This window comes from Nicotiana tomentosiformis, chromosome 2, assembly GCF_000390325.3.
Source record: "Nicotiana tomentosiformis chromosome 2, ASM39032v3, whole genome shotgun sequence".
NCBI classification, from domain to species: domain Eukaryota; kingdom Viridiplantae; phylum Streptophyta; class Magnoliopsida; order Solanales; family Solanaceae; genus Nicotiana; species Nicotiana tomentosiformis.
The window spans coordinates 112,577,169-112,649,257 of NC_090813.1; the positions used below are offsets into that span (position 1 = coordinate 112,577,169).

At 41.4% G+C, this 72,089-nt stretch overlaps 3 protein-coding genes across 5 annotated transcripts; 1 reads left to right on the forward strand and 2 right to left on the reverse strand.

Moving 5' to 3' along the window:
- Positions 1 to 21,108: 21,108 nt before the first annotated feature.
- On the reverse strand, positions 21,109 to 21,762 carry LOC138905413 (uncharacterized). The gene is made up of 2 exons (XM_070193937.1): positions 21,600 to 21,762; positions 21,109 to 21,482 (listed from the first exon to the last, which is right to left on the reverse strand). The coding sequence occupies exons 1-2, from the start codon at positions 21,760 to 21,762 to the stop codon at positions 21,109 to 21,111; spliced, it is 537 nt and encodes a 178-aa protein (XP_070050038.1).
- Positions 21,763 to 34,340: 12,578 nt separating this feature from the next.
- LOC138905414 (uncharacterized) lies at positions 34,341 to 34,928 on the reverse strand. The gene has a single exon (XM_070193938.1). The coding sequence runs from the start codon at positions 34,926 to 34,928 to the stop codon at positions 34,341 to 34,343; it is 588 nt and encodes a 195-aa protein (XP_070050039.1).
- Positions 34,929 to 37,609: 2,681 nt separating this feature from the next.
- On the forward strand, positions 37,610 to 46,886 carry LOC104113845 (E3 ubiquitin-protein ligase MBR1-like). Of its 3 annotated transcripts, XM_070195976.1 has the most exons (7): positions 37,610 to 37,995; positions 38,092 to 38,157; positions 40,447 to 40,538; positions 40,731 to 41,254; positions 46,151 to 46,222; positions 46,313 to 46,453; positions 46,535 to 46,886. In XM_070195976.1, exons 3-7 carry the CDS (start codon positions 40,523 to 40,525, stop codon positions 46,664 to 46,666), a joined length of 885 nt encoding a protein of 294 aa, XP_070052077.1. In that variant the 5' UTR covers positions 37,610 to 37,995; positions 38,092 to 38,157; positions 40,447 to 40,522; the 3' UTR covers positions 46,667 to 46,886. The 3 variants fall into 3 exon arrangements, with proteins under 3 accessions (XP_070052077.1, XP_070052076.1, XP_033516594.1); XM_070195975.1 differs by having other exon boundaries at positions 40,447 to 41,254; XM_033660703.2 differs by lacking the exon at positions 40,447 to 40,538.
- The last annotated feature ends 25,203 nt before the right edge of the window (positions 46,887 to 72,089 follow it).

Consider the following 72,089-nt stretch of genomic DNA (forward strand, 5'->3'; position numbering starts at 1 on the left):
TGGTCTCCACCTCTAACGGCCTGACCTCCACCTCTAACTGTCTGGCCCCTACCTCTGGCTTCCTGACCCCTGCCTCTGGCTGGCTGAGCAGGTGGTGCAGCAACTGGTGCCGGAACCATGGCACGAGAACTCTGATGCTGTGAGTTTCCCGTTGCCCGAGGGCAAAATCTGGCAATATGCCTCAGATCACCACAAATATAACATAACCTCGGCTGCTGTGACTGCTGACCCTGAAACTGACCCTGTCGACCTGAATAACCACCCTGATAACTCTGGAGTGGAGGTTCACTAATAGGATCTGGTGGTGCATTGTAGGCTAGCTGGTCGGAATAATGCATCTGAGGGCCACGACCACCTGAGGCACCGTGGGATGCCTGGAGCGCTGAATGAAACGGCCTGGGAGGATGGCCTCTACCAAAAGTACTCCTGCCTCTAGATGAGGCACCGCTGAACTCACCAGAATGACGAGGCCTCTCGTCAGACCCCTGACCTCCCTGAGTAAGAACCATCTCAACTCGTCTGGCGACATTAGCAGCCGCCTGAAAAGAAATCTCACTCCCAGTCTCCTTAGCCATCTGCAATCTGATAGGCTGAGCAAGTCCATCAATAAACCTCCTCACCCTCTCTTTATCGGTGGGAAGCAGAAGAATGGCATGACGGGCCAAATCCACAAAATGGGTCTCAGACTGAGTAACAGTCATACTGCCCTACTGGAGACGCTCAATCTGACGGCGACACTTTTCTCTCAATATGATAGGTAGAAACTTCTCTATGAAGAGCTGAGAGAACTGGTCCCAAGTAAGAGCAGGCGACCTAGCTGGTCTAGTCAACAAGTAATCTCTCCACTATTTCTTGGCGGAACCAGTCATCTAAAATGCAGCAAAATCGACCCCATTGGTCTCCACTATACCCATGTTCTGTAGAACATCGTGACAGCTGCCAAGATACTCCTGGGGTTCCTCTGAAGGAGCACCACTGAAGTGAACAAGAAAGAGCTTGGTAAACCTGTCCAATCTCCATAAAGCCTCAGAAGACATAGCTAGCCCATCTCCGACCTGTGCCGCAATAACCAGCTGAACTAATTCGATTGGCTGAGCTGCTGGAGCCTGATATTGGGGAGCTATCTGCTCCGGAGCGGGGGGTGGTAGGAGTTTGGGCTCCTCCTCCAGCCTGAGAGACTGCTGGTGCCATGGGAAATGCGCCAGTCTTGGCCACACTCTCCATAAGGCCCACCAAACGGACCAAAGCATCCTGAAGTACTGGGGTAGCAATGAACCCCTCTGGAACCTGAGCCGGTCCGACAGGAACAGTCTGGGCTAGAACCTCCTCATCAATCTATTACATAAATTAAATTTTCCAATTTTTCCTCCCAAAAGTCGAAAAATTGAGACCCCGGGCTCGCTTGGTCAAAATCCGAGGTTCGGACCAAAATCTTTTTACCCATTCACCCCCGAGCCCAAATATGTAATTAGTTTTGGAAATCCCTATTTTCTACCCTAGCTCCTAATTCTACCATGAAAACTCTAGATTTTAGGTTGAAAATTCAAGAAATGTAATAGGTAATTGAAAGAAATTAGTTTAGAATCACTTACCAACAATTTGGGGAAGGAATGACTCTTGAAAAATCGCCCCTCATCGTTTGGTTTTTCAGAAAAATGAGTTTTTGGCAAAAATTCCCGTTTTGGATTCCGTTAAGTGCTGGGCAACAGTGTTCATTGCGTTCGCGAGAGCATTGTCGTGTTCGCGAAGTGTATGGGCTGCCAAGCCTTCGCATTCGCGTTCACATAGGCTACACTTCCTTGTTCTTCGCGTTCGCGAGACATTGCTCGCGTTCACGATGAAGAAAAGGCTGACTCCCCCTCCCTAGTGCCTAAAGCTACGCGTTCGCGAAGGGTAACGCCCCCATCGCTTCGCGTTCGCGACCAAGCCTTCGTGATCGCGAAGAAGAAATCCTCAGCTGCCCAGTTTACTCTTCGCGTTCGCGAGAGTACCTTCGCGAACGTGAAGAAGGACATGCAAGAACACAGATTCTGCAAACAAAAGCAGATTTTCAAAGTCCAAAACATCTCGTGGCATATCCGAAACTCACCCGAGCCCTCGGGGCTCCAAACTAAACATGCACACAAGTCTAAAAATATCATACGAACTTGCTCGCGTGATCAAATCGCCAAAACAACGCCTAAAACTCTAAATTTAGTACCAATTCAAATGAAATTCTCAAGAACACTTTAAAACTTCTAATTTCTCAACTGGACGTCCGAATCACGTCAAATCAACTCCATTTCTCACCAAATTTCACAGACATGTCTTAAATATCATAATGAACCTGTACCGGGCTCCGAAACCAAAATACGGACCCGATACTAACAATGCCAAATATCAATCAATTCTTAAAAACAAATAATTTTTAAATTTTTAATTTTCATCAAAAATTCATAACTCAAGCTAGGGACCTCCAAATTCGATTCCGGGCATACGGTCAGGTCCCATAATTCGATACGGACCTAACGGGACTGTCGAAGCACGGATCCGGGCCCGTTTACCAAAAATATTGACCGAAGTCAACTAAAATTAACTATTAAGGCAAAAATTCTTATTTTTATTAGTTTTCAATATAAAAGCTTTCCGAAAACCTGCCCGGACTGTGCACGTAAATCGAGAAGGGTAAAAATGAGATTTTTAAGGCTTAAGAGCGCAGATTCGAGTTCTAAATCATAAGATGACCTTTTGGGTCATCACATTTTATAATAGTTTTATAATATATCTTTTGTATATCTTTTGTATATGATTTATATTTAATTTGTATGCGGTGTGTTCTTATTCCTCTTTGAAATTTCAATCAAAATTTTCTCTCTTAATACAATTTTAATACATATCAATAACTTTATATAAAAAATAATATTTATAAATTAAATACAATGATTCATACATTATACAACTATTTTTTAACTTTCATATAATATTCAGATAAAAAAATATATACAACGATTCATACATTATACAATTATTTTTCAACTTTCATACAACATTTAGATAAAAAAAATATATAACTACAACACTTCTTCTTCTTCTTCATCAAATTCAGCCAAAATCAAGTCTAATATGCCCTTAACACCCTCAAAATTGAGATATAAACTCCAAAGAATATTTCCAAGTATTTGCAACAACACCCAATCTAAATAAATAATAGTTTTTGAAAACCCAAATTCGAATTCAAAGCTTCGAAGCTTTTTAATGGTTATTAATGGTGGAGAGTTAAACATCTTCAAAATTTATTAATCGACAATTTCAATTCGAACACCAATTGTGCAACATGAAAGAAAATTGCTAAGTTAAAACTCTATGGTAAAACGATTGAAATCTATTGATTAATTCCATTAAAACTATATACAACATGAAAGGATAAAAAAGTAGAGAACATCAAAGGAAGAAAAATTGGAAAAAGAACAGAGAAGGAGAGATAGAGAGACGGAGAGAGAGAGAGAGAGAGAGAGAGAGAGAGAGAGAGAGAGAGAGAGAGAGAGAGTATATGGGGAAATAATTGACATTCCATATTCAATTCATAATAGAAAGGGATACTCATTTAAAACTAATTTATATATAATTAATAAATTGTATATGACCATGTAATTAAGTTTAAACTTGATTAGGGAGGGTAAATAAGTTTTCTATGTAGTATAGATAGGTAAAAACCCCATATAAAATTAGGGATATATGACTAACTGATATTACCAATCACTATTGAGCTAAAGGAAGTAACAACATTTATTAGCATGTATAATCTCTTTTATGATAATAAAGTATTTGTGGATCAGAGATCTTCTTTTATTGAGTTAGATAAATGTAATTACATTCTCCCCCACCCCTCCCCCTCCCCCCCCTCCCCCGGGAATTTGGATCTTTTTAGTTTTTATTTAATAAGATAGACAACTTTGTGAATAATATCTATGTAATTTTTACAAAATTCGTATTCACCGATATGAAATACACACGTAACACGCGTACTCTAAGACTAGTACTATATTAAAAGCACGAAGGCCCGTAGCGAAATGTCGTTCGCCTTTTTTACCCTTTAAAAATAAAGTTCACACTAGATAAAATAGTCATTTAATTATTTTTTTAATTTTAGGTATTTAAATTCTACTAAGTTTTATTTAACAAATTCTTCCTTATTTGCACTATGTAAAAAAATCCTAATATTTAAAACTTAAATATCTATTCAGATTTCACCATATCAATTAAACACAAATGTAGAATAAATACATAAAATTGATCACTTACCTAAATATCTCAACTTTTATGCAAATTACCTTACACATATAAACCAATTGACGATGGAATAATCATTTAAAGATAATGAATACTTATGTAGGCCTACTTATATAATTAAATATAATAACATATATAAATATTTTAACTATATAAGTCATATAGGGGTGCTAAAATAAAAATATACTCATGCACAAATTGAAAATAGGGAAATTGTCACGACCCAAAATCTAACCCGTCGTGATGGCGCCTATCGTGATACTAGGCAAGCCGACCTTTCCAAAACCCTTTTGAAATTTAACAAAAATTAATTAAGATATTTAAAATAATCCGGAGTTTTTCATAAAAACGGGGTGGGGTCTTTCGTAGAAACGGGGGTAAAACCCAAATAAAACATAAGTGCGGAAAACAAAAATAGCCCGACATCGGGGTGTCACTGAGTCATGAGCATCTAACAACCAATCTAGAAACAGAGTTTACTACAATCTGTGCCCAAAGCCAATATAAGAGAGAAAAGATAACAAGAAAGGAGAAACAAGGACTGCGGACGCCGTCAGCTACCTCGTAAGTCTCCGATAATCAGTCCGCGCACGAACTCAGCGACTGCCATAACTGTACACTCCTGGATCTGCACATAAAGTGCAGGGTGTAGCATGAGTACAACCAACTCAGCAAGTAACAGAATTAAATAAGGAACTGAGAAGTAGTGACGAGCTATAAAAAATACAGTTCATATCAAAATATTTTAGTAAAGAGTGAACATGCTTTAAAATCTAGTGGTATAAGTCAAATAAGTTCGAGCCCTAGTAAAACAGATATGAATCTTCCAAACATTTTACAACAACATCGGATAGCAACTAAGTGCAGCAATAAATAAAAGCATGTACAGCCTCTCAAGGCAGCAATCACTCAACTCATCTCTTCTGCTCATACCCTCGGCTCTCGGCCCTCAGTACACACTCTCAATAGGTACCTGCGCTCACTGGGGGTGTACAGACTCCAGAGGGGCTCATTCAGCCCAAGCGCTATATTGCTGTGGCGCGCATCCCGATCCAATATCGTTGCGGCGTGCAACCCGATTCAATATTGTTACGACGTGTAACCCGATCCAATATTGTTGCGGCGTGCAACCCGATCCAATATATATAAAGCCCGAAGGCTTGTTGCGGCGTGCAACCCAATCCTATACCTCACAGCTCGCAGCTCGGTACTCAGGCCCTACATCAGTCACTAACCTCTCCAGCCCCTCGGGCTCACAGAATATCATAATAACCAGCCCAAGCAGAGAATACAACAAGTATCAACAAGAAATGAGAGGAAACAGAGATATAACACACAAGTAAAACTGTGATTGAGTACAAGACAACAATTAGCACTCAATTCAACAAGTATACGACAGTTGCGGGTCCCAACAGTGATACCATATGGCCTAAGCATGGTTTCTAACATAAAAGACAGTCAATTGCTCAAAGACAAGGAAAACAAGTAATAACAATGGATGTTCGACTTTACAGTCTCACGGGACGGACCAAGTCACAATCCCCCACGGTGCACGCTCGCACGCCCGTCACCTAGCATGAGCGTCACCTCCATATATTCACATTATACAAATTCTCGGGGTTTTATACCCTCAAAACCAGATTTAAGACTGTTACTTACCTCAAACCAAGCAAATCTCTATTCCGAAATGCCTTTGCCTCTCAAATCGATTTCCAAACGTCCCGAATCTAGCCACAAGTAGAACAATACAATCAATATAGTCTAAAGGGATCAATTCTACAAGAAAAGTACTAAATTAAAGCCAAAAATCCGAAATTGGCCGAACCCGACCCCGGGCCTACGCATCCAAATCTGACAAAAGTCACAAAACCCGAAAGCCCATTCACTCACGAGTCTAACCATACTAAATTTACTCAAATCCGATAACAAAATCCCATTCAAAACCTCAAAAATCCCACTCAAGAGTTCTTCCTCTTTTTCCCCAATTTCTCACCCAAAATCACAATTTAGATGATAAAATTAAAGATGAAATAATGGGATGTAACCAAAACCAAATAAGAATCACTTACCCCAATCAATTCCACGAAAATCCTTTCAAGAATCGCCCAATTCCGTGCTCCCAACTCAAGTTTTTGATAAAATGGCAAAACCCTCATTTTTGGAAATTTTAATACTGCCCAGACATTTCCTTAATCATGATCGCGGAAATAGCCTCCCGATCGCGAAGAACAACTTCGCTGCCCGAAGATTTTTACCTTACGCAATCGCGGAATCACCCACGCGATCGCAGATCATTGCCTCTCATACCTACGCGATCGCATCCTGCCTCACGCATCACGTAGAGCGTTGGCCACACCTCCCCTCCTGCTCAAATCCTTCTACGCGAATGCGACCTTAGCCACGCGTTCGCGAAGCATAACTTCACTCACATACGCGATCGCGTTGCTAACTCTACGAGAGCGTAGAGCAAACTCACCTCTGCCCCGAATAAGCTTACGCGATCGTGAATGAATCACCCAAAACAACATCAAACACCAATTACGCCTGGATTCAAGCCTAAAGAACTTCTAAACTTTCAAATTCAACAAACGACGCCAAAACCTACCAAACCACGTCCGATTGACCTCAAATTTTGTACACAAGTCATATTCAACATTACGGACCTACTGCAACTTCCAGAATCGGAATCCGACTCTGATATCAAAAAGTCAATCCCCGGTCAAACTTCCCAAAAATTAAATTTTTGCCATTTCAAGCCTAAATTAGCTACAGACCTCAAATTCACAGTCCGGACACGCTCCTAAGTCCAAAATTATCCAACGGAGCTAACGGAACTGACGGAACTCCATTCCGGAGTCGTCTTCACACACTTCCGACTACGGTCAAAATTCTGAGACCTAAACCTTCATTTAGGGACTAAGTGTCCCAAAACACTCCAAAAACCAAAACGAAACCTCCCGGAAAGTCACAATAGCAGAAATGGATATGGGAGAAGCAGTAAATAGGGGATCGGGGATATTACTCTCAAAACGACCGGCCAGGTCGTTACATCCTTCTCCTCTTAAAGCAATCATTCGTCCTCGAATAAGCATAGAGACATACTGAAGTGGTGAAAAGATGAGGATAACGGTTGCGCATATCATGCTCGGTCTCCCAAGTCGCCTTCTCGACCGGCTGACCTCTCCACTGAACCTTCACAAAAGCAATACTCTTCGACCTCAGCTTTCGAACCTGCCTATATAAGATCGCCACCGGTCCTCAACATAAGATAAATCCTTGTCCAACTGGACTAAGATGAAATCCAACACGTGAGACGGATCGCCGTTATACTTTCGGAGCATAGAAACATGAAATACTGGGTGAACTCCTGCTAGACTGGGAGGCAAGGCAAGCTCATAAGTAACCTCCCCAACACGTCGCAATACCTCAAATGGACCGATAAACCTCGGGCTCAGCTTGCCCTTCTTTCCGAACCTCGTAACACCCTTCATGGGTGACACTCGGAGCAATACCCGCTCCTCAACCATAAATGCAACATCGCAAACCTTCCGATCCACATAACTCTTCTTCCTGGACTGGGTTGTGCGTAGTCTATCCTGAATTACCCGAACCTTCTCCAGAGCATCCTGAACCAAGTCTGTGCCCAATAATCTAGCTTCGCCCAACTCGAACCAACCCACTGGAGACCTACACCACCTACCATACAGAGCCTCATACGGTGCCACCTGGATTCTCGACTTGTAATTGTTGTTGTAAGCAAACTCCGCTAGAAGCAAGAACTGATCCCACGAACCCCCAAACTCCATCACACATTCACGGAGCGTATCCTCTAATATTCAAATAGTGCGCTCGGACTGTCCGTCCGTCTGAGGGTGAAATGCTGTGCTCAACTCCACTCGAGTACCCAACTTATATTGTACGGCCCTCCAGAACCGTGATGTAAATTGTGTACCCCGGTCCGAGATGATAGATACCGGTACGTCATGAAGCCTAACGATCTCGCGGATATACACTCGAACCAACTGCTCGGAAGAATAGGTAGTCATCACAGGAATGAAATGAGCTGACTTGGTCAGCCGGTCCACAATCACCCAAACTGCATCATACTTCCACTGAGTCCGTGGAAGCCCAACAACGAAATCCATAGTGATCCGCTCCCATTTCCACTCCAGAATCTCTAACTTCTGAAGCAACCCACCTGGTCGCAGATGCTCATACTTCACCTACTGGCAATTTAGGCACCGAGCTACATACTCCACTATGTCCTTTTTCATTCTCCTCCACCAGTAATGTTGTCTCAAGTCCTGATACATCTTCGAGGCACCCGGATGAATAGAATACCGTGAACTGTGAGCCTCTTGGAGAATCAACTCACGCAGACCATCTACATTAGGCACACATAGCCTGTCCTGCATCCTCAATGCACCATCATCCCCAATAGTGACCTCTTTAGCATCACTGTGCTGGACCGTGTCCTTAAGGACAAGCAGGTGGGGGTCCTCATACTAACGCTCCCTGATATGATCATAAAGAGAAGACTGAGAGACCACACAAGCCAATACTCGACTCAGCTCAGAAACATCCAATCTAACAAACTGACTAGCTAAGGCCTGAACATCCAATGCCAATGGCCTATCTGCTATTGGAAGATATGCTAAGCTCCCCAAACTCTCCACCCGGCGACTCAAGGCATCGGCCACCATATTAGCCTTCCCGGGATGGTACAAAATGGTGATATCATAGTCTTTAAGAAGCTCCAACCACTTCCGCTGACGCGAGTTAAGATCCTTCTATCTGAACAGATGCTGCAAACTCCGATGATCCGTGTAAATCTCACAATGGACACTATATAAATAGTGCTGCCAAATCTTCAAGGTGTGAACAATAGCTGCTAACTCAAGATCGTGGACAAGATAGTTCTTCTCATGGGTCTTCAACTGGCGCGAAGCATAGGCAATCACTCTACCCTACTGCATCAGAACACACCCAATACCGATCCTCGAGGCATCACAATACACGGTGCAGGAACCAGAAGCTGATGGTAGAACTAGAACTGGAGCCGTGGTCAAAACAGTCTTGGCGCTTTTGAAAGCTCTCCTCGCACTCATCCGACCACCTGAATGGAGCACCCTTTTGGGTTAATTTGGTCAAGGCCGATGCAATAGATGAAAAACCCTCCACAAAACGACGGTAATAGCCCGCCAAACCAAGAAAGCTCCTAATCTCCGTGGCTGAGGACGGTCTGGGCCAACTCTGCACCGCCTCTATCTTCTTCGGATCCACCTGAATACCCTCACTGGACACCACGTGTCCCAACAATGCCACTGAATTGAGCTAAAACTCACACTTGAAGAACTTTGCATAAAGCTTCTCCCCCATCAATCGCTGTAACACAATCCTCAGATGCTAGGCATGCTCCTCCTGGCTATGAGAGTACACCAGGATATCATCAATAAATACAACGATGAACGAGTACAAATACGGCTGAAACACACTGTTCATCAGATGCATGAACGCTGCTGGGGCATTAGTCAGCCCAAAAGACATCACAAGGAACTCATAATGGTCATATCGGGTCCTGAAAGCTGTCTTAAGAATAACTGAGTCCTGAATCTTCAGCTGGTGATACCCTGACCTCAAATCAAGCTTGGAAAACACCGTCGCTCCCTGAAGCTGGTCAAACAAATCATCAATATGAGGCAAAAGATAGTTGTTCTTGACTGTAACCTTGTTCAACTGTCTATAATCAATACACATTCTCATAGTACCATCCTTCTTCTTCACAAATACAACTGGTGCACCCCAAGGTGACACGCTAGGCCGAATAAACCCCTTATCAAGGAGTTCCTGAAGCTGCTCCTTCAATTTCTTCAACTCAGCCGGTGTCATACGGTACGGTGGAATAGAAATGGGCTGAGTGCCCGGTACCAAATCAATACCAAAATCAATATCCCTGTCGGGCGGCATGCCCGACAGGTCTGCAGGAAACACATCCGGAAACTCTCGCACCACCGGAACAGAATCAATAGTAGGGGCCTCTGCACTAACATCCCTCACAAAGGCCAGATAAGATAGACAACCTTTCTCAACCATCCGCTGAGCTTTCAAGTATGAAATCACTCTACTGGGAACATAGTCTATAGAATCGCTCCACTCAACCCTCGGCAAACCTGGCATCGCCAACGTCACAGTCTTAGCATGACAATCTAGAACAGCATGACATGGGGATAACCAATCCATACCCAATATCACATCAAAATCGACCATACTGAGCAACAAAAGATCCACTCTGGTCTCCAGATGTCAAGCCCCGAACCTAGGAGCAAGACCAGCACCCGGTGCCTCACCTAACCTGGCGTACCAAATTGCGACTAAAGGACTCTGAACATATAATGTCATACTTTGTCCATGGGGCCACCTTGCAAGACAATTTGCGAAGCAAAATATAAAACTGAATGGAAACTAGCGCTAACTAAACATCAATATAAAGCTAGGCCGACAAGGCCGTCATAGCTACTACAGCCGACAAACCATCAAATATACATACCAGGCCTACAAACCCAACATACTGCACTAACCAACAGGATATGTCTACAAGCCTCTACTGATAGATATAATGTGATCGGAACAGGGCCCCGACCTACCCATAACATATATACAGATATACATAAGATGTACACAAAACTCTAGACCTGGCAACTCTGAAAGATGTGGAGCTTACCGATCAGGCTGAACACGGGAAACACCTACTGAGGAGGTCTACCCGTCTGTCTGTCTGAACCTGCACACATGAAATGCAGCGCCCCCAAAAAAGGGACGTTAGTACGAAATAATATACCGAGTATGTAAGGCAATAAAATAACTGAAATCTAAAACTGAACTGATAATATGATAACTGAAATTAAGTGAGAGTCAAAGATGGTCTGGAGATATACTTACCTGCTGATAGTGACTAAACTCCTTCAATATAGTAAGTAAAATAAATGTCCGGCCTTATAAGGCTCGGTACGTGTAACTGCTCGGCAGTAGTAGGCTCGCTCATAGGCGCTCGGCCATACTGGGCTCTGTACCTCGGCCATCCTGGGCTCGCTCATAGGTGCTCGGCCACAGTAGGCTCGATATATATAACTTACCATCTGATCAGAGGTTGCCCAATAGGGGCCTGCCCACCGATTATAGCTCGATGGTGGTGAAAATAGTGTAATACTGTATATATATATAGACCCTCTGCTCTCTTGACTGAATAAAGACAAAACTAAACTGAATATGAAGTCTCGATAAGGAATAATATTGTAACTTATGAGACTAGAATAATGTGAATAAATTCATGAATACGAACTTCTCTTTATGTCTCATTATTAACACATGTAGCTACGAGATCATGCCAAAATGAAGGAAGGGCTTAGCCTTAACATACCTTATCACAATATTTCCAATCATCAAGTTGAACTCACCTCTTCGCACCTTAATCTACAAGAATGATAATAATATTATCGTTAAGTTACGAAAGGTACAACTATCGCACAACGAACGACAAACTTATTTTGTATTAAAACGGGCAGCATCTCCCCTATAATCCTTACTTCCTCCAAATTCAAGATAACACCAAAAATACAAGAAAAGAACAATAACAACATATATACACAAATTTTTAGCCCTATATACGCCATCAAATACTACAAAACAGCCCAACACACCCCAATCTCTTCATACACAAAATGACCACCGTAGTAGTGTCAAACGACCCAGAAATGTTATGACGAACGACCAGCCATCCACCCTACATTTATATGGTGTTTCTACACCCACTTCCTCTTCCAAAACTCCACAAAACAGTAGTAAAACATGCAGCCCAACAGCAACACAAAACAGTCCACAAAACAGTCCGCTACAAGTGAATAACTCGAACTCACGGCTTCCGATCACCGTCCCGTGAGTTCTTACAAGTATAGAAAGACTTACCATGAATTTACAGCAGAAAAAATGGATGAAAGAGAGCAGTAAACTCACCTTATTTTTTGGATAACTCAGCTCCTATCTTGGTTCTTCAAACTCTAAGTTTTACCTCCAATTGGAACTTGAAAGGGAGAGAAAATCAATTAGGGTTTGTGGGAAATTTTTGGGAGGATTCTTTGCAGAGCTTATGTCTGGTTATTATGCTCTATTTTAAGTCTAATATATGAAGAAAATAGGCCCTTAAAAGGCCTCTTTGGACGACCCGAAATGGCCCATTTTTGGGCTTTCATTTAAGCAAGTAGGTGACACACCTACTTGTCACCTAGCAGCTTGCGCAGTATCGCAAAAATGCACATATCTCTCTACTCCGATGTCGTATTGACAAATGGTTTAATGCGTTGGAAAATAGACTCATAGATCTTTAATTTGATGGGTGGAACACCCCATAACTCTAAGTATATTGGGAGAAAATTGCAGTTACATTTGACCCAAAGTTTCAGTAAAACTTATGAATGTAACTTGTGATGACTTTCATCGACTTTTGTTCCACAACTCGCTTGACTTCAAAACATAACACACGGATGTCATACGACTAATATAAATCATAACATAATCTCCTTATCATGTTAATCACCCTAGTCTCACCCCAAAGGTACATGTTATAACATTCCCAACTTGTCGACTTTCGACGAAACATTATTTTATTTAATTGCTTTAGCTTCTGAACTGTCCAACCCTCTTTGTACTTGTTGTTCATGATCTTCAATATTTGTAACCTCAGAGGTAACATGATTAACTTACTTTATATACTTTTAAATATTATCTCATTTTTGGTCCTACATTAGTTTGCTTACGATGCATTTTTACGTACGAAAATATAGGGTGTAACATCACTCCCCCTTGGGAACATTCGTCCTCGAATGTTTACTCTTAGAGACTTTGGAAAATTTTGCCAGAGTATCCTTCGTACACTAGGTTAAAACCAACCTGCACGCAGCTAGAAAATATACTATGCATGCCACACATGGCCAATCTTTATAAATAGCAGCAATTTGCCTCACCGACCATAAATCATAAATATTGAAAGTGAAAAATAAAAGCTTACCTGATGACCTGCTAGCCTACATAGAGCTATGTTGTAGCTTCCCATCTCGAACCATATCTTTAGTTTGAAATAGGTAGGGGTATTTAGACTTCATTTCTCCCTCCGATTCCCACGTCATCTCTTCTACATTCTTGCTCCTCCATAAAACCTTTACGGAAGCTACCTCCTTATTTCGTAGCTTGCGGATTTGTCGGTCTAGGATGGCAACTGGAATTTCCTCGTATGACAAGTCCTCTGTAATCTGTACATCATCCGTGGGCACCACTCGGGTAGGATCGCCAATGCACTTCCGTAGCATAGATACGTGAAAAATTGGATGGACAGACTCCAATTCTGAGGGCAACTCTAACTCATAAGCTACTTGGCCCACTCTCCGAATGATCCTATAAGGCCCAATATACCGTGGGCTAAGCTTGCCTTTCTTGCCAAACCTCATCACGCCCTTCATAGGTGATACCTTTAAGAATACCCAGTCATTAATCCTGAACTCTAAGTCTCGTCGCCGCACGTCAGAATATGACTTCTGACGACTCTGAGCTGTCAACAGTCGCTCCCGGATAAGCTTTACTTTCTCTATGGCCTGTTGAACCAGGTCTGGCCCATGTAACCCAGATTCTCCAACATCAAACCACCCTATAGGAGATCTGCACTTATGCCCATACAAAGCCTCGTACGGAGCCATCTGGATACTGGAGTGGTAACTGTTATTATATGCAAACTCGATAAGAGGTAGATGTTCATCCCAACTTCTTTTAAAATCCAACACACATACTCGTAACATATCCTCGAGCGTCTGAATTGTGCGCTTGGCTTGTCCATCAGTCTGTGGATGAAAAGCTGTGCTGAGATTCACCTGAGTCCCTAGACCTCTCTGAAATGACCTCCAAAAATATGCTGTAAACTGAGCCCCACGGTCAGATATAATAGAAACCGGTACTCTGTGTAGCCGCACTATCTCCTTAATATATAACTTTGCATAATCTTCTGCTGTATATATAGATCTGACCGGTAGGAAGTGAGCTAATTTCATGAGCCTATCGACTATCACCCATATGGAATCGAACTTACGATTAGAACGAGGTAAACCTGTGATAAAGTTCATGTTTATCGCCTCCCATTTCCATGTCGGGATCTCTATAGTCTGCATTAGCCCTCCGGGCTTCTGGTGCTCTACCTTCACTTGCTGGCAACTAGTACATTGGGCGACAAACTCAGCAATGTTCTTCTTCATATCATTCCACCAGTACATATCCTTAATGTCATGATACATCTTCGTCGATCCAGGATGGATGGAATACCATGAATAATGTGCCTCTGACATAATCTTGTCTCGTAGCCCTGCTACATCTGGAACACACAAACGACCCCTGTATCTGAGAACCCCATCTCCCGTGAGCTCTAACAATGGCTTCTTCTGCTGCGAAACTCACTCTCTCAACTCGACCAACTCTGGGTCCTCGTACTGCCTTTCCCTGACTTCAGCTATGAGGGATGATTTTGCAGTGTTTTGGAGTACAACTCCACCATCCTCAGAATCTACTAACCGAACCCCCAACGAAGCCAATTGATGAATCTCTCTAGCTAATTGTCTTTTCTCGGGCTCTACATGTGCTAAGCTACCCATAGATCGGCGACTTAAGGCATCTGCTACAACATTAGCTTTCCTTGGATGGTAGAGAATGTTAACATCGTAATCTTTCAATAACTCAAGCCATCGCCTCTATCGCAAATTCAACTCTTTCTGCTTGAAGATATATTGTAGGCTTTTATGATCAGTAAATACATCAACATGAACACCATATAAATAATGCCGCCATATCTTAAGTGCATGGACAACCGCAGCTAACTCGAGGTCGTGGGTCGGATAATTCCTCTCGTGCTTCCTCAACTGCCTTGAAGCATACGCAATTACCTTCCCATGTTGCATCAGGACACATCCTAACCCGACACCTGATGCATCACAATACACGGCATAACCCTCTAGACCCTCTGGAAGTGTTAGAACTGGAGCTGAGGTCAACCTGTTCTTAAGCTCTTGGAAACTCCGCTCACAAGCCTCTGTCCATTGAAACTTAGTTTCTTTCTGTCTCAACTTCGTCAATGGTGCCGAAAGGGAAGAAACACCCTCTACGAACCTTCGATAATATCCTGCTAAGCCTAGAAAGCTACAAACCTCTGTCGGAGTGGTAGGTCTAGGCCAAGATTTCACGGCCTCAATCTTCTGAGTGTCCACCTTTATACCTTCATCTGATACAATATGCCCCAAGAATGCTACAGACTTCAACCAGAACTCACATTTAGAAAACTTAGCATACAACTTACAATCACGGAGGGTTTGGAGTACCGCTCGCAGGTGGTCCGCATGCTCATCCTCTGAACGGGAATAAACCAGAATATCATCAATAAATACTATCACGAACAGATCTAAAAATGGCCGGAATAGGCTATTCATCAAGTCCATAAATATGGCGGGTGCATTAGTCAACCCGAAGGACATGACAAGGAACTCGAAGTGGCCATATCGGGTCCTGAAGGCTGTCTTCGGAATATCTTTTTCCCGAACTCTGACCTGGTGGTACCCCGACCTCAAATCTATCTTTGAAAAGCATCTAGCCCCTGCAACTGATCAAACAAGTCATCGATCCTTGGAAGTGGATACTTATTCTTAATAGTTACCTTGTTCAGCTGCCTATAATCGATACACATCCTCAGCGAGCCGTCTTTCTTCCGCACAAATAGTACCGGTGCACCCCAAGGTGAGGTACTGGGCCTGATGTAACCTTTCTCCAGCAAATCTTTTAACTACTCCTTCAACTCCTTCAATTCGGCAGGTGCCATTCTATACGAAGGGACGGATATTGGTTGAGTTCCTGGAAGCAAATCGATGCTAAAATCAATCTCTCGCTCTGGAGGAATACCTAGAAGCTCATCTGGAAACACATTTGCATACTCTTTGACTACGGGAATAGACTGAAGTGTAGGTATCTCAGCATCTGCATCTCTAACTCGCACAATATGATAAATGCACCCTTTTGCGATCATTTTCCTCGCCATCAGATAGGAAATAAACCTACCTCTGGGTGTTGCTGTATTACCTACCCATTCAAGGACTGGCTCACCCGAAAAATGAAATTTGACTGCCTTTGCTCGGCAATCAACTATGGCATAGCAAGCTGCCAACCAGTCCATGCCCATGATAGCATCAAAATCCATCATCTCTAGATCAACTAGGTCAGCTGAGGTCTGACGACTACAAATTGTCACCGTACAACCTCGGTAAAGCCGTCTAGCAATAATCGATTCTCCGACCGGTGTAGATACCGCAAAAGGATCACTTAGTATTTCAGGCACTATACCAAACTTCCTCGCGACAAATGGGGTAATATACGATAAAGTAGATCTTGGGTCTATCAAAGCATAAGCATCGTGAGAGAAAATGGTTAATATACCTGTCACAACGTCTGGTGAAGACTCCTGGTCCTGTCGACCCGCTAAAGCATAGATACGGTTCTGATTACCACCTGAACTGGAACCTCTACCTCTGCCTCGACCTCTACCAGCCGAAGACTTGAGACTCGCGCCCTGAAGGATGCACGGACATAGATGATCCTGTTGCTGAACTCGCTGGTTGTGCCATTCCCCCAGAATCTCTATTTGGGCAATCTCGCATCATATGCCCCGGACGCCCACATGTATAACAAGCATCAGAACCTGCTCGGCATTGGCCCAAGTGTCCTCTACCACAGATGTCACACCGTGGAGGAAATGACCATGTCTGCGCAGAACCTCGCTGTCGCTGCAAACCCGACGCCCGTGAGCTCTCACCTGGTCCTGACTGAGTATAGCGGTCATACCTGTAACCCTGTAACTGAGGTGGCAGAGGCCTAGGTGGCCGTCCGAAGTACTGGGTCCTATAACTACCCTGAGATTGCTCCTGAGACCTGGGAAATCTCATCCTCTTACGTTGCCCTTGCTCAGCCCTCTCTGTACCCTGCTGCCGACGCCTACCCCTTTCTATATTCTGGGCGAATGCCTGAATCCGGGAGATATCCATACTATCCTGCAATGCAGCGGTGGCACATGCCTCGGTTAACTCTGGGGCTAACCCTGCTATAAACCTGTGAATCCTGTCCCGCATAGTAGCAACTATGGATGTTGCATATCTGGCCAATGAGTCAAAATGGAGACTATACTCTCAAACACTCATATTACCCTGCTTGAGGGCTAGAAACTGATCGACTCGAGCCTGTCGGATCTCCCGCGGTAAGTACTGGTCAAGGAAGGCATCTGAAAAATTCTCCCAAATAGCTGGAGGTGCATCACGTCCCCTGGACCTCTCCCATCCCTCGTACCAAAGGATGGCTATATCTCGGAGTCGAAAAGCTGCTAGCTCAAGTGCCTCTTTCTCCGTGGCATGCATAATACGAAAGATCCTGTGAAGTTGATCTATGAAATCCTGCGGGTCCTCCCTCTGATCTGTCCCCGTGTACTCTGGGGGACTCAAAGCAATAAACTCTCGGACCCTTGAACTCCCAGACCCCTCAGAAGTTCCTGCACTAGCTGATGCCCTAGCCTGTTGCTGGGTAGCTACTAACTGTGTCAACAAATGCACCGCACTTCTCAAGTCCTGATCTGATGGAAGTGGAGGGGGAACTGGATGTGCGGTTTCCCTAGGAATCTCCGTAGTTGGTGGAGGAGCCGGTAATGGCTGAGTAGGGGTCTCACCTTGAGCCTCAGACTGGGCCCCATCTACTGGGGGTACCCTGCTGGTCCCCTCACCTACTGCTGTATCTCTCCTCTGGCTAGCCGTAGTCTTCCTAGTCACCGTCATCTGTGCATGCAAACACCAACACATAAGTTTAATTCAAATTTCCTATAACTCAGTTCTATAGCACGATTTAGATTTCAAAGAAGGGTAACCAACTCCTAAATGCCCTGTAGTTCCCTGCTTATATAATGTGGTGCACAACACATCTATAAACAAGACCCTACTAGACACGGCTTGTAGACTCCCTAGGACAGAACTGCTCTGATACCAAGTTTGTCACGCCCCGAACCTAGGAGCGAGACTAGCACCCGGTGCCTCACCTAACCTGGCGTACCAAATTGCGACTAAGGGATTCTGAACATATAATGTCATACTTTGGCCATGGGGCCACCTTGCAAGACAATTTGCGAAGCAAAATATAAAACTGAATGGAAACTAGTGCTAACTAAACATCAATATAAAGCTAGGCCGACAAGGCCGTCATAGCTACTACAGCTGACAAACCATCAAATATACATACCAGGCCTACAAACCCAACATACTGCACTAACTAACAGGATATGTCTACAAGCCTCTACCGATATATATAATGTGATCGGAACAGGGCTCCGACCTACCCATAACATATATACAGATATACATAAGATGTACACAAAACTCTAGACCTGGCAACTCTGAAAGATGTGGAGCTTACCGATCAGGCTGAACACGGGAAACACCTACTGAGGAGGTCTACCCGTCTGTCTGTCTGAACCTGCACACATGAAATGCAGCGCCCCCAGAAAAGGGACGTTAGTACGAAATAATGTACCGAGTATGTAAGGCAATAAAATAACTGAAATCTAAAACTGAACTGATAATATGATAACTGAAATTAACTGGGAGTCAAAGATGGTCTGGAGATATACTTACCTGCTGATAGTGACTAAACTCCTTCAATATAGTAAGTAAAATAAATGTCCGGCCCTATAAGGCTCGGTACGTGTAACTGCTCGGCCGTAGTAGGCTCGCTCATAGGCGCTCGGCCATACTGGGCTCTGTACCTCGGCCATCCTGGGCTCGCTCATAGGCGCTCGGCCATAGTAGGCTCGGTATATATAACTTACCATCTGATCAGAGGTTGCCCAATAGGGGCCTGCCCACCGATTATAGCTCGATGGTGGTGAAAATAGTGTAATACTGTATATATATATAGACCCTCTGCTCTCTTGACTGAATAAAGACAAAACTAAACTGAATATGAAGTCTCGATAAGGAATAATATTGTAACTTATGAGACTAGAATAATGTGAATAAATTCATGAATACGAACTTCTCTTTATGTCTCATTATTAACACATGTAGCTACGAGATCATGCCAAAATGAAGGAAGGGCTTAGCCTTAACATACCTTATCACAATATTTCCAATCACCAAGTTGAGCTCACCTCTTCGCACCTTAATCTACAAGAATGATAATAATATTATCGTTAAGTTACGAAAGGTACAACTATCGCACAACGAACGACAAACTTATTTTGTATTAAAACGGGCAGCATCTCCCCTATAATCCTTACTTCCTCCAAATTCAAGATAACACTAACAATACAAGAACAGAACAATAACAACATATATACACCAATTTTCAGCCCTATATATGCCATCAAATATACAAAACAGCCCAACACACCCCAATCTCTTCATACACAAAACGACCACCGTAGTAGTGTCAAACGACCCGGAAATGTTATGACGAACGACCAGCCAACCACCCTACATTTATATGGTGTTTCTACACCCCCTTCCTCTTCCAAAACTCCACAAAATAGTAGTAAAACATGCAGCCCAACAGCAACACAAAACAGTCCACAAAACAGTCCGCTACAAGTGAATAACTCGAACTCACGGCTTCCGATCACCGTCCCGTGAGTTCTTACAAGTATAGAAAGACTTACCATGAATTTACAGCAGAAAAAATGGATGAAAGAGATCAGTAAACTCACCTTATTTGTTGGATAACTCAGCTCCTATCTTGGTTCTTCAAACTCTAGGTTTTACCTCCAATTAGAACTTGAAAGGGAGAGAAAATCAATTAGGGTTTGTGGGAAATATTTGGGAGGATTCTTTGCAGAGCTTATGTCTGGTTATTATGCTCTATTTTAAGTCTAATATATGAAGAAAATAGGCCTTTAAAAGGCCTCTTTGGACGACCCGAAATGGCCCATTTTTGGGCTTTCATTTAAGCAAGTAGGTGACACACCTACTTGTCACCTAGCAGCTTGCGCAGTATCGCAAAAATGCCCATATCTCTCTACTCCGATGTCGTATTGAGAAACGGTTTAATGCGTTGGAAAATAGACTCATAGATCTTTAATTTGATGGGTGGAACACCCCATAAATCTAAGTATATTGGGAGAAAATTGCAGTTACATTTGACCCAAAGTTTCAGTAAAACTTATGAATGTAACTTGTGATGACTGTCATCGACTTTTGTTCCACAACTCGCTTGACTTCAAAACATAACACACAGATGTCATACGACTAATATAAATTATAACATAATCTCTTTATCATGTTAATCACCCTAGTCTCACCCCAAAGGTACATGTTATAACATTCCCAACTTGTCGACTTTCGACGAAACATTGTTTTATTTAATTGCTTTAGCTTCTGAACTGTCCAACCCTCTTTGTACTTGTTGTTCATGATCTTCAATATTTGTAACCTCAGAGGTAACATGATTAACTTACTTTATATACTTTTAAATATTATCTCATTTTTGGTCCTACATTAGTTTGCTTACGACGCATTTTTACGTACGAAAATATAGGGTGTAACACCAGACCCCAATGGTCACCATACATGACTGATATACGCAGTGCACAATAATAATATCACCCACAGGAGTGGATACATGAACAGATGAAACTAGAGACTCACGGGGCATATCCAGTTAATGAGCAAAATATGAGGACACGTATGAATAAGTGGAACCAGGGTAAAATAATATAGAGGCATCTCTATGGAAAACTCAGACAATACCTGTAATCACAACATCCGAAGCAATAGCATCTGGTATGGCAGGAAGAGCATAGAAACAGGCTTGGCCGCCTCCTGATCGGCCTCCCCCTCTCGGGCGACCCCTAGCTGACTGGGCTCCATGCCGGGCTGGTTGAGCGGGTGGTAGAGGGGCTGGTGCTGATGACATAGACTGGCTCCTTTGCGGAGCTGGACCTCCCACTATACGGGGACACTCTCTCCTTATGTGACCAAGCTTCCCACACTCATAACAACTCCCTGGTGCTGGTGCAGGGGACTGAAGGGGGCCCTGAGCACCGGGATAACTGGCAGAAGGACTTGACATAGGCGAACCCTGGCCTGATGGAGCACGGGATGAGCTCTGCACTGGGAGGTCACCGAGAGATGAACGTCCTTACTGATAACTGTGAGAATCATGGCCAGATGATGCACCACGATGACCTGGACGGGCCGTCTGATCATGTATGAATGGACGGCCCCTACCGTGCTGGAACTGACCCCCAGAAGGAGCACCGCTAAATCTTCCCTGTCCACGAGGACTCTTGGCCTCCCTCTCAATCCTCTCTTGACTACGAACCATCTCAATCTGACACGCAATGTCGACAATCTCATTAAAAGTAGTACCATACACTCTCTCTCTGGTCATAAGCAATCATAGCTGAAAAGTGAGGCAATCTATAAACCTCTTGATCCTCTCCCTGTCTGTGGGAACCAACCAGATAGCATGAACTCCGAGAATCACATCTCATACTGTGTCATAGATATATCACCCTGATAAAGCTGCTCAAACTGTCTGCGCAGCTCCTCTCTGCGGGACTAAGGCACAAACTTCTCCAGAAAGATAACGGAGAACTGCTGCCAGGTAAGGGGCGCTGCGCCGACCGGCCCACACCTCTCGTAAGGCTCCCACCAACTGAATGCAGCCCCGGAGAACTGAAAGGTAGTGAACGAGACCCCACTGGTCTCCAGAATACATGCCGTATGGAGTATCCTCTGACACCTGTCTAAGAAACCCTGTGCATCCTCTCCCTCTGCACCACTGAAAGATGGAGGCTGGAGTCTCCCAAACCTCTCCAATCTATGTTGCTCATCCTCGGGCATAGCAGGAACCACATAGTCCTGAGCAGCTGCAACCGACTGGGCTAGGGGAGCCCCCGGTGTCTGGAATCTCTGTACCACCTGCTCTGGTGTGCGGGCAGCAGGAGTCTGAGCACCTCCCTCAGCCTGAGAAGTGGCTGTTGCGGTCGGAACAGAGACCGCCTGAGCAAGACTGTACACGCGGTTAGAATCTGAGCTAAGGCCTCCTGAAGGCTTGGAATCACAATAGGCACAGGTGGTGCCTGAGCTGGTTCTAGTGGCTCATCCATAACTGGAGCCTGCTCCTGAATTGGGGCAACTGGTGGATCTACAGGTGTTGCCCTAGCTGCGGTGCGAGCTGACCTCTGCCCCTACCATGGCCTCTACCGCGACCTCGACCTCTCGCGACCCTGACTGGTGGTATTGGTGGCTGTCTGTCCTATCCGGTAGTACGCACCCTCACCATCTGTGAGAGAATGAAACAACAAATGTTTAGTTACAAGAATCAACAGATTCGCACGACAAGAATTCAAGAATGTAGAGTTTTCTAAGGGTTCTGCAGCCTCTCAAAGATAAGTACGGACATCTCCGTACCGATCCGCAAGACTCTACTAAACCTGCTCATGACTTGTGAGACCTGTGTAACCTAGGCTCTGATACCAACTTATCACGACCCAAAACCTAACCCATCGTGATGGTGCTTATTATGGTACTAGGCAAGCTGACCTTTCCAAAACACTTAATTTAATAGAAATGAATTAAGACATTTAAAATAATCCGGAGTTTTTCACAAACATGGGGGGGGGGGGGGGGCTAAAACCCAAATAAAACTTAAGTACGAAAAAAAACATAGCCCGACATCGGGGTGTCACTGAGTCATGAGCATCTAACAACCAATCTAGAAACAGAGTCTACTACAATCTGTGCCAAATGCCAATACAAGAGAGAAAGGATAATAAGAAAGGAGAAACAAAGACTGCGGATGCCGGCAGCTACCTCGTAAGTCTTCGATAATCAGTCCGCGCACAAACTCAACGACCGTCAGAACCGTACACTCCTGGATATGCACATGAAGTGCAGGGTGTAGCATGAGTACAACCAACTCAGCAATTAACAGAATTAAATAAGGAACTGAGAAGTAGTGACGAGCTATAAAAATACAGTTCACATCAAAAGTTTTCAGTAAAGAGTGAACATGCTTTAAAATCAAGTGGTATAAGTCAAATCAGTTCGAGACCTAGTAAAACATATATGAATCTTCCAGAAATTTCACAACAACATCAGATAGCAACTAAGTGCAGCAATAAATAAAAGCATGTACAACCTCTTAAGGCAGCAGTCACTCAACTCATCTCCTCTGTTCATACCCTCAGCTCTCAGCCCTCAATACATACTCTCAATAGGTACCTGCGCTTACTGGGGGTGTACAGACTCCGGAGGGGCTCCTTCAGCCCAAGTGCTATATTGCTACGGCGCGCAGCCTGATCCAATATTATTGCGGCATGCATCTCGATTCAATATTGTTGTGGCGTGCAACCCGATTTAATATTGTTGCGGCGTGTAACCCGATCCAAATGTATATATATATATATATATATATATATATATATATATATATAGCCCAAATGCTTGTTGTGGCGTGCAACCCGATCCATATACCTCACAGCGCGCAGCTTGGCACTCAGGCCCTACCTCAGTCACTAACCTCTCCAGCCACTCGGGCTCACAAAATATCATAATAACCAGCCCAAGCAGAGAATACAACAAGCATCAACAAGAAATGAGAGGAAAGTGAGATATAACACACAAGTAAGACTTTGACTGAGTACTAGACAACAATTAGTAGTCAATTCAACAAGTATACAACCGCTGCGGGTCCCAACAGTAATATCATATGGCCTAAGCATGGTTTCTAATATGAAAGGCAGTCAATTGCTCAAAGATAAGGAAAACAAGTAATAACAATGGCTATTCGACTTTACAGTCTCACGGGACGGAACAAGTCACAATCCCCCACGGTGCACGCTCGCACACTTGTCACCTAGCATGTGCGTCACCTCCAAATATTCACATTATACAAATTCTCGTGGTTTCATACCCTCAAAACCAGATTTAAGACTGTTACTTACCTCAAACCAAGCAAATCTCTACTCTGAAATGCCTTTGCCTCTCAAATCGGTCTCCAAATATCCCGAATCTAGCCACAAGTAGAACAATATAATCAAAATAGGCTAAAGGGATCAATTCCACAAGAAAATTACTAAATTAAAGCAAAAAATCCAAAATTGGCCCGAACTCGGCCCCCGGGCCCACGTCTCGAAATCCGACAAAAGTCACAAAACCCGAAAGCCATTCACTCACGAGTCTAACCATACCAAATTTACTCAAATCCGATAATAAAATCCCATTCAAAACCTCAAAAATCCCACTCAAGAGTTCCTCCTCTTTTTCCCCAATTTCTCACCCCAAATCACAATTTAGATGATAAAATTAAAGATGAAATCATAGGATTTAACCAAAACCAAATAAGAATCACTTACCCCAATCAACTCCACGAAAATCCCTTTAAGAATCGCCCAAATCCGTGCTCCCAACTCAAATTTTTGATAAAATGGCAAAACACTTGTCTTTGAAAACTTTAATACTGCCCAGACATTTCCTTAATCACGATTGCGGAAATAGCCTCGCGATCGCGAAGAACAACTTCGCTGCCCTACGCGATCACGGAATCACCCACGCGATCGCGGATCACTGCCTCTCATACCTATGCGATCACGTCCTGCCTCACGCGATCGCGTAGAGCTTTGGCCACACCTCCCCTCCTGCTCAAATCCTTCTACGCAAACGCGACCTTAGCCACGCGTTCGCGAAGCACAACTTCGCACACATACGCAATCGTATTCCTAACTGTGTGATCGCGTAGAGCAAACTCATCTCTATCCCGAATAAGCTTACGCGATCGCGAATGAATCCCTGCGATTGCGTGCAAGGAAACCAGAACCTGCTACAACCAGACTTCAGCTATCAAGCCAAGTCCAAAAATGATCCGTTAACCACCCGAAACTCACCCGAGGCCCCCGGAACCTCAACCAAACATACCAACACATCCCAAAATATCATACGAACTTAGTCGAGCCTTCGAATCACTCAAAACAACATCAAATACCAATTACACCCGGATTCAAGCCTAAAGAACTTCTAAACTTTCAAATTCTACAAATGACGCTGAAACCTACCAAACCACGTCCGATTGACCTCAAATTTTGCATACAAGTCATATTCAACATTACAGACCTACTCCAACTTCCGGAATCGGAATCCGACCCCGATATCAAAAAGTCAACCCCCCGTCAAACTTCCCAAAAATTCAATTTTTGCCATTTCAAGCCTAAATTAGCTACAGACCTCAAATTCATAGTCCGGACATGCTCGTAAGTCCAAAATCACCCAACGGAGCTAACAGAACCGACAGAACTCCATTTTGGAGTCGTCTTCACACACTTCCGACTACGGTCAAAATTCTTAGACTTAAACCTCCATTTAGGGACTAAGTGTTCCAAAACACTCCAAAAACCAAAATGAAACCTCCCGGCAAGTCACAATAGCAGAAATAGATATGGGAGAAGCAGTAAATTGGGGATCATGGCTATTACTCTCAAAACGACTGGTCGGGTCGTTACAGAAATATTGCATATATATAGGAAAATATCAGACTTGTGTAGGGCAAAGTGTCTTACTTTATTAAGTAATTCAATTATTAAGATCAATAATCATTATATTTAAATACTTATATATATATTTCTTTCATTTTTCTTTTATAATAACTCGAATATAATTTTAATATAAAATCTATATAATTCTCTTAAAATTTTATACTCATTAAGCGAAAATACACACACAACGCGCGTACCCTAAAATCAGTACTAACAAAAGCCAATTAGACCTTATTGCACAAAACTAGTATTTGTCTGGTTACCTATATATATTTTCTTACACCCCAGCAGATTTCTTAAACATTCACAATGTCAGTGCGTAGAAAAGTATTGGGCCTTTGGGTTTTGAGCCCATATTACTTGGTTAGGTACCTAACCCTTACAACCTAAGCCACAATGCATAGAGAAAGAAAAAATATAGCAGATTCGATCATATGGTACCTCAACTTTTTAGTTTGATGTGAGACCTTTGTGTGTTTACACAATGAGCGGAATAAAGACAACAACAAATCTAGTGTAATACCACACGTAAGATCTGGGGGAGGATATAATGTACGTAAATTTTACCCCTATTTGAAAAAGTGAAAAGGCTATTTCCGATAGACCATCGGCTTAGAAAAAATAAGAAAAAAAAGTAACAACAAATAGTAATACTAGCAGACCAATCAAAAGACCGAAGCAAACAAAATAAAATGAGTTGAATAGAGAAAAACTCGTAATAGTTGTGAAGGAAATGTGAAGGAAATATTTGTTAATGAAACCTTTCGTGGTGTCAAAGTTGAGCTAATGAAAATTCTTGAAATATCGAGTAGCACTGCTTGGAGTTTGTAACCTTGTTACGTGCATCAAATTTAAGATTCAACAAATTTAACAAATAGGGTACGGGGAAGATGGAGTACACGCAGATCTTACTCTACTTTGTGAGAGGTAAAAATATTATTTTCGATAGATTCTCGACGTGCATCAAATTTAAGATTATTTCATTATTAATAGCGGATTATTTATATGTTTAGTGGATGCAAAGAAAAATATTTAATTGAAATATTCTTATCGGTTCAAGAATATAAGTTAAGACGTTTGTTTGAAATGATAAATTAAGTAATTAGGACAAAAGGAGATTTATTTGAGAAAACGTCTTAAGGTTTTCATTTAATAGGTTGTATTTATTCTGAAGGAACTCAGAGCTCTTAATACCAATCTAGCTAGGATTTTCCTAAAGATTTGTCAAACTAACTCATACTAGAACTAAAGCCTATAATTTCATAATTTTAATTATCATAAATTTAAAAGCTTCCAAAGTAGTTGTTTAGTTTGAACTGGACATGAAATACAGGTGGCAAACCGCTCGTATTTAATGATTGGACATCTCTTTTTTGCTTATTCTTTTTAATTAAGACTTACGTAGTTTGAAAATGTATTCTGGCCACAACAATGATGAAAAAGGTTTGCGGGCACAATAATGATGAGATGAAAAGCGAGAGAATAAATTTGTATTAAAATATTATAAAGAATGTAGTGTAAGTTAGCCAGAAAATTCGTTTCCCTTACAATGATAACTGAGCTTTCTATTTATAGGTATGTCTAGGGAAGGAAGTCCTAGAATCATGTCCTTCTTTAATGTCAATTATGAGGGCCATTGATGAAGATATAACGTTAGACATAAATTTCAAATTCCTTGTAACGGGCCATCATCCTTAATGCTGCAAAATATTATGTATTAAATGTTACCAGACGCAAAGCATTTAATACTTCTTTTATGATCGTTATACCTCCCGGTGACAAGCGGAATAACTAGTTCGGTGGCCATCCTCATCTTGTGTTCCACGTATCCTTTCTTTAAGCGACCACGTATTATGTCGTATATTTTTTCCTATACAGATAGTCTCCCTGCTTTCCAATGACACAATCTTGAGTTATCGGGAAGTTGGTAGAAAGCACCTTTTTGGCGGGAATTACTGTAACTCCCTTTGAAGTTTTCTGGCAGTTGATTAGATGCACGTCTCTCCGCATTTAATGTCCCGAACACGCGCCATCCTACGATTCAGCACAGCTTTTGTAGATTATCGAGGTAATCATGGCCATGAATTTAGCAGCTAAAATTTTACTTATACGCATCATCCTCCTCTTATGTACTTCATAATTTCTCAAACTTCTAACTCGCATCTCTATTTCCCAACCTTTCTCTGATCTTCTTCGAACCAGGAATTTTTCTTCCTTCTATTTCAATGGCTTCCTCTTCAAAATGTGCTAGTTCTTCAAAGGTCAAGAACAAAACTGAGGATTCCGTTCCTCCAACAATGGGTTCCATCATCCCAAGAAGGCTTAGTACTTCAAAGGATTTTGAAGAGAAATTTCCTACTGCTAACCCTCGCACATAGGCTATTAGTAGGTACCCTTCTTATATTCATCCTTCCAGTATTCCTGCTATAAAGGAGGACTGTCGCTGCCCTGAGTTAGATATTATTGCCCCTGATTTATCGGAGCGAGTGACCCTTTCCAAGGAAGGTTTTACATATTTTTTCACGTATCCCTTTACTTTGGGTGCATTTTCTTTGAGCGGAGAGCTCGATCTCGTGATTGCGGAATTTCGCCTTCGCTACCAAGTGTGCTTGGAACAAGTGAGCCCTTCAGTGTGGAGGACAGTTGCCTGCTTTCGACGCTTGTGTCAGGAAACTGGGGAGGAGATAACCTTAGATCATGTGATGAATCTCTATTCCCCCAAAATCTTGCGCGGAGGAATGATAAACTTTTGCAAGCGTGGCCACCATGCTTTGTTGTCTAGCATGGATGATGACAACGACCGTGGGTAGATGAAATGGTTCGTTGCAGTTGTCACCAATAACATCATTCCGACAATGACTTCATCCTTTCTGGTTGCTTGGAATCGCAGTCGTAAGTTTTTTGTATAATATTCCTCTTACTAGATATTCTTCTATGGCCGTATTATCTCTTCACCCTTCACATGTTTCAGCAACTCGATGGCTCCCACTAGTGGTGGAAGGTTTGAACCGATAGATTTTGAAGATTTTGGACGTCACAATGCCCGAAACTCGTTCGTGGAAAGAACTGACCCTTAAATGCGGGTGGAAGGCCAAAAATCATGGTAACTTTATTTTACTTTGTTTTCACTTTTTGTATATGAAGAACTTAGTTGAACCCTTTTGACTTGTTCACGAAATTAGGTCTACCTGCGGGCTTAGTTGATGTCCCTGAGGAGGATGTTTTGGTTGACCCTGCTGATGCGATGAGACTGCTTCAGGAGGCACTTACTCGAACAAGCATCTCCGGGCCTACGTCGGGCACAAACGTTTCTTCACGGAGTTCCCGGCTAGAGAACAAGCAACCAAAGTGAAGATGTTCCTCTACGGCCCGGGAAAAGAATAAGAGGGCAAAGGTTAATGCCCCCGAGTCATCTCCGGTGGCGATGATGACTGGCCCTCCTTCCAGGCCTGTCATAGACACTGTGATGATTGGTGATGATGAAGAAGCTAGTGATGAGGGAGCTTCTTTACATAGAAGGATATGATCCTCATCATCTCAACAGGATGCTCGACCTGTTGAGACAATTGCACCAAGTGACGATGACGTCTCAGTACTTTGGGGAGAATATGATTTAGTTGAATATGCTAACTCTCACATATGGGCCCCAATTGTTGTAACTAGTACCGTGGGGTTGAGTACTGGGTCTGTGCCATCTTTGGTTGGCGAGCATCAAACAACCAGCACTTAATTTGATGCAGCTGCTTCTCATTCTTCAACTCCATCAGCTTCATCTCCACCTTCACCACCACTAGCAACTGCTACATCATTTCCATCTTCATTAACTCTTCCAACAACGGTTGCTACATCATCTCCATCGGCCGCACCTGACCATGAAGAAGGTATCCCTCCTCCACAGTCCCCAGTTCATGGGAATTTAAGGCAAAATTATGCTGCCCCTTCTGAAGATCCACAAAGGAGGAGGAACATTACTCTTTTGGTCTCTACTAGTGCAACCTGCTATCCCGGCCGATAGAGCTTGCTAATTATCTGAAGCCTTTGGCTTCAGAAAAAGACTAGGAAAAGATTCAGACACTCTCGGGGGAGTGTTTGTTGAACAATGCTATGCACAATGCCGCATCGGTACGTTCCTTTCTTCTTATGTTATTTCTTCTACTTTTGAACAAATGTACTCCAAGTTTTACCTCCTCTTATTTTGGAGGCCAACTTTCTTGCTTTTGAGGGCCTTCAGAGGCTGATTCATGAGAAGGAAGAACTTACTTCTCAACGGGATCAGCTTTTGGCAGAACGGGACTAGACGGTTGTCTGCCTCTCGGAACTGAAAACCAAGGCTACTGAGGCCGTTGTTTTGGAGGAACGTTTGCAGCAGAGCGAGCAAGAGGTGATAACCCTTAGCCAAGTAATTGGGCTGCTGAGGGTTAGATTTGATGAAGCCAAAGCTAAATGGGCAGAAGTCCAGAACGTCGTTCTTGCTGTAACCGATCGTGAGGCTGCCTCTGTTGAAAGAGTAATTAATTTGGAAGCAGCCTTAAACTACAAAAGTGAAGAGCTTGCTGCTGTGGTGGCAAAACATGCCCACCTAGAAGAGAAATTGAGGAAAACTATCGAGCATAATAAGCTCTTTAGTTCAATTGTCCGTGAGCTCGATGCTAGTCTCAAATCTGCTAGGTCCGCCCAGGAAAACCTTTCTACCGAAGTTACTCAACTCAATGAAGAACTCAAGCACCGAATGACTTCCTTCATTGTTGAAAAAACTTAGGGGACGTTTGGTAGAGTGTATAAGAATAATCTTGAATAAGATGTATTAGTAATGCTGGTATTAGCTATGCTTGCATTAGTTATGCTGTCATTAGTTATGCTGACATATTTATTATCCAATGTTTGGTTTCATGTATTAAAGCATTGCACAAATTCTAAAAGAATTGATTGTTTACAAAATACCCTCATAACCAGTCCATCACCTTATCTTTTTAAAAGAAACATATAATTGAAGAATATTTTTATATGAAAAAGGTTTTAAAAAATTATTTAATTTGCTTACCTATATTGTAGTATAAAACTGAATATTTATTTATGAAAAAGAAAATATGCTAAATATAAATTTTGAAGGATAATTTTGTCTTTAACTAAGCTAATGCATACATTAAAACCCATTGCATTACTAATACCATGGTTTCTAATGCATTAGTTATGCATAGGATAATACCAAATAGGGTGTATAACTAATGCTTGCATAACTAATGTATATGTTCAAAAAGTTTACCAAATAAGGTATTATCAATACAAAAGCTAATGCATGTATTATTTTATCTAATGCATCCTACCAAACGACCCCTTATTTCATGTATAACATGAGGAGAAAAACCTTGGAAGAGGCCAAGACTGGTATCATTGACATTGATGCCGAAATTGCTAAGGTCCGAGAGCTTGAGTTGGCTGCAAAAAATGGACTCCCGGCGCAGTCTGACGTTCCAGGTTCTTCTGATTCCGGTTCCGAGTTTTCGAAAACTGAAGAAGGATCGAAAGGCTATGATGCCGAAGACCAAGCTGGGGAAAATATTGAGCTGGTGGAACCAACTACTACTCCCGGGAATGCGTATACTTCTCTTCCTCCTGATTCTAGAGACGTTGTAATTTAGCTTTTTGTTTCTTTTTCTATTTTGTACCTTTATCATTTTGACATGTCCTTGTAAATAAAAATATATTTTTTGCTCAAGTATCGTTTGAGTCTTACTTTCATTTGAACATTCATGGAAGTCTTTAACTTTCATACTTGCTCGAGTATTCCGCGCATGTTGTTCTGTTCGCGCTTTATTATGTATAATCTCGGATGCTTTTTCTTCGAAGCATTTTGGTTCCGAGTATTGTCCCTTTTTCATGAGGGTTTCCATGATTATTTGCGCAAGTTTGTTTTTTGCGTCTTTTTCGTATGCGGCTTCGGGTGTATTTTTCCCCGATGACATTCTAGATTCCGGGTATTGATTTGTCCGGAACCAACCCTTTAACGAGAGGGTTTTTATAAGAGAATTCCCTCTTATATTTACGGTGCTCTTGAAGAGGACGTCTCCTATTCATTACGGCACTAATATTTGAAGTACTTGTTTAACTTTCAAATGACAAAATTAACTCATCGTTCAGACAAGAAACAAGATGAAAAAAAAAGTATTTCTTTTAATGAAGACAAGACAAGGCCCTCTTATGTTTACAGTCCCGATGATGTATTTTGTTCCCGTATTTTTGTTCCCCGGTTGATGTGGCATTTAGTATTGCCATATTCTCATATCATTCCTACCCAGTGTTCGAATGCGAAGAATGCGAATTGGAACACTGGAAGTCTTGTATCTTCGAAGATTCCACCAATGAATTGCTAGGTAATCCTTCACTCGGCAACACATCTTGTTTCCCCTTAGGAACCCATGCTATCGAGCAAAAGAATACCTAACAGTCCTCTAGTGGTTTGTGCTCGTGAACGATCGGGTAACCTTTGTTCGGCAGCAAACTTAACTTCCCGGTGGGAATTTGCTATCGAACCAAAGATTACCTAATCGCCCCCGAGTGAAGCCATGGCATCAGAGATCTTATTGCTGATGTATTCGTAGTATGCTTTCCGCCGCTGCCTCGTTAAAACCTAGCCAGAAAAACTCAATTAGGACAAAACCTGAACGAAGGGAAAAAAAGTGCATCACACACTTTTCATTTGACTGTTGTTTGTCAGCAGTAATATCTTTTGAGGTGAGCCAAGTTCCAGTTATTGGGAAACTTGTCTCCGTTTTGGTTCTCCAACTCATATGATCCTTTCCCAGTGATAGCTGAAACCCGGTAAGGGCCTTTCCATGTTGGGCCTAACTTGCCCGTGTTGAGTTCCCAGACTGAAATCGACTTAATTGTAGTCCTCGGTTTATATTTTATATCGAACTCGCTCATTTTGACGGCCCATTTGGCCAATCTACCCGAGAGCTCAGGATTGAGAAGGATATTTCTCATAGGGAAAGTAGTCACCACAGCTATCGGGTGGCATTGAAAGTAGGGCCTCAGCTTCCGAGCGGCGACTATGAGAGCTAAGGTCAGCTTTTCCAGATGTGGGTAGCGAGTTTATGCTACCGTTAAAATTTTACTAACGTAATAAATGGGAGATTGCGTACCTTCGTCCTCCCGGACTAAAACTGCACTTACCGCAACTTCTGAAACCACGAGGTAGACTAGCAACGTTTCACCTTCTTTTGGTTTTGAGAGAAACAGAGGGCTTGACAAATATTTCTTCAACTCCTTCAAGGCTTGCTGATACTCCGGTGTCCATTCGAAATTCTTTTTCTTTTTGAGTAGTGCGAAGAAGCGATGACATTTTTCCGATGAACGAGACATGAACTTGCTCAAAGCTGACAATCTCCCTGTGAGCCTCTAGACTTCTTTTACGTTAGACAATTGATTCGGGATGTCCTCTATGGCCTTGATTTTATCAGGATTTACCTCGATTCCCCTTTGTGAGACTTGGAATCCTAGGAACTTACCCGAACTGACCCCGAAAGCACACTTCTCGGGGTTAAGCTTCATATCATGCTCCATCAGGATGTCGAATGTTTCTTGCAAATGCTTCATGTGGTCACCTGCATTCAAAGACTTAACGAGCATATCATCTATATATACTTCCATAGTCTTTCCAATTTGTTTCTCGAATATCTTATTCACGAGCCATTGATAAGTGGCTCCGGCATTTTTTAAAACGAAGGGCATCACATTGTAACAATATATGCCAAAATTCGTTATAAACGAAGTCTTTTCCTGATATTCTAGGTTTATCTTGATTTGATTGTACCCAGAATAAGCATCGAGGAAACTCATTAACTCATGCCCGGCCGTGGTATCAATCATTTGATTGATATTTGGCAATGAGAATGAGTATTTTAGGCACGCCTTATTAAGATCCTTATAATCTACGCACATGCGAAATTTATTATTTTTCTTAGGAACTATTACTATATTGGCTAGCCAGTCAGGATATCTTACCTCTCAGATTGAACCAATCTTAAGTAAATGGGTTACCTCTTCTTTGACGAATTTATTCCTCGCTTAGGCAATGGGGCACTTCTTCTACCTTACCAAAGGTATGTTGGGATCCAAGCTTAACTTGTGCACGGCTATCTCCATCGAGATTCATGTCATATCCTCGTGCGACCATGCAAAACATTCAACATTAATTTTAAGGAATTCGATAAAAGCAGACCTGAGCTCCGGGTGCAGTCTTGTTCCCAAATGGAATTTCCTTTCTAGGAATTCTTCGAACAACTCAACTTGCTCCAGTTCTTCTGCCGTGGAATTCGTCGCGTCCGTCTCTTCTGGTACTTGAAAATACCTTGGTACCTGATATTGTTCCGACTCTTCTGTCCCCGGGCTAACTTACTCTGGTTCGGGGCGCAAGTGCCGGTTTTGGTAATTGCTATGCCGCACATTCATTTCCTTTGCTATTGGAGATCAAAATTGTATTCATCTCCCTTCCTGCCGGTTTATCACCCCTTATCTGTTTGATCCCCTCGGGTGTCGGAAACTTTAACAATTGGTGATATGTTAAAGGCACAACTTTCATCTCGTGCAGCCATGGTCTTCCCAAGATGATGTTATACCCCATGTCTCCATCTACCACTTCGAAGATAGTTGTTTTCATTACTCCCTCAGTATCTGAGAGCACCAAAATTTCTCCCTGGGTTGTCACGCTTGCAAGGTTGAATCCAACGAGGAGTTTCGTTGCTGGGATAATGTTTCCGGCGAGTTTAGCTTGCTCCAGTACTCTCCATTGTATGATATTAGTTGAACTTCCTGGATCCATTAAAACACATTTCGTTTTAAAATCTAACACATTCAAAGAAATTACGAGTGTGTCATTGTGCGATAGCAGCAATCCGTCTGCATCTTCGTCCGTAAATGTGATATCGTCTTCCCGAAGCCTTTTACTATGAGTTATTGATACTTTTGTCTTCTTTGCTGCTGAAAAGGTAACCCCATTAGTCTCATTCCCTCCGAAGATCATGTTGATCATTTGGCATGGGGGTTCTTCTCTTGCTTTCGAGGGTTTCGCGTCGCCCCTATTCCGACCATAATTGTTTTTAACTCGATCACTCAAGAATTCTCTGAGGTGACCATTCTTTAATAGTGTTGCCACTTATTCTCGGAGGTGTCGGCAGTTCCCAGTCCGGTGGCCATTAGTGCCATGGTATTCAAACCATAAATTGGGATTCCTCCGGCTGGGATCAGATTTCATAGGTTTTGGGAATCGTGCCTCTTTGATATTTCTCATGGCTGATACCAACTCCACCACACTGACGTTGAAGTTATACTCCGACAACTTCGGGTAAGAAGAATCTCGTGACCCCGAGATCTCTCTATCCTGTAGCGATCTGTTATTACGGCCACGATCAGTCCTTCTATCAATGATGAATTTGTCTGCTGTCCGGAAGCTCCTGCCATGACCTTCTGTCCACTCATAGGGCAAAAAACGACCTCTCAAAGTCCGTCTATCTGTGTCAATATCATCTTTCATTTTTTCTCTATTCTTCTCCCATCCTTTGGTCGACAATGGAAAGCCAACCTGATCATCTTCGATCCTTATTTTTGACTTGTACCGGTTATGGACATTTGTCCAGGTCGTCGCTTGAAAGTCGAGCAAACTTTCCTTCATCTTCTGGGAAGCGTCCGAACTTCTCGAATTTAAACCTTTGGTCAACGCTTCAGTTGCCCATTCATCTAGGGTTGTCGGTAGTAACATCCTTTCCTTCTGGAACTGGGTAACGAACTCTCGTAAGAACTCGGATTCTCCCTGCGCGATCCTGAATATGTCGACCTTTCGGGCTTGTACTTTTCTGGCACTGGAGTGAGCCTTGATGAAAGAATCCGCGAGCATCTCAAATGAATCTATGGAATGCTTGGGCAATAATGAATACTACGTTAAAACTCCCATCACGAGATCTCACCAAATTTCTTTAGCAACACAGATTCAATTTCGTGAGGAGCCAAATCATTTCCTTTCACTGTGGTTGTGTAGGTGGTAATGTGCTCATGTGGATATGATGTTCTGCCATACTTTGGCACTTAAAGTATTTTGAACCGCTTCGGTATTAATTCCGGGGCTGCGCTCGGTTTATACGGTAATTGAATATACTTGTTCGAGTTTGGGCCTTTTAATACTGGTGGTGCGCTCGGAATTTGATCCATGTAGGCGTTTACTTCCTTCATGAACTGCAAAAGTTCATCCTTGAACGGATCGTTCTCGTTGTTGAGGCCGGATCTGCTCCCCCCAGCCTCGTCGGAGCCAACTTCGCCTCTAGGAGTGTTATTATCAACTTTCTGCATCATCTGGTTCGCGTGAACATCAGGAGGAACTGGATCTCGCCTGTTTGCATTATTTGAGGCACCCGATAGCGCCTGCTTCAGTTCTATCATAACCTGATCTTGCCGCGCGAGATGACCTAGAATGATTGCCTGTTGCTCTTGCAGGACCATTACTGCATCCGCTACATGCTCCTCATCAGCATCATCAGGAGTGCCTCCCCAGCTTGTCGAGGGTACCGCCTGTCATGTACCGGTGTGACGTCATTCCCCTCATTGAGAGTGTCACTGATTGAATCCTCGAAATGAGGCTGTTCCCCTTGAATTTCAGGGTTGGGCGTGCCGTTAACAGCGTTATCTTCCATTTTTTTGTCATTTTTTGCTAGGACAAAGTAATCAAAATACATTAGCAAAAAAGACAAGGATCAATTTAATCGCACGACTATCTAGGTCCTACAGTGGGCGCCAAAATGTTTATCCGTAAAATGGTACAATTGAATTTATTTGTGGTTTCTAAACAAGTGAATTAATTTGATCTAAAAGATAATGAAATAATTGATGAGATATAAAATACTTAGCCTTACAATATAGATAGAACGACAAAGCTGATGAGTCCAGGAACAGGATTTTCGGGCACAACAATGATGAGATGAAAAGTGAGAGTATAAATTTGTATTAAAATGCTGTATAGAATGTAGTGTAAGTTAGCCAGAAAATTCGTTTCCCTTACAATGATAACTGAGCTCTCTATTTATATGTATGTCTAGGGAAAGAAGTCCTAGGATCATGCACTTCTTTATATATCAATTATGAGGGCCATTGATGAAGTGCAACGTTAGACATAAATGCCAAATTCCTTGTAACAGTCCATCATCCTTAATGCTGCAAAATATTATGTATTAAATGTTACCGGGCGTAAAGCATTTAATACTCATTTTATAATTGTTATACCTCCCGGTGACAAACAGAATAGCTATGTCCGGTAGCCATCCCCATCTTGTATTCCACATGTTGTGTTTCACGTGTCCTTCTTTTAAGCGACCACGTGTCATGTCATATTTTTCTTTATACAGCCACACTATCCAAATTTGATTTTCAAATTTTCGTAGCCCATTATGCTTTTATTAACAATATTATGCATGATTAATAAGAAAACTATAAACTTTTTTTTTGGTAAACCTTTAAATTTTAGGAGAATTACACAAAAATACAGTACACCCATATTGTTGCTCGTAAGTCGTATCTAGTCTAGAAAATATAAATATTTCAGGAAAAAAAGTTCCAACCGTATACTTGGTTTGGTTTTTTTGTGGGGCTGGTTTGGATTTTTTGTGGGGCAGGGGAAGGTGGTGCCCTTGACCTTGACTATATAAAGAGAATATTTGAAATCCTAGTTGGAAACCCAGATTACACCAACTTTTAACCTGCAGAAAGGGGAAAAAGATAAAGAAGCCAACTTTTAACCAGATCCAATAAATCTAGTGGAATTTTGAATGAAGAATATGAATTAATGGCGACAACTTTCAGTTACACAAAAAGGAGGCGAAGAACAAGAAAAACAATACAACAGACTCAACACGGAGGCAGCCAGGTGGATAAAAAATTGGACGAACATGGCGAAGAAGAAAGATGCCAATACCCACCTTGGAAAAAGGGGTGGGGTGGGTACCCAAATGCCACGGGGAGTGGAAAGAATGCTTGAATTGTGATTAATCAGTAATGCACAATCTGTAATCTAAGCAAAATCTAAGTCTTCTGTCCTCTAATGGAAGGTATTTAATTACATCCTCATCCTGGTTTTTGTAAATTTATTTATTACCTCAATCTGTATTCATTTTTTAACCCCACAACACCTTTAAATTCACCAGAGTTGCAAAGGTTTCTCATTTTTCTTAAGGGTTTTGAAGCAAGATTGATCAGTCTCATTCTTCAGGGTAAGTGTTCTTTTCCCTTTTTTTTTTAACCTATATTGATTGTATCCATTCCCAGAGATTTGTTATTACTGTTGATGTTCTGCATTTGTTAGATTTAATTGAGATATGAATTTGTTTTTTTCTTCTTTTTTTTAAGGTATGATTTTTATAAACTTCCAATTAATGAGCTTTTTTGGGTGAATTCTCCTTTTGAGATTGTTTATATTATTTCATAGCTTCCAATCAATCAATCAGCTATATCTCAATTCTGAACCAGTTTGATAGATCATATGAATACTCTTTATCTGTTTGTTCTATTTAGGGCTTTATCGGAAACAACCTCTCTACTCCTCCGGAGTAAGGGTAAGGTTTGCGTACACATTACCCTCTTCAGACCCCACTTGTAGGATTCCACTGGGTTGTTGTTGTTCCACTACAAAATAAATTGATTCTTAAGATACATTAATGGTCCTTTGAAACTGGACTTTGTTAAAATCTCAAGCTAATCTCTAAATGAAGAAACAAATCTTATGCAAAATAAGAAGAATCTTGGTAAATTCTAACCTAATGTAAGTGAAACCACAACAAGTATTAAGTTTTAATTCTACATTTGCTTCTATTATGTTCTTTTTTTGTTAAATCAACATTGACTGCGAGAAGTTGCAAATCTTATGATCAACTTTCACCATGTAGTTTTAGGTTTAGTTCGTCCTTCTTATCTCGTTCAATCATTATAGTGTTGTATCTGCAGATCAGTGCATATAGAGGTCTATATATAACATTGCCAAACCATTTAATAACTGCATTGAACAAAAACAAGATATACTTGGAAACCAAGACTGAGTAGATTTGAAGAGTAAAAATCCTTTACATTCGAATTGAACATATAGACCCATCCGATATTATGATATCGATGCACTATTTATTTTGCTTGTCCCTTGTAATTAGAAAGTTAAGGTTCAAATACAGTAGCATGACAAATATAGCTCAAGCAAAATGTTCAGCTTGTATACTGGACTTTAAGCATGCACGACGCAAAATAACCTAGTCATCCCTTCTCTTGTGAAAACCATCTATATAAAGTTTCGGAATTTCCTATATCTTACAGGATAGGAGACTTAATTTTTCACTCACCTGTTTTCTTGGATGCTATCTTCTAGAGGTTTTGAGATTTTATGAAGCAAGTTTTTGTGATACTGTAACTTTTGTGGAGGCTCGTAGTGGTGTTAAGCCTTATTGACTATAGTGATAATATCACTTTCTGTTGCGCTGCCTCTATCTACTCACGGTTATCGGATTAGGTTTCCAAAAGTGAATCTAAATCTGCTACGTTTTGCAAAGGAAGTGCATTTCCATTCAAAAAGATTCCTCTTTCATAACTCAGGGTGTCTTTGTTTCTTCCTTTCGTACTTTTTTTATAGGTAGAATTATGGGTATCTTTTTGCTTCTCAATTCTATGGTTATGTTGTTTTCAGGTTTTCAAGATATTTGTGATTCTAGTCTCACACGTAGGAAGAAAGTCTGTTTCTCAACTCACATGAAACTTCTCTTAAGTATATACCATAATTCATGCTCCCGGAGAGGTGTGGCTTTGGTTAGCTCAGTTCCATTAAACATTCTAACCAGTATTAACCTCTCAAAAATTACTTCAGTGTAGATGAAAGCGATGCTTAAAATAATATTTTCTGGTTTCAATATTATGGCTCTTACAACTCCCAATCATTTGTTTAAATTTCATAAGCTGATGTCTGTCAGTAAACCTACATTGACAGGTTTCCTTTGGAATGGGAATATCTTTTGTATAGTTGGATGGATTATGGTGAAAGTTATATCCTATTCTTTCTAAAATTATGTGGTTTTATGACTCGTTATTGGTGTTGCATACTTTACTTTTACGTCTTTCCTTCACGTGGGTATGTAGGGAAAGAAAAAGATTCATTGGGTTCATTACTTGGAGTGAATTCTTGAGTTACTGGTGTGTTACATGTAAAGTAGATATACAACTACAGGACCACAACTACCGGACCTATATATAGATTGATGACATTGTATGTGATTTCAGGCCAATGGAAAACTTGGGAAGTTATATTATATTCTGTATTACACTTATTTCTTTTAATAAAATACAGTTGCATGCTTGTTTTTCGGTAATTGGTGCTTTATTTTTTAAGTCTTTCCTTCAAGTTGGTATGAGAGGAAGGAAAAAGGGTAATTGATTACTTGGACGTGATTCTTCATTATACTGATGTTTTGCATGTAAAGTACTTATATAGCTAATTATCATTAACATCAGCGTATCATTGTGATCAGGCGTAGGAGCACTGTGAGAATTTTCTGGACTTAATTAAATAACGGAGCTTTTAAAAGGAAAGCAAAATCAACTCTAATGCAGCGTGATTCTGGTAACTCTTACTTACCCACTAGAAACCATGCTGGTGGTGCAAGTCTTGGTCGATCCAATTTAATTCCCATTAATATGACACCTTACCATGGTTCACACACTCCATATATGCTGGGTTCAGAACAAAGGGCTTCTCGGTCAATCAATCTGTCTCTGCCAGCGGTAGCTAATCTGAACCTTGAAAATGGTGCAGATGGGTCATCAGCAGCTTTGGCAAGCTCTCACTCTCGCTCAGGAAGTAACTATTCTAACTGGAGTCCAACAATAATTTCGGCAAATGTATCAATCGCATACCACCCTGAAAGAAATTATTTTTCCTGCTGGATTCCAGCAGCAATGCTACCGATCATGCATGCTCCTAATTTCTTTGTACCACTGCCACATATGCCATGGAACTGGACGTATAGCTCTTTCTCTGTCCAGGTTCCGTCAGTGTATCATATGACTGGAACAATTCGAAGTGAGGTGATTTCCCGTCAAGATAGCCTGCCGCTTGTTCCTGCTTCTCAGTTTCAACAAATTAGTCTTGCTCCAGGAGCTGAGAGAGTAATTACAGGAGAGAACATGGTGAACTCCAGTTTTGCAGTTCAACAAGTAATTTTCCGGGTAAATCACAGCCCGAGGTTCATGGGTGATGACTTTTTGCATCATCATTTGCTGAGACAAGTGAACCACGGACCTGGTCCTACACCACTGCATCCGTACAATTTTCACATGGTTAGTTTTCTTCGCCTTCTCTTTTATTTAGCTTCTTTTTCCCTTCTTTTTTCTAATTATAAATTTATACCAATCTTCACCTAAGCTTACTCATACACATACTTGATTTAGTAACTAGCTTAGGCTTATCGCACAAGAAATTTGCTTTTAATGAATGGATGATACTTATGCTTTTAGCATACGGATATGCTTATGCTTTTAACTATTGAACGTGCTTATGATTGGATGTGCTTAGTTGTTAAATCTCCATGGTAATAAATGCTATTCTGCATTTATCCTGAGGAATCATGGTGTCGAACTAAAAAATCTATTTCAGGTCGTGAGCATGTTCCCCTGATTCATTCTTTCAAAATCTCTAATTAACTTTTATTTTTCAAGCCCCAACTGATCAATATTGTAGACATGCATATGGGTTGACATACACATTTATGTGCAGCTAGCAGTGTTCCAAACATTAGAGCTATTACCCGTGTATTTTTTTTCCGTCCTTTGTTTTTTTGGGTGGAAAGTTGGATATAAAATTCATAACTGATAAGATTGACTAGTTTCAATATTATTCGTGGTGACATTATATGCATGCATTCATAAGGCTATACTTCCAAATCAAGTATCCACTTGAAAAACTACTGTATACTATTAATTATGAGAAGAAAAAGTAATATAACCTTTATTTTCTTCATGAGTTTAACACTGAAGAATGGGGGGTGGGGCGGGAGGTAGGGCAGGGTTTAGGGGGTGGGGCGGGAGGCAAGGGAGGTAAAGGGAACAAGGGTGTCTGTAGGTTAAGAATTGGATCATGGAACGTAGGTACATTGACGGGTAAGTCTATAGAGTTGGTGAAGATCCTCCAGAAGAGGAGGGTCAATATAGCGTGTGTTCAGGAGACAAGGTGGGTAGGGTCGAGGGCGAGGGACGTGGACGGGTATAAACTTTGGTACTCAGGAGTCCAGAAAGGTAAGAATGGAGTGGGCATCTTGGTGGATAGGGAACTTAAAGAGTCTGTAGTTGAGGTTAGACGAGTGAATGATAGATTGATGATTATTAAGTTGGTGGTTGGGGAGTGCACCCTAAACATCGTTAGCGCCTACGCGCCGCATGTGGGCCTAGATGAGGAGGTTAAACGGCGCTTTTGGGAAGAGTTAGATGAGATAGTGCGCCAGGTTCCGCCTGCTGAGAAGCTATTCATAGGAGGGGATTTCAATGGGCATATTGGGTCGACCGCAGGTGGTTATGGCGAGGTGCATAGAGGCTTCGATTTTGGGGAGAGGAACGGAGGAGGTACATCGTTGTTGGACTTCGCTAAAGCTTTTGGGTTGGTGATTGCGAACTCTAGATTTCAGAAGAGGGAGGGGCATTTGGTTACTTTTCAAAATGCGGTGGCGAAGACCCAAATTGACTATCTCCTCCTCAGGAGATGTGACAGAGGGTTGTGCAAGGATTGCAAGGTGATTTCGGGTGAGATACTCGCGACGCAGCATAGGCTCTTGGTGATGGACGTTGGTATTATGTTAAAGAGGAGGAAAAGGTCTACTCGAGGAAGACCGAGAATCAGGTGGGGAGCCTTAACTAAGGATAAAGCCCAAGCGTTGGAGGGGCGGTTGTCGGCTATGGGAGCTTGGAGGAGTAGTGGTGACGCAAGCACTATGTGGTCAGCGACAGCATACTATATTAGGGAGGCTGCGAGAGAGGTGTTAGGGGTCTCGACGGGCGTATCTGGTAGGCACAAAGGAGACTGGTGGTGGAATGAAGTGGTCCAAGGTAAAGTAGAAGCAAAGAAGGCGGCGTACTTGAAGTTAGTGGGGAGCATAGGTGAGGAGGAGAGGCAAGTGTGCATGGAGAGGTATAAGGCAGCTAAGAAGGAGGCTAAGTTGGCGGTCACAGAGGCTAAAACTGCGGCTTATGGTCGTATGTACGAGGAACTGGGGAAAAAAGGTGGGGAAAAGAAGTTATTCCGGCTGGCCAAGTTGAGAGAGAGGAAGGCTCGGGATTTGGACCAAGTGAGATGCATCAAGGACGATGATGGTAGAGTATTGATGGAAGATGCCCAGATTAAGAGGAGATGGCAGACTTACTTTCATAAACTTCTGAATGAAGAAGGGGGTCGGGATATTGTGCTAGGCGAATTGGAGCATTCCGAGAGTCACCGTGACTTTGGGTACTGCAGGCATATCGAGGTTGAGGAGGTCGTGGGAGCTATGTGTAAGATGAGTAGGGGCAGAGCGACCGGGCCAGACGAGATTCCGGTGGAATTTTGGAAGTGTATGGGAAGAGCAGGTTTGGAGTGGTTAACTAGGTTGTTTAATATTATTTTTAAGGGGAAGAGGTTGCCGGATGAGTGGAGGTGGAGTACGGTGGTTCCATTGTATAAGAACAAAGGTGATATCCAGAGTTATAACAATTATAGGGGTATCAAATTACTGAGTCATACCATGAAAGTGTGGGAGAGGGTGGTTGAAGCGAGGGTGAGGATGACAGTGTCTGTATCCGACAACCAGTTCGGGTTCATGCCGGGTCGTTCGATTACAGAAGCTATACACTTTGTTAGAAGGTTGGTGGAACTATACAGAGAGAGGAAGAAGGATCTGCACATGGTGTTTATTGACCTAGAGAAAGCGTATGACAAGGTTCCTAGAGAAATTCTCTGGAGATGCCTGGAGGCAAAAGGTGTGCCGGTTCCCTACATTATGGCGATTAAGGACATGTATGATGGGGCTAAGACTCGGGTTAGGACAGTAGGAGGCGACTCTGAGCATTTTCCGGTTGTAATGGGGTTACACCAAGGTTCTGCGCTCAGTCCGTTCTTATTCGCCCTGGTGATGGACGCGTTAACACACTATATTCAAGGGGATGTGCCATGGTACATGCTATTCGCCGATTACATAGTTCTGATTGATGAGTCGCGAGCCGGTGTTAACGAGAGGCTGGAGGTTTGGAGACATGCTCTTGAGTCTAAGGGTTTCAAGCTGAGCAGGACGAAGACGGAATACCTGGAGTGTAAGTTCAGCGCTGAGCCAGAGGAAGAGGGCGTGGATGTGAGGCTTGATTCGCAGGTCATCCCGAGTAGAGGCAGCTTCAAGTACCTTGGTTCGGTTATTCAGGGGGGAGGGGAGATCGACGAGGATGTCACACACCGTATTGGGGTAGGATGGATGAAGTGGAGGTTAGCATCTGGAGTCCTGTGTGACAAGAGAGTGCCACCGATACTCAAAGGTAAGTTTTATAAAGCGGTGGTTAGACCGGCCATGATGTATGGGGCTGAGTGTTGGCCCGTTAAGAACTCACATATCCAGAAGATGAAAGTAGCAGAAATGAGGATGTTGCGGTGGATGTGCGGGCACACTAGGATAGATAAGATTAGGAATGATGATATCCGGGAGAAGGTGCATGTGGCTCCCATTGATGACAAGATGCGGGAAGCGAGGCTTAGATGGTTCGGACATGTTCAGAGGAGAAGCCCAGATGCTCCGGTACGGAGGTGTGAGCAGCTGGTTGTGGATGGCACGAGAAGAGGTAGAGGGCGACCTAAAAAGTATTGGGGAGAGGTGATCAGGCAGGATATGGCGAGGCTCCAGATTTCCGAGGACATGACACTTGATAGGAAGATGTGGAGGTCGAGGATTAGGGTTGTAGGTTAGGAGATAGTTGAGTCGTGCCTTACTTCGTACCATTGTGGGACTAGTCATGTAGGATTTTTGTCTAAGATAGCTATTAGAAATGTTGTGGCTTTCTATTTCGCTTTTCAGTGCATGTCCTATTTACTGGCTATCGCTTTTGCTTTGCATCTTTCTTCTAGATTTCATGGTGTTCCTATTTTTCCTATGATTGTTGTGGTGATACTAATATTTATTAATATTGTCTCCCTTTGCTTTGCATCTTTCTTCTGGATTTCATGGTGTTCCTATTTATCCTACGATTGTTGTTGTGATACTAATATTGTTTCCTTTTTGTCATTTTGTCATTTTGTCTTTTTATTTTTTTTTTGAGCCGAGGGTCTTTCGGAAACAGCCTCTACTCCTTCGGGGTAGGGGTAAGGTCTGCGTACACACTACCCTCCCCAGACCCCATTAGTGGGATTTTACTGGGTTGTTGTTGTTGTTGTTGTTGTTGTTGTTGTTGAGTTTAACAAAATTGAGAAACAAAAAAGCAAGTCATATTACTTGATAGTCTAATGAGATTTGCGTCTTCCTTGAAAGCCCTGGGGCAAGTTTGCTTTTCTGTGACAATCCTTGAAACTGGCTATTCAAATAGTAAAGAGAACATTAGAGCTGAGTTAATAGACAAAAGGCATAAGTTTTTGAAATCCTTTGGTTTAAATATTATTATCATGTGATGCTCAAACGAGTCCTGTTTGCAAGCATTTAACAAGATTACATCGTGATGTATAATCCTTTTGCTCCCTTTCCAACTCTAACCCAAATCAGTGACTAGGTTATTTAGTTTTCCGATTCGATGTAAAATCCAACCATGTCCCCTTTGATTTTTCTCACGCAAAGTTCAAGCCTCGATCTCCTGTCTATACTTGAAACTCCTCAAGACCTGATTATGAATTCTTGAATTCAGGGTCATGTGACTGACGTATTTCTGACAATATAGAAGCTTTTCGAGTTGTTGGTATCCTAATTTACTAATTTGGAGTTTACAAAGTTATTTTTGCATCTAAAGTTGCTAATTCCAGTGGCCACCACGAGCAAGCTAGTCATTATGTATATGAAATGCAGGAAATTATCACTTCACATGAGATCTCTAAGTGATAATGATTTCAATATATTGCAAAATATCCTTACTAGTTAATATTTCTTTGATAAGCAAACTATGCATGTTCTGACTGAATCACAATTAATAGTTGATCCATAGCATTTGCTTGGATGTTGTAACAAGTTGCATGTGACATTTCAGGCACAACATGGTGGAGGACAAATTGGTACGCGTCAAACTTTTTATGTTGGCATAGAGAACATGAGTTATGAGGTAATAACCGACAAACAAGAAGAAAATAGTATAAAAATCTATTATTCTTTATGAAATATTTTCCCTCACAATTTCTGGTATGGGATTTAGGTTTTGTTAGCCTTTCAAGACCAGGTTGGATATGTCAGTACAGGATTGAGCAAGGAAGTCATTTTAGCACGTATGAAGTGCATCAAGTATCAGTCAATCGCAATATCTGTGAATGACAGCGATAGGTGTTGTATTTGTTTGGTAAGGGCTTATTTCATTTGGTTGTCTCCTATGCAAGTAAGTTAGATAGCCTTACTCATAAATACCTTTTTGTTTTGGTAGGACAACTTTTGTGATGGGCAGACCATTGGATTTGCTGACTGTGGGCACTACTTCCATTTTGATTGCATCACCGAGTGGCTCATGCAGAAGAATTCTTGCCCTCTCTGCAAAAGGACTGCGTTAACAACTTGAGGAAGTACAATTTGCTCTAGCAAGTTTCTCCGGAACTTGAATTTTATTGCTTTGAACCTATATATACGTTTATTTCAATTTAAGCAATTTGTTATACTTTTGATGACAATTAATAAGACCTTTCAAACCTTGATAGCAGTTTTATAAAATCGATAATGTGCAATGCAAGTGTATGTGTTGTGCACTCTGAGTGGGAGAAAAAAATGTTGTTTATGTTGAATTGCTTGAAAGATGGCGATTCATATACCAGATGTTCAATAGAAGTATAGAATGCAGAATAAAGTACGTATAGAGGGCACTTGGACTTGCAAAACTTGGGCCATATCAGATTTTTGGTTATATGTCTCGCAATTTACCAGTGAACTTATGAAATGTATTTTGCTAAAATAAAAGGAGAATTTAAGCTATGTATATATTTACCAATGTTAACATGATAGTTTATTTTGCCTTTATTAAATTGTCTAAGTTTTTCATTTCCATGGAGTACTTGCTACCTTCCAACATTATTTTTCCTTTATTAAATTGTCCACGTTGGCTGTCGTAGAGAACATGAGTTATGAGGTAATAATCGACAAACAAGAAGAAAAATAGTATAAAAAGTCTATTATTTTTATGGAATACTTTTCCTCACAATTTCTGGTCTGGGATTTAGGTTTTGTTAGTCTTTCAAGACCAGGTTGGATATATCAGTTACAGGATTGAGCAAGGAACTCATTTTTGCACGTATGAAATGGATCAAGTATCAATCGATTGACGTATCTATAAATGACAATGATAGGTATTGTATTTGTTTGGTAAAGGCTTATTCATTTGGTTGTTTCCCACGCAGGTAAGTTAGATAGCCTTACTAAAAAATACCCCTCTGGTAAAGTAGGACAACTTTTGTGATGAGCATACCATTAGATTTGCTGATTGTGGACACAAACTTCCACTTTAATTGCGTCGCCGAGTGGCTTATGCAGAAGAATTCTTGCGCTCTCTGCAAAAGGGTTGCGTTGACAACTTGAGGAAGAACTGTAACAACCCGGCCGATCGTTTTGAGTATTACAACCCCGTTCTCCTATTTACTGCTCAATTTGTACTTTACAGTTGTTATATGACTTGCTGGGATAATTGGTTCGGGTCCGGTGAGGTCTTGGAATGAATGGGAACACTTAGTTCCAAAGTTTAAAACTTAGGTTGAAAAGGTTGGCTGGATGTCGACCTATGTGTAAACGACCCCGAAATAAAGTTTTTATGATTCCAATAGCTCCGAATGGTGATTTTGGACTTAGGAGCATGTCCGAAAAATTATTTGGAAGCCCATAGCTAAATTAGGCTTGAAATGACTAAAATATAAATTTAAGTTTGAAGTTTGACCGAGTAGTTGACTTTTTGATATCGCGGTCGGAATTCGATTTTGGAAATTGAAATAGGTCTGTTATATCTTTTATGACTTGTGTGCAAAATTTGAGGTCAATCGGACTTGATTTGGCAGGTTTCAGCATCGAATGTAGAAGTTGGAATTTCTTAGTTTCATTATGCTTAAAATTTGGGTATGATTCGTGGTTTTAGTGTTGTTTGTGATTTGAGGATTTGACTAAGTTCGTATGATGATTTAGGACTTGTTGGTGTATTTGGTTGAGGTCCCGGGGGCCTCGGGTGAGTTTTGGATGGTTAGCAGACTAAATTTTGGACTTGGAAGAAATCTGGAAATTTCTTCCTTCTGATGCAATCGTGTGATGACCCGATAGATCATCTTTAAATTTAATAATTATTTCTGTGTTCTAAAACCTCAAATAGCACCCATTGGCCGAAGTGAAGTTTTGTTTTGAAGATTGACAAAGAAAGCTCAGGCATGAACCAGGTCCATCCCCTGTGTACATAGACACGGGCAGATTCGAGCATAAGGGATGCACGTGAATGAGATAAGCTTAACATGATACATCTAATATCTCCTGATCGAAAAGGTTGCATAATTGATAAGGAGAATGACTCCTTACTCAAAGAGAACACTATCCAAGATAAGGGAGGGGTTAGAAGTTGAGAACAACTAGAACTCTTCCACCAAGGAAGAGTAGCATTGGAACTCTAGTTGTTTCTTGATTTCCTAACTCTATTTATTGTATGGTGTTCTCATTCTACAGGCACGCACAAACACAGAAGTAAAACGTGAGTTGAGAGCAAAATAGCAAGGCATTTTGCAAGCAATTCTTGTGTGATTCAAGTGTGCAAACCTGAAGCTACATGAACCAGATAGAAGAACTAGTTCCAAGCATCTGTATTTTATTCTAGTTCAATTGTAGTAGGTGGTTTTCAAATTGTACCTTTCATCTTTATCTAGAAGCAATTGTAATAGGTACTCTAAGTATTCAAGTTAGAGTTAACTTGAAGTTGTCGCAATAGTTAGAGGTTGGTTGCCACAACGGGATTAGAGGTAATCCTTAGGTTTACAAAGAGTTTTTATAAATATTGTTTTGGCTCATTGATTTAGTTAAGTATTGAAAAAAATCCTACTGAGTAGTAAGTCGTGGTTTTTTCATCTTTTGAGCTGGGAGTTTTCCATGTAAAAATACTTGTGTTCTTTACTTTCCGCATTTACTATTTCAGCAACAGTAGATTAAGGAATACTTAGAAGAACCAGGTCCTTCTATAATCAGTGCATGCGAAAATTGGACACCACACAAATCACCCCTCTCTTGTGTGGCATTGGCATACAAAATATCAATTGGTATCAGAGCGGGTTATCCTTGAAAAGGCTAATACCTTTGGAGAAGATCAAGATGAGTGCACCACCTGAAAACTAGGAAGGGCAATCTACTGCTAGGCCACCACTCTTCAACGACCAGTACTACTCCTGGTGGAAAAACAGGATGAGAGATCACATCATAGGAGAGGACTATGAGCTATGGGACATTGTCACCGATGGTCCACTGGCTACACTGAAGAAAAATGCTGAAGGAGTAGACGTGCCAAAGACAAGAGCTGGCTGCACTGCTGAGGACTTGAGGAAATCGGAGAAGAATGCTAAATCCAAGAAATGGCTTGTTTGTGGACTTGGTCCAAATGAGTATAGTAGAATCCAAGTTGTACCACTGCTAAGGAAATTTGGGACACTCTACAAGTGGCCCATGAAGGAACACCTCAAGTGAAGAAGTCTAGATGAACTCTATTGTATTCTCAATATGAGAACTTTACCATGAAGGAAGGGGAAACCATTCAAGAGATGTATACAAGGTTCACTATATTGACAAATGAACTAAAGTCTCTTGGAAGGATTATTCCTGAAGAAGATAGAGTTGAGAAGATTTTGACAAGGGTTCTGGCTGTTACTTGGGAGAGCAAAATCACTGCCATTCAGGAATCAAAGACCATTGCCACTCTTCTATTGGATGGGTTAATTGGAAATCTTACTTCTTATGAACTTAGGAGGCAAACCATGAAGATGGATGTACCTAACAAGGAAAGGAGCCTTGCACTCAGAATCACTGAAGGCTCTGATCTAGAAGATGATGAAATGGCTATGATCACAAAGGACTTCAAGAAGTACCTAAGGAGAGAAAAGGGTCCTTCAAGAAGTAGAAGCTATAACAAGCCAAAGGTTCTTGAAAAGCAAACCAATGAAGGATGCTACAAGTGTGGGAAGACTGATCACCACATCAAACACTGGCCTCAATGAAGAGCTGAACGAAGGAACAAGAAGAAGGAACATGTTCAACCCAAGAAAAAAAAAGGATCAACCAAGTCTATGGTCGCTGCTTGGGGAGAAAGCTCAGATGAAAGCTCAGATGATGATGATAGGGATGAACAAGCACTTATGGCCATTGGAGAATCTGATGAGGAAACTGAGGTAAGTGTAATTCATCTCAAAGACAAGATTAAATTTTTGTCTAAAGAAAGGCTATCTGAGTTACTTCTAGATCTAATTGATGAATCTGAGGATGTAAACAATGAAAAGGAACAACTATCTAAAGAATGTGTGATTTTGAAAGCAAAGTGCAAAAACCTGGAACTTAGGGTTAGTGAATATGTAAGTGAAAATACTACTTTAAAGAACCAAGTTCATGCACTTGATTTAAATGTCTTAGAACTTAGATCTGAAAATCTAAAATTAAAATTAGGAACAGGTAAGAAGACAACTGATCACACACAACTCACTCTAGAAGAAAATGTAGGAAAAATGAAAGATGAGTTATATAAGAGGGATGAGCAGGTAGGAATCTTAAAGGAGGATCTAAACAAGTTTAAGCATAAGCTGGACAGAACTTATAAATGGAACAGGTCCTCCAATGTACTTTCATGGCTACAGGAACATCATAGTAGCAACATAAGAGGACTTGGCTTTGGGAATCTGCCACCTAAATGGGACCCCAAAAGCAAGTACCTCACACTTCTTGAGAACAAGATTTGCACACACTGTGGTAAAACATGTCACTATAAAAGTGATGCACTGCAAAAGAAAAGGCAAGTCAAAAGAACAAAGAATTTGTTCAAGGGAAGAATAGGGTACCAAGTTGGGTTTGATTCATCCTTTTGCCTATAGAAAGGGACCCAAACTAGTTTGGGTTCCTAAGACTAACCCCTGATTTCCTTTGCAGGCCCAAGTGAAGGGGAGCAGCCAAATATGGTACATGGATAGTAGATGCTCAAAGCATATGACAGGAAGGAAGAACCAGTTCCTTTCACTTGAGGACCTCAAATGAGGTAATGTCTCCTTTGGAAATGGGAAGAAAGGTGAGATCATTGGGGTTGGAAAGGTAGGTAAGATTGATTCTCACTCTATTGAGAATGTCTACTTGATAGATGGACTAACGTACAGTCTAATAAATGTATCACAATTGTGTGATAGAGGTAACATGGTAGCATTCACCTCTATCAAATGCTTTGTGATTAATCTTACCACTGACATGATTATTTTGTAGGGAAAAAGAGTGAACAATATATATGTTGTAGATCTGTCCACACTTTCAGAAAATGAATTCACTTGCTTAAGTGTGTTGGATAGTGATCCCCTCAATTGGCACAAGAGACTTGGACATGCCAGTCTGAGTCAACTCAACAAATTAGTCTCCAAGGACCTGGTGATAGGGCTGCCTAACATCAAGTTCAAGGAAGATAAAGTTTGTGAGGCTTGTGCAAGGGGGAAGCAGGTAAGATCCTTGAGTATATTAAATTGTTTGTGACTAGATTTGAAGCTTTCAGACACTAATTCGCGAGGCAAAGGTTTATTGGAATCTTTAATTTGGTTGCGAAGCGAGTTAAGTGTCGTGGTTAACCTTGACTTGAGGGAGTAGGACTTATTTGTCTATTTGCTACGTGATTTAATGTGCGGGTACAACGTATATGTGAGGTGACGAGTACTTATGCGTTGTTGAGTCAAGGTATTCGGGTGGAATTTATTTATTTTGAATAATTGCCTATTTAATTAAGATATTCATGCTTAATTTTTTTTTTTTTATTATTATTATTATTATTATTATTATTATTATTATTATTATTTATTTGATCATTTTTCATGAAATTATTGTTGAATATTTTGGAAGGTGAGGTTGGTATTCTGGTATTGAATTGATTGATAAGTATATATGTCCCTGCATTTTAATACTCTTCCGAATTTATATTATTATTTTCATGGTAAGGAAGAGTGTAAAAGCACGAAGGGCGATGCCGTGCCAAAAGAGAGTTAAAGCACAAAGGGTGATGTCGTGTCAAAAGAAAGTTAAACCACGAAGGGTGATGCCGTGCCAATCTTATTATTTATTTATAAATTTATGGGAGAATGAGAGTAAAAGCACGAAGGGTGGTGCCGTGCCATTTTTATATTATCACCTGCTCATTTTATTGTTGATGTATTAATTGGCTGCTACGTGACACTTCTCCTGCTGAAATTACTATACCATCCCCCTTCGCATGTTTCCTCCCAAATTTATAAATTATTATTTATTGTGCTATTGTTGCTTCGTATGTGTACATACTTGTACAAGTTGTTTACGTACGTGTCTTATCATAGCCTTGTCACTACTTCGTCGAGGTTAGGCTCGACACTTACGGAGTACATGGGGTCGGTTGTACTCATACTACACTCTGCACTTCTTGTACAGATTTTGGAGTTGGTCCCAGTGGAGTACCATAGACTTGCTCGGATTCAGCTACCCAGAGAAGACTTGAGGTATAACTGCACATCATCCGCAGTTCTGAAGTCCCCTTCTATCTTATCTTAGCTATGTATTATCTTTCAAACAGCTTGAATTTTATTCAGACCTTTATTTGTATTATCCTAGTTGCTCGTGCACTTGTGACACCAGATTTAGGGATGTATTTTGATGATTCGGTTGTTGTGGTCTTCCACACTTTATTTTAGTAATTAACTTCCACTTAAATTGATTTGTTTAAAAATGGTTAAGATTTTTCTAACGTTGGCTTGCCTAGCAAGTGAAATGTTAGGCACCATCACGGTCCCGAAGGTGGGAATTTCGGGTCGTGACAAATCGCACCTGCGGAATTTGGCTCGCAGGTGCGAGCTCGCAGAAACGGGAAGTCTGTAGAAGGTGACAGAATCTCGCAGAAGCGAGTCCGTAGAAGTGACACCAAGGTCGCAAATGCAGAGTCAAGGGAGGCTGGGCAAAACCACAGAAGTGGACACTTTTTCGTAGAAGCGAGTCCGCAGAAGCGGGGGCAGTCACCGAAGAGGTTGGTTTCTCGCACCTGCGAGACCGCAGAAGCGACTAAGTGAGTCGCAGGTGCAGAACCCCTGGACATTATACATTTCGAAGGGGTTCTGAGTTTTGCCATTTTTGGACCTTCAAGCACGATTTTTGGGGCGCTTTTCAGAAAGAATTCACGGGAACTTGAGGTAATTCACTTGTGATCATTTCTACTCCATAATATTGAATTATCATCGAATAATCTGACTAGATTACATGTTTTAGAGGTGTAAATCGAGAATTTGGACCTAGGGATTTGAAAATAAGATTTGATGAATTGGAGGTCGAGTTGATGTCGGAATTTGGTAAAACGTGTATGGTTAGACTCGTGGTTGAACGGGCGTTCATATTTTGTAACTTTTATCGGGTTCCGAGATGTGGTCCCCACCGGCGATTGTTTAGTTAAATTTCGGATTTTGTTGGAAAATTAGTATTTTCATATGGAATTAATTCCAATGATTTGTGTTGACTGAAACGAATTAATTGTGACTAGATTCGAGGCATTTAGAGGTCAATTCGCGAGACAAAGGCATAGAGGAATAAATAATTACACGGTTTGAGGTAAGTAATACTTCTAAACTTGGTTCTGAGGGTATAAATCCCTGGATTATATGTTATGTGAATTGTATGAAGGTGACGCACATGCTAGCTGATGGGCGTGTGGGCGTACACCATAGAAATTGTGACTTAAATAAATTATGTGGAGTTGTAAAATTAAAGAATCATGTTATCATCCGAATATTCTCCATGGGTTAGGAGATTGAGCTGAGACTCGTATTAAAGATCATGATTTGGCTACGTACCGATTGTTTGGGACCCACATGGGTGTTGAATTTAATTGCTTTAAAAGTGTATATTTCATACTCAGTCATGTTCATAAATGTGAGGATATTATGGGATCGGGGCTGAACGCTTGCACCTGTGGAGCTCGTCACTACTTTCAGCCCATTGGTTAGTCTTGTTACTTATTGAGTTGGTTGTACTCATACTACACTCTGCACCTCGTGTGCAGATCCCTTTGCTTACGGACACGACGACTGTTAGACCTCAGTGTGTTACCAGTTGGAGACTATCAAGGTAGCTGCTTGGCATCCGCTGGCCTTGTCTCTCTTCCTTTCAGTTATTATATTGTTCTATATTTTCATACAGTGTTTTTATCAGTCAGACTTTATATTCATTTAGATGCTTGTGTACATCAGTGACAACGGGTTTAGGGAGTGTTTTGTATCTGTAATTGTGAAGTTTTCTATTGAATTTAAATATTATGTTTTCAAACTTGAAAGAAATTGTGGTTTATTGAGGTTGTCGGCTTGTCTGATAATGAGATAGGCGCCATCATGACAGGTTAGGATTTTGGATCGTGATAAGTTGGTATCATAGCCTAGGTTACATAGGTCTCACGAGTCATGAGCAGGTTTAGTAGAGTCTTGCGGATCGGTACAGAGACGTCTGTACTTATCTTCGAGAGCCTGTCGAACCCTTAGGAAAATTTCACCTTCTTGTACTATGTCGTGCGAATTTGTTGATTATGGGAACTAAAGTTAAATTATTCTATTCTTTCACAGATGGTGAGGACACGTACTATTGGATCAGACGGTCAGCCATCAGTTCCACTAGTTAGGGTCGCGAGAGGCCGGGGCCGAGGCCGAGGTAGAGGTCGAGGTGTAGCTCATACAACAGTTGGAGAGGCACCTGTAGCACCACCAATTTCTCCAACTTAGGAGCAGATTCCAGATATAGCTGAGCCGACAAGACCAGCTTAGGCACCAGCTGTGCCTATTGTGATTCCAGGCCTTTAGAATGCTTTAGCTTAGATTTTGACTGTTTGCACTAGCCTTGCTCAGGTAGTTTTGGCTCAGGCTGCACCTGCCACTTCTAAGGTCGGGGGAGGTACTCATACCTTTGTTTCCTGTACTCCAGAGCAGGTAGTGCACGGACTTCAGATACCGGGGGCACCACCAGTCCAGCTGGTTGTAGCTGCTCAGGCCCAGGTGATCCCCGTTATGGCCGATGATGAGCAAAGGAGACTTGAGAGATTTGGGAGCCTTAGACATCCATCATTTAGCGGTTCTGAATCAGAGGATGATCAGGGTTTTGTGGATAAGTGCCAGCGGATGCTTCGGACTACGGGTATTCTGGAGACCAGTGGGGTCTTGTTCACTACTTTTCAGTTTTCTACGGCAACCTTTAGATGGTGGGAGAGTTATGAGAGGAGCAGACCAGTTGGTGCAGCACCACTTTCATGGCATGAGTTCTCCATATTATTTCTGGAGAAGTTTGTGCCACAGAGCCACAGAGAGGAACTGCGCATGCAGTTCGAATACTTACGTTAGGAGGACTTGTCCGTGACTCAGTATGAGGTGCGGTTTTCAGAGTTGGCTCGTCAATCAGTTTGGTTGGTTCCCATTGAGAGGGAAAAGTAATTGCCTCAACTAGCAGTTCCGTTTTGGTATGACTCTAGGGAATGTAGCATGTGCTAGATTTGATGAAATAGTTGACAGTGCTCGATGACTAGAGATGGTCCATACTCAAGAACGTGAGGAGAGGGAGGCCATGAGGTCTCATGGTCCGGGTAATTCCAGTAGTGTTCCTTCTGGGGGACATCCCTATCACAGCAGGGGTCGTCCTTATAGACCCGCTCAGATGGCTCATTCAGCTCATCGTGGCACATCAGCTAGCCATAGTTCATACAGTGCTCGACAAAGTCAATCTTCTCTTGGTGCACTTCCAGCTCAGAGTTCATCTCGTGCACCATCAATTCAGGGTTCATCGGTACTAGGTTCTTCTGGTAGTTATTTTGGTTCTTGAGGTCCGCCTCAGAACTCGCCATCATTTTTCGAGAGGGACCGCTAAGAGTATGGAGAGCTGGGTTATGTGAGTAAATATTGTCCCCGCCGTACGCGAGGTCCAGTTCAGCAGAGGAGTCAAGCTACGACTCCTGCACCAGTTGCTCCACCACCCGCCCAGCTAGCTCGGGGTGGGGCTCAGTCAGCAAGAGGTCGCCCAAGAGGGAAAGGCCGATTAGGTGGTGGTCAGGCCCGATTCTATGCTTTTCCTGTCAGGCCAGACGCCGGTTCTTCAGATGCAGTGATCACAAGTATTGTCTCAGTGTGCCACAGGGAAACTTCTATATTATTTGACCTTGGTTCCACTTATTCATATGTATCATCGTATTTTACTCATTTTCTGGATATGCCCCATGAGTCCTTAGTTTCACCTATTCATATATCTATGCCGGTTGGCAATACTATTATTGTGGACCGTGTGTATCGGTCGTGTGTGGTAACTATTGGGGGACTAGAGACTAGAGTTGATCTTTTATTGCTTAGTATGGTCGATTTCGATGTTATCTTGGGTATGGATTTGTTGTCTCCATGTCATGCTATTCTGGACTGTCACGCAAAAACAATGACGTTGGTGATACTGGGATTGCCGAAGGTCGAGTGGAAAGGTTCTCTAAATTATGTTCCCATCAGGGTAATTTCTTATTTGAAGGCCCAACGTATGGTTGGGAAGGGGTGTTAGTCATATTTGGCCTTTGTAAGAGATGTTGATGCAGACACTCCTATTATTGATTTTGTATCGGTAGTGCAAGAATTTCCGGATGTATTTCCTACAGACCTGTCGGGTATGCCACCAGACAGGGATATTGATCTTGGTATTGACTTAGTGCCGGATACTTAGCCCATTTCTATTCCTCTATATCGTATGGCACCAGCTGAATTGAAAGAATTAAAAGAGCAACTTTAGGAACTTCTTGATAAGGGGTTTATTAGGCCTAGTGTGTCACCTTGGGATGCATCAGTTCTGTTTGTGAAAAAGAAAGATGGTACTATGCGAATATGCATCGACTACAGGCTGTTGAACAAAGTTACAATCAAGAATAAATATCCTTTGCTGCGTATTGATGATTTATTTGACCAGCTTCAGAGAGCGAGAATATTCTCTAAAATTGATTTGAGATCTAGTTATCACCAGTTAAAAATTTGGGACTCATCTAAAGATGGCAATTCAGGACCCGTTATGGTCACTATGAATTTCTCGTGATGTTTTTTGGTCTAACCAATGCCCCAACAACATTTATGCACTTGATGAACAGTGTATTCTAGCGGTATCTTGATTTGCTTGTCGTAGTATTTATTGATGATATCCTGGTGTACTCACGTAGCCAGGAAGAACATGCACAACATTTGAGTATTGTACTACAGAGATTGAGGGAGGAGAAACTTTATGCCAAATTCTCCAAGTGTGAGTTCTGCCTTAGTTCGGTGGCATTCTTGGGACACATAGTTTCCAGTGAAGGAATTAAGGTGGATCCGAAGAAAATAGAGGTTGTTAAGAGTTGGCATATGCCATCTTCAGCTACTGAGATTCGGATATTTCTTGGCTTGACTGGTTATTATCGTCACTTTGTGGAGGGCTTCTCGTCTATTGTATCTCCCTTGACTAAATTGACCTAGACAGGTACTCCATTCAGGTGGTCGGATGAGTGTGAAGAGAGCTTCCAGAAGCTCAAGACTGCCTTGATCACAACTCCAGTTCTAGTTTTACCTTACACTTCAGGCTCTTATATAATGTATTGTGATACTTTTCGGATTTGTATTGGGTGTGTCTTAATGTAGGAGGGTATAGTGATTGCTTATGATTCACACCAGTTGAAGCCACATGAAAAGAACTACCCTATCCATGATTTAGAATTGGCAGCCATTGTTCATGCGTTGAAAACTCGAAGGCACTATCTTTATGGTGTGTCTTGTGAGGTATTTACAGATCATCGGAGTCTTCAGCACTTATTCAAACAGAAGGATCTAAATTTGAGGCAGCGGAGATGGTTGGAGCTGCTAAAGGACTATGATATCACTATTCTGTATCATACCGGGAAGGCCAATGTGGTGGCCGATGCCTTGAGTAGAAAAGCGGTGAGTATGGGTAGCCTTGCATTCATTCCTGTTGGTGAAAAGCCTATGGCAGTTGATGTTCAGGCCTTTGCCAACCAGTTCGTGAGATTAGATATTTCGGAGCCTAGTCGGGTTCCAGCTTGTGTGATTTCTCGGTCTTCTTTATATGATCGCATCAGAGAGCGTCAGTATGATGATCTCCATTTGCTTGTCCTTAAGGACACAGTTCAACACGGTGATGCCAAAGATATTACTATTAGAGATGATGGGGTATTGAGAATGCAAGGTCGTATTTGTGTGCCAAATGTAGATGGACTACGTGAGTTGATTCTTGAAGAAGCCCATAGTTCCCGGTATTCCATTCATCCGGGTGCCGCTAAGATGTACCAAAACTTGAGGGAGCACTATTGGTGGAGAAAAATGAAGAAATATATAGTTTGGTTTGTAGCTTGGTGTTTAAATTGTCAACAGATGAAATACGAGCATCAGAGACCGGGCAAATTGCTTCAAAAACTTGAAATTTCGGAGTGGAAGTGGGAGCATATTACCATGTTCGCAGTCGGGCTCTCACAGACTTTGAGGAAGTTTGATGTTGTTTGGGTGATTATGGATCGGTTGACCAAGTCCGCACATTTTATTCCAGTTAGTACTACTTATTCTTCGGAGCGGTTGGCTTAAATTTATATCCGCGAGATTGTTCGCCTACACGGTGTGCCGATGTCTATCATTTCAGATCAGGGCACGCAGTTTACATCACAGTTTTGGAGAGGAGTGCAGCGAGAATTAGGTACATAGGTTTAGTTGAGTACCGCATTTCACCCTCAGATGGATAGACAGTCCGAGCGCACTATTCAGATATTGGAAGATATGCTACGCTCTTGTGTTATAGATTTTGGAGGTTCTTGGGATCAGTTTCTACCACTTGCAGAGTTTGCTTACAATAACAGCTACCAATCGAGCATTCAAATGGATCCGTATGAGGCTTTATTTGGGAGACGGTGTCGGTCTCTGGTGGGTTGGTTTGAGCCGGGTAAGGCTAGGCTATTGGGTACTGATTTAGTTCAGGATGCATTGGAAAAGGTTAAGTTGATTCAGGAACGACTTCGCACGGCGCAGTCTAGACAGAAGAGTTATGCCGACCGGAAGGTTCGTGATGTTGCTTACATGGTAGGAGAGAAGGTACTACTCCAAGTTTCGCCTATGAAGGGTGTTATGAGATTTGGGAAGAAGGGCAAGTTGAGTCCTAGGTATATTGGGCATTTTGAAATACTTAAGAAGATTGGAGATGTGGCTTATGAACTTGCATTGCTGCCTAATCTATCGGGTGTTCATCCAGTGTTTCATGTATATATGCTCCGAAAGTATGTCGGAGATCTGTCTCATGTTTTGGATTTCAGTACAATGCAGTTAGATGGTAATTTGACTTATGATGTGGAGCCGGTGGCCATTTTGGACTGCCAGGTTTGAAAGTTGAGATCAAAGAACATAGCTTCAGTGAAAGTGCAGTGGAGAGGCCAGCCAGACGGAGAAGCTACCTGGGAGATTGAGCGGGAAATACAAAGCAAATATCCATACCTATTTGAGGCTCCAAGTATGATTCTAAACCAGTTCGAGGACGAACGTTTGTTTAAGAGGGGAAGAATGTAACAACCCAGCCAGTCGTTTTGAGTATTACAATCACGTTCCCCAATTTTTTGCTCAATTTGTGATTTACAGTTGTTATATGACTTGCCGGGGTAATTGGTTCGGGTCTGGTGAGGTCTTGGAATGAATGGGAACACTTAGTTTCAAAGTTTAAAACTTAAGTTGAAAAGGTTGGCTGGATGTCGACCTATGTGTAAAAGACCTCGAAATAAAGTTTTTATGATTCTAATAGCTCCGAATGGTGATTTTGGACTTAGGAGTGTATCCGAAAAATTATTTGGAAGCCCGTAACTAAATTAGGCTTGAAATGGCTAAAATAGAAATTTAAGTTTGGAGGTTTGATCGAGGAGTTGACTTTTTGATATCGGGGTCAAAATCCAATTCTGAAATTGGAATAGGTCCGTTATTTCATTTATGACTTGTGTGCAAAATTTGAGGTCAATCGGACTTGATTTGGTAGGTTTCGGCATCGAATGTAGAAGTTGGAATTTCTTAGTTTCATTAAGCTTGAATTTGGGTATGATTCGAGGTTTTAGTATTGTTTGATATGATTTGAGGATTTGAGTAAGTTCGTATGATGTTTTAGGACTTGTTGGTGTATTTGGTTGAGGTCCCGGGGGCCTCGGGTGAGTTTTGGATGGTTAACAGACTAAATTTTGGACTTGGAAGAAATCTGGAAATTTCTGCCTTCTGATGCAATCGCACCTGCGGAATTTGGCTTGCAGGTGCGAGCTCGCAGAAGCGGGAAGTCCGCAGAATCAAGTCTGCAGAAGAAACACCAAGGTCGCAGATGCGGACAGAATCTCGCAGAAGCGAGTCCGCAGAAGCGACACCAAGGTCGCAGATGCAGAGGCAAGGGAGGCTAGGCAAAACCGCAGAAGTGGTCGCTTCTTCGTAGAAGCGAGTCCATAGAAGCGGGGGCAGTCGCAGAAGCGGTTGGTATCTCTCACCTGTGAGACCGCAAAAGCAGCTAAGTGTGTCTCAGGTGCGGAACCCCTGGACAATATATATTTCGAAGGGGTTCCGAGTTTTGCCATTTTTGGACCTTCAAGCAGGGTGTTTGGGGCGATATTCAGAGAGAATTCACGGGAAACTTGAGGTAAGTTACTTGTGATTATTTCTACTCCATAATATTGAATTATCATCGAATAATCCGACTAGATTACGTGTTTTAGAGGTGTAAATCGAGAATTTGGACCTAGGAATTTGGTAATAAGATTTGATGATTTGGAGGTCGAGTTGATGTCGAAATTTGGTAAAATTTGTAGGGTTAGTCTCGTGGTTGAACGAACGTTCATATTTTGTAACTTTTGTCGGGTTCCGAGACATGGGCGCCACATGCAATTTTTGAGTTAAATTTCAGATTTTGTTGGAAAATTAGTATTTTCATATGGAAATAATTTCAATGATTTGTATTGACTGAAACGAATTAATTGTGACTAGATTGGAGGCGTTCAGAGGTCAATTCGCGAGACAAAGGCATAGCGGAATAAATAATTACACGGTTTGAGGTAAGTAATACTTCTAAACTTGGTTCTGAGGGTATAAATCCCTGGATTATATGTTATGTGAATTGTATGAAGGTGACGCACATGCTAGCTGACGGGCGTGTGGGCATGCACCATAGAAATTGTGACTTAAATAAATTCTGTGGAGTTGTAAAATTAAAGAATCATGTTATCATCCGAATATTCTCCATGGGTTAGGAGATTGAGCTGAGACTCGTATTAAAGATCATGATTTGGCTACGTGCCGATTGTTTGAGACCCACAAGGGTGTTGAATTGAATTGCTTTAAAAGTGTATATTTCATACTCAGTCATATTCATAAATGTGAGGATATTTATGGGATCGGGGCTGAACGCTTGCACCTGTGGAGCTCGTCACTACTTTCAGCCCATAGGTTAGTTTTGTTACTTATTGAGTTGGTTGTACTCATACTACACTCTGCACCTCGTGTGCAGATCCAGGTGCTTACGGACACGACGACTGTCAGACCTCAGTGTGTTACCAGTTGGAGACTATCAAGGTAGCTGCTTGGCATCCGCTGGCCTTATCTCTCTTCCTTTCAGTTATTGTATTGTTCTATATTTTCAGACAGTGTTTTTATCAGTCAGACTTTGTATTCATTTAGATGCTTGTGTACATCAGTGACACCGGGTTTAGGGAGTGTTTTGTATCTGTAATTGTGAAGTTTTTTATTGAATTTAAAAATTATGTTTTCAAACTTGAAAGAAATTGTGGTTTATTGAGGTTGTCGTCTTGCCTAGTAATGAGATAGGCGTCATTACGACAGGTTAGGATTTTTGGTCGTGACAAGAACAATTTGCTCTAGCAAGTTTCTCCAGAACTTGAATGTTATTACTTTGAACCTGTATATACGTTTATTTCAATTTAAACATTTTGTTGTACTTTCGATGGCAATTAATAAATATTTCGAACCTTGATAACTGTTTTATAAAAATCGTAAGGTGCAATGCAAGTTCATGTGTTGTGCACTCTGAGTGGGAGTAAAAAAACTTTTGTTTGTGTTGAATGGCGTGAAAGATGGCGATCTATGTAGCAGATTATTCAATAGAAGTATAGAACGTATAATAAAGCACGTACAGAGGGCACTTGAAACTTACAGAACTTGGGTCATATCAGATTTTTGGTTATATGTCTCGTAATTTGCCAGTGAACTTATAAAATACATTTTTCCAAATAAAAGGAGCATTTAGGCTACGCATATATTTACCAATATTCCCTAAAAGTTTACTTTGCCTTTATTAAATTATTTAAGTTTTTCATTTCCTTTAGTTTAGTTAAAAAAAAATTTGATAACTATGGTGTGTAGTCCAACTTGTGCGTATCTCGACTAATTCCACGGAGTATATGCTATCTCTCAACATTATATATTTTTATCACGCCCAACTCTATCCCTAAAAAGGATAAGCGATCATTGCAAATATAATTCGGTCTAAAAGTCCAGAGTCGAATCCTATAGAGAACTAAGCTTTTACTATAACTGTTCAATATCACTAATAGCCTGTTTGGCCAATCCGAAAAAATTAGTTTATTTTGAGAAATACTTTTTTCAAATGTGCTTTTCAAAAAATTACTATTGGTGAGAAGTAGTTTGCATTTGGCTAAATAATTTGAAAAGCACTTTTGAGCAACAATTAATATTTGGTCAAGCTTTTAAAAAGTATTTCTAAGTGAATTTTTTTTCAAAATTGCTTTTCAAAAAAGTACTTTTGGGGAGAAGCTACTGTCACGACCCAAAACCCACTATAGGTCGCGATGGCGCCCAACGCCGCAGTTAGGCAAGCCAACAGTGAACTAACAATTTAATTATTCATTTTATTATTTTTAAAATCATAATTGTAATTAAGTAAGGAGGTTTACACCTCTAAATTCACGGGTACGTACATAACTAGTAGTCTGAAAAAGGAAATGAAAGGTAATAATAATATACAAATCTGTAGTCATCAACTATAATATCCCAAAATCCGGTGTCACAAGTGCATGAGTATTTACTAAGGAGTACAATAATAATACAACATCTATTTGGAGTGTAAATAAGACAAGATAAAGTAAGTAATACGATAGAGACGTTGTGGGCTGCGATACGTAGCCTGAAATTTATAGCTCACCATAAAATCCCCTCAGCAGCTGTGCCTATGCGCCAAGGTGACCTCCAAATAAACCTGTCAAATCCTGCACATTTAGTGCAGAAGTGTAGCATGGGTACGTAAATCAACGCGTTCCCAGTAAGTATCTAGCCTAACCATGGAGAAGTAGTGACGAGGGGTCGACATCGACATTTACTAGAGGTCCACTAAAGAAATATAATAAATCATAGGCAGATATGAAGCACACATCAATAATGGGATAAATCTGTAAGTTACATAATCTTCCAAAAGTTTGTTTTAAAGGTATGAATTTCTCAGTCTTGTATTCTACCTCAACGGCTCAGATGTTTCAAGTACCAGTATCAAACGGATAAGAAATACCATATAAAATGCTAGGCATCAGTGGAAGGATAATCTCGTGAATATTCGGACTGAAAATAACACACGATTATGCCAAGGTCGTTCGGCCCAATCCAAAATAATGTGTACACTGCAGAGGGTCGAGCGGCACGAACCATAGATGTATCTAATACACTGCCGAGGCATTCGTCCTGCTCCACAAGAAAGGAAGGATATTACCGAATTATGAGACACATGCTTACAATACAGTACATGAGCACAAGCAAATATAACCTTTACCGTTTCACAAATAACTTGCCAACAACTCAAGGTGATAAGTCTCGACCTAATATATACGTATATGTCTAAATCAATTTCAATTATAAATTCAATCAATTAAGCCAGAAGAATGAGCTCAAATAATTCAAATATTACATGATAAAGTCCTATGTCTACCCGGACATAAACATGTTTTAGCTACGTACGGATTCTTGTCACCTCGTGCGTACGTAGTACCCACAACTAGTAGCACATAACAATTACATCACCTAGGGATAGTTTTCCCTTCACAAGGTTAGACAGGAGACTTATCTCGCTCCAAAGCTCCATAAGTGACTCCAACGTGTAACGAACCGACCGATCATTTCGAGCATTTGCACCATGATCGGTAGTTTGAGGGCATGAGTAGCTCCGTATGATGTATTATGACTTATGTGAATCGTCGGTTTTGGTTTTCAGGTTATTCGGTATCGATTTAGAAGAATGCATTTCATCGTTGAAGCTTTAAGTTGGAAGAGTTAACCAAGTTTGACTTTTGTGAATTTGACCCCAGAACAGAGTTTTGATGATTCTGTTAGGTCCGTATGGTGATTTTGGACTCGAGCGTATGTCCGGATATGCATTTGGATGTTCCTAGAAAGATTCGACACTAATTGGTGAAATTTGGAAATTTAAAGGTTTGGAAGTTTCATAAGTTTGATCGAGAGTTGAATTTATGGATATCGAATTCGTATTGTGGTTCCAGAAATTGGAATAGCTTCGTTATGTTATTTTGGACTTATATGCAAAATGTGAGTTCATTCCAAGTTGATTTGTTATGTTTCAGCGCGCGTTTCGGAAGTTGAAAGTTCAAAGTTCATTTAAGTTTGATTTGAGGTAAGATTCATCATTTTGATGTTGTTATGCGTGATTTGAGACCTTGAGTAGGTTCGTGTTATGTTTTGGAACTTGTTGATATGTTTCGACGGGATCCCGAGTGGCTCGAATGAGTTTCGGACGAGGTTCGGATCGTTTCGGACGAGGTTAGGATCGTTTCAGATTATTTTTGTTAAGGCTCGATAGAAGATAAAATCGTGGGTGTTGAGGTTATTCTCATTTTCGGATTTTGGAGCTCAGATTGTGCGATTTTGGAGAGAAATTTTCCACAGAGTTGGGGTAAGTATTCTTGACTCACTTGTGATTATATTTCATGAATTAATCTTCGTTTTCGGTATTGAATTATTGATTTTTAAAGAGAAATCGAAGGAATTGTCTATAGTTTCATAAAATGACTTTTTGAGATTTGAATGTCGATTTGGAGTCGGATTTGAGTGAAACTAGTATGGTTGGACTCGTAACTGAATGGGTTGTCGGATTTTGTGAGTTTCGTCGGGTTAAGAGTTGCATGCCCTGGTTTGGCTTTTTGGCTTATTTTGGGCTTTTGATTAAAGATTCGACCTTTATTTATCTGGTTATTTCGTTTTGCATTATTTGATGTATTTGAGTTGGTTTTGGCTAGTTTCGGGCCGTTCGGAGGTCGGTACGCGCGAGATGGCAATTCTAGAGCATCGTTTGGCTTGATCAGTTTTGGATTTCGCTTGTTCGAGGTAAGTAACATTTGTAAACTTGGTGCTGAGGGTATGAATCTCCGAATTTCGTATTATGTGTTTGCGGTTGAGGTGACGCACATGCTAGGTGACGGGAGTGTGGGCGTGTACCGTGTGAATTGCAACTCCATTATTTCTGTGATACTGTGTAGTTACCTGAGCTTATCTGTAACCATGAGATCTCTATGCACTAGAGCTATTGAGTTGTGATCCATGTTAGAAACCATGTCTAGGCTACATGTTTTTTTTGTTGGGACCCACTGAGGTCATTACTGATGTTGAGTTATTTTCTTACATTGCACTTTCATACTCAATCATGTTCATTCATTGCATATCATATCTCAGTCTCTGTTGTTATTTATTGATACATCATATCATCATTTTGGGCTAGTTTCATGACAATGTGAGCCCGAGGGACTGGAGAGATTGTTGACTGAGTGAGGCCGAGGGCATGATTTTGAGATATTGATACTATAGCACGTGAGTTGTCCATGCATCATGTGAGTTATCCGTGCGTATTCAGATATTGATACTATAGCACGTGAGTTGTTCGTGCGAATCCAAATATTGATACTATAGAACATGAGTTGTCCGTGCAGATTATAGCGCTTAGGCTGAAGGAGCCCCTCCGGAGTCTGTACACACTCCCAGTGAGTGAAGGTACCTACTGAGTTCGAGTGCCGAGTGATTGGGAGGACTGCGTGAATTGATACTCTGAGATTATGCATGTGGTTTTATCACTGAGTTGCATCGCATTGACATGCACACTTGACATACATGCATAGAGATGCATTGTTTCCTCATGTTGTACGGTACCACGCCATTCATGACTTCTCATACACATTGATATGTAGGCATAGAGATGTACTTTTCCTCATGCCATTTGATAATGAAACATTTATTGGAAGGAAAATCACAATTTTGCAAACTTACTCATACTTTGGTGCTTTCGGTAAAAGATTTGGGTTTTCACTGTTATACTTGAAAAGTATGTCTATTTTCTGGAGATGTGAACGAGCTGAACATTATATTTCTGAGTTATTTCCTGTACCATTTTTTATTATATTATTATGAGCTGTTGTTTTCTATTGGTGTTGGACTTTGACTTATGTTCCAGCTCGTCACTACTTTCAACCTAGGGTTAGGTTTGTTACTTATTGAGTACATGGGGTCGGTTGTGCTCATACTATACTTTTGCATCTTGGGTGTAGATATTAGATGCTGATGTTGCTGTGATCGACGGGAGAGGGATTTGAAGACGTACATGCGTTTCGGTTGTAGCTGCCTCTTGTTCATGGTAGCCTTAGATTTATAAAAATCTATTTAGGTACATTTCAGACAAATGATGTATTTATTTCATATAAGCTTTGTAAAGTATAATCTTAGAAGCTCTTGATTTGTACTACCAATCCCTGGAAAATGTATAAGATGCAAATATTTTCTTTTATTTGTTTGTCTCATTAAATCTCATTTAAATTGGATAGTTGTTAATTGGCTTACCTGATAGGTTGGTTTAAGTGCCATCACGACTAGGGGGATTTTGGGTCGTGACAAGGTGGTATCAGAGCCCTAGGTTTATAGGTTCTACAAGTCATGATCAAGTGTCTAGTAGAGTCTTACGGATTGGTATGATGGCATCCATACCTATCTTCGAGAGGCTACACGACATTTTGGATAAACTTCCCATATTTGTTTCCTTATCGTGCGACATTGATTAAGCTTTAAACATAATTCTTTGAATTTTCTCCACGCATTCGTGTGCGCATGTGAGCGCTCGGTATCGGCTGGTGATTCCATGGATGGGGTGCGAGATGTGATTTCTGGGTGCTGATGATGGGCAAGTCTGGAGGACTTGAGGCCAGGTTTTGACTGTAGCTTGAGTACGTGGATTTCGTTTATGTGAGCACGTGACTTTGGGAACTTATGTGATTGGTAGCGTCCCTATAAGTGGAATCTGTGATTCAACGAGTGGCCGGATGGCTATATAATGAGCATAATATGACTACAGAATGTGTTCAAATGGTTTGATTATGACGAGAATAGTTTGCTTGGGATGTAACAAGGACCATGGGGTGCTAGATTATTGTCTTGATGTGATGCATAGCCTCAAGTTATGAGTGTGTTGAATGGTTTTTCATGTTAATTAATTATGGAGCGAAGTAGATTTTTATGTCTTGCTGCGAGTTCAAACTCAGGAAGATTCACTGATGGCGTAGTAATTGTGACTGCGAAAGGGTATAGCAAAATGTCAGTTTGAGGCTAAGCAGGTGGGTTATCTCCTGCGGGGTGGTCTACGGAGGTGTGATCCTTATGATGTTGTGTTGAGGCTTTCTTTTCCACCATTAAGTATAGGCATTGTGATTTAAGTTTGGATTGGTTGCAAAAGTTGACCTGACTGTCACAAAGATGTATGCGAGCTTAGTAGATGATGTGAGGTACTATATGGTTTTTGTTATGTTAAATTTTGAAGGATTTAGTTGAATCTCTCCGTGGTATTATGGTAGTAATAGAGTATGAGTGTTGCGAGTTATCAGATGTTTTATTCTATGGCATCGAGCTAAGTGGGAGAGTTTGCTATCAATGATTTGATTGCATGGTTACGTGTTGTATTGGATTTGGTCTGAAGCATACTTGTGGATCGGTTATGAATTGTAGAGGTTGAGATCGAGGATGACTAGTAAAGGAATTTTCGAATACGGATTATATTATACTTTATGGGAATATGGAAATCATGGAAATGATCGAGTTGTTATGTGTGAAGGATGTAGTGTCATGGAGTATAAATTTGATTCGTTCAACCCGTTGATCGGTGAAATTGAGATTTGAGCGGAGTGGATAACTCTAAAAAATGGTCGAAGGGATTCAAGATTTATATGTAGCAATTGAGGATTTTGTGGGTTGGTATATGGCTAGAAGCTGAGATTTAAGTTGGATGGTGACGAGGCTTGTGGTATTTCTATATCGTTAGGGATTCTACATTTCAGCGTCAGGAAGGTGAAGTAAACGGTTTTGGATTCACAGAAGGTCTCTTCAGAGTGGATGTCTCGGTTGTGGTACTTTTGGGGTGATTAAGAGGGAAAACATCGGTTTATGGGCCTTAGGGTAGTGTGGTTTTATTTTAGGATCTCGCGGGGTGAGTTTTTGTTAAGGATCGTAGTGTTTTGGCAAGGAGAAGTGTCATCTTGAGGGTAATTCGGAAGGAACTCGAAGAAATAGAACAGTTTGATAGTAGGTTAAATAAACACGGTAATGGGTATGATTGGTTCTTTGGGAACTTATGATGTGATGAGTCTCTACAAGTGTTTTATGGCAATGCTCTTGGGTTTTGGCGAGCTGCGTGGCTTGGTTGAGTTAGAGGGATTCAGTTCTGATATCTTGGTTATGTGCAAATGGATTTCCAAAGAGTTCTCGATGATTTCTATCACGGTTTGGGGTGGATATTTCCTACTGGCGTGGGGAACATGTGGCGTATTGGGATTTTCTCCTATATGAGATCAAATAGAGGGTATGTATTATGCTTGTGACTCGGAGTTGATTATGAGGTTATCATACGTTTCATATGATGGCATGATAATGATGGTGTGTTGTGTGGGATTGAGGTTTGCATGTGCAAGGTCGCGGTCAGTTTTGAAGGGAAGATCATAAATTCTTAGACGGCATGGATGGTTTCCGATGTTTAGATGGATGTTATAACTGCATGGTAATTCCTGAGAAGGGTGCGCATTTCAGAAGGCGCACTGTGTGTTAACTTACAAATGCTTCATTGGTATTGCGTTACTCGCCTGGTTGATCGACTGCTGATATTCAAATTTTGCTATATGGCATGGAAGAATTATAAAAATAATTCTCGTGGGATGATCGTGTATGAGAGAGGTGTTAGATATTCGGGCGATGGAATTGGGATCAGATATGGTGATTCATGCGTTCTATGGACTTGGAGACTAGGAATTCTTAGAAACAGATTGTTTTGTGGTTGTGGAATGTGAAGATGTGGCCGAAGCTAGCCAGATGATAGTATGTGTTATGGTTTAGTCATTATGGACTTTCGGAGGGTTAAGTATCTACTTGTAGGTGACCAGAGTTGATTGGGGGCCCATTGGTAGGCCCAACGAGGAGGTTTATTCTATATCGGGTCGGATTGGTCGACTCCGTAATGCTATTGTTGGGGGATGTGCCATTCGGATAGGGTTGAGCTAATTCATGTTCTGATATGATCTATGTGTTACTCCTCTATGCTACGAGTAGTTGTGATTCGTTGGTTATAAGCATACATGGTGCAACTCTGTTTGGGTCTTGAGCGAGATGGTTATTAGGGTGTCAAATGGTTGATTGCGCCTTGGTTATGTTCTCTCCGGACTGTGGTATATTGTGCTATTTGCTTCTCCATGGTTATGGTCATGCACCTTGGGTATTTGATGTCGAATTGTGTGTAGTTGTTGATTTTGAGCATGGTTTCTTAAGGTATTCCATATGGACTCGTGTCTGGATAGGGTCACACATTACAACTGGGTTATGTCATGATATAATCATTTGCGTTAGATTCATGTGTCTTGGTTTTACTATGTAAGATGGGTTTGTAACATTGCAGTTGTAGTGGTACTTGTTGAACTTGCAGGATGGTTCTCTCGTTTGAGTTATTTTCCATGATTGAGTACATTTGGGTTATTTCTTATTGGTGCACAGATTGCGTGGGTTATGGTTTTAGGTTGTATTGATGTGGCATGTCACTAGAGTGGTTGTGTGGTGAGATGAGCTCATCGGACCTAGGATGGGTGCTATCAAATTTTTTGTGGTATATTTGGAAGGATAATGTCGTTGATCGACTTAGAATTTGCTATAGTTCATATCGAAGGAGAGGGAGCTCTATGACTTGTTGGTGTGATGAGTAGTTATTAGTTTCTGCGTGTTTCTTTCATCATTGGCAGTGTACGAAGGTTTTAGAACGAGGTTTTGTTTGATATGAGGTTCATTACTGGTACCGGGTTTGTTTTGATCAGTTATTGTGGTCAAAAGTTATTGCTACAAGTACGCGAGTTATGCGGTATATTGTGAGATTACATCTTGGATTATGGTTATGGCTTGATACAACTTGTTCAGATTTATGCAGTGTGTAGATGCGAGATTCAGATCTTATAGAAAATTCTGGATGTTGGGAATTAGGTTCTGTGGTTTATGGTCTAAGGTTGAAGTAATGATCTTCAATTATGTTGCATTGTCAGGCCTATATGGAATAGGGTGACATGGGATCACCCCCGGGTATGTGCAGGGTAAGGTTACACGACGGTTTGATGGCCTTGGAACAATTCTTATCACGTTCAAGGACGAACGTATGTTTAAGTGGGGGAGGATGTAACGACTCGACCGGTCGTTACGAGCATTTGCACTTCGCTCGGTAGTTTGAGGGCATGAGTAGCTCTGTATGATGTATTATGACTTATGTAAATCGTCGGTTTTGGTTTTCAGTTTATTCGGAATCGATTTGAAGAATGAATTTCATCGTTAAAGCTTTAAGTTGGAATAATTAACCAAGTTTGACTTTTGTGAATTTGACCCCGGAATAGAGTTTTGATGGTTCCTTAGGTCCGGATGGTGATTTTGGATTTGGGCGTCTGCCCGGATTTGCATTTGGATGTTACTAGAAGGATTCGACACTAATTGGCAAAATTTGGAAATTTGAAGGTTTGGAAAGTTTATAAGTTTGACCGAGAGTTGAATTTGTAGATATGAGGTTCGGATTGTAGTTCCGAAAATTAGAATAGCTTCGTTATGTTATTTGGGACTTGTGTGCAAAATTTGAGTTCATTCTGAGTTGATTTGTTATGTTTCGGCGCGAGTTTTGGAAGTTGAAAGTTCAAAGTTCATTTAAGTTTGATTTGAGGTGCGATTCATCGTTTTGATGTTGTTATGCGTGATTTGACCACATCGAGTAGGTTCGTGTTATGTTTCAGAACTTGTTGGTATGTTTCGATGGGATCTCGAGTGGCTCGTATGAGTTTCAGACCAGGTTCAGATCATTTTGTATCATTTATTTTAAAGGCTGGGCAGGTCTGTTCTGGTATGGTCGCACATGCGGACCACTGGGTGCAGGTGCGATGGCCACATGTGTGAAGCTGAAGGCGCATGAGCAGAATTGGCATCCCAGCGTGAGGCTGCAGAAGCGGGTATTTTGTGTGCATATGTGACATCGCAGGTGCGGTGGTGCTGATCGCAAAAGCGGAAAGAGCGCAGATGCGGACCCTTGGCTCGCACCTGCGAAAGTGCAGAAACAGAAGAAGTTCCATAGGTGCGAGGGCTGGCTGTTGAGTGTGGATCCGCAGATGCGGGAATTGGCTTGCAAATGCGAGGCCGCAGGAGTGGAAGTTTTTACGCAAATGCGTAGGT

What these genes read in the sequence shown, in the direction of transcription:
- LOC138905413 (XM_070193937.1), bottom strand. Translation starts at nt 21,762, where the DNA reads ATGACCAGAGAGAGAGTGTATGGTACTACTTTTAATGAGATTGTCGAC. An exon ending in TGGGGGTCAGTTCCAGCACG is followed by an intron (nt 21,483 to 21,599) that starts GTAGGGGCCGTC and finishes GTGACCTCCCAG; the next exon opens with TGCAGAGCTCATCCCGTGCT.
- LOC138905414 (XM_070193938.1), bottom strand. Translation starts at nt 34,928, where the DNA reads ATGATCTTCGGAGGGAATGAGACTAATGGGGTTACCTTTTCAGCAGCA.
- LOC104113845 (XM_070195975.1), top strand. Translation starts at nt 40,523, where the DNA reads ATGCAGCGTGATTCTGGTAACTCTTACTTACCCACTAGAAACCATGCT. An exon ending in TAGAGAACATGAGTTATGAG is followed by an intron (nt 46,223 to 46,312) that starts GTAATAACCGAC and finishes TATGGGATTTAG; the next exon opens with GTTTTGTTAGCCTTTCAAGA. An exon ending in ATAGGTGTTGTATTTGTTTG is followed by an intron (nt 46,454 to 46,534) that starts GTAAGGGCTTAT and finishes TTGTTTTGGTAG; the next exon opens with GACAACTTTTGTGATGGGCA.